The 72,089-nt window shown below is 37.2% G+C and overlaps 1 protein-coding gene across 3 annotated transcripts; it reads right to left on the minus strand.

Annotated features, from left to right (window-relative positions):
- Positions 1-502: 502 nt before the first annotated feature.
- On the minus strand, positions 503-38,469 carry Il13ra2 (interleukin 13 receptor subunit alpha 2). 3 transcript variants are annotated; one of them, XM_038317181.1, is made up of 13 exons: positions 38,370-38,469; positions 26,018-26,096; positions 24,311-24,424; positions 18,516-18,626; positions 15,372-15,486; positions 13,364-13,515; positions 12,237-12,390; positions 11,399-11,519; positions 7,959-8,143; positions 6,890-7,035; positions 5,465-5,609; positions 1,759-1,874; positions 503-622 (listed from the first exon to the last, which is right to left on the minus strand). In XM_038317181.1, exons 5-13 carry the CDS (start codon positions 15,451-15,453, stop codon positions 566-568), a joined length of 1,158 nt encoding a protein of 385 aa, XP_038173109.1. In that variant the 5' UTR covers positions 15,454-15,486; positions 18,516-18,626; positions 24,311-24,424; positions 26,018-26,096; positions 38,370-38,469; the 3' UTR covers positions 503-565. The 3 variants fall into 3 exon arrangements, with proteins under 3 accessions (XP_038173109.1, XP_038173111.1, XP_038173110.1); XM_038317183.1 differs by lacking the exon at positions 18,516-18,626; XM_038317182.1 differs by lacking the exon at positions 26,018-26,096 and having other exon boundaries at positions 38,370-38,460.
- Between the last annotated feature and the right edge of the window lie 33,620 nt (positions 38,470-72,089).

Genomic DNA, 72,089 nt, shown 5'->3' on the forward strand with positions numbered 1-72,089 from the left:
TTTCTTTTGTGAAATGGGATACTCAAAGAACTGGGAATGTGTTCAAAGCTTCCTTCATTCTTATTTGTGATGAATATATTTATCCAGAATTCAGTTTAAAACCAGAATCCACATAACAATTAAATCTCATTTCCCAAGATTTGGCAGTACCTCCATAGGTCAGTTCAACTTACAAGATCATATAATCAATGCAACATTGAATAAAATTTGATACACCTCTTGTTTTTTTCTACATATAAAACTCTTACCATATATTTATGTGAAAACAAATGATTACTAGAACGTAGTAAGTCTACTATCAGCTAAGGATTTGCGCACCATAAAATGTACCTAAATTCAATGATGAAGGTGAGCACGGTGTCACATATGTGCAATGCCAGTACTTGAAATGTTGAGTCAGTACTATCACACGCTAAGGCAACTTGACATACATAACTACTCCTTGACTCAAAACCCGACAGTATCAGGACAAACACTGTTTTGCAATAAGATGTATTTGAAATTTGAGGAGAAAATGAGTTTAATATTCCTCATGCTGAGTGGCTATAAGCCTAAAAAGGGTAGCTTAACAGGGGGTCTCATCATTAGAATAAACTTCCTTGTTCAGGTCCGTATGGAAGCTCTGAAATACAAAAGGAGCTCTGTTATTAACAAATTGTTAATACAATTTTACTAAAAATTAACAATTCAGAATATAACAAGCAGAGAAGTGAAACATTTCCTGCATATCCCCTATTCTATCTTTACAAATCACAGTACTAAGGTCTTTTTCTCACACATGGACTCTAGACTGACAGCTGTGGAACCTTCATGGGACCGAAGTAGGCCCTCCATATGTGGGAGACAGTGCTGAAGCTTGAACTATCTGTGAGGCCCCTGGCAGTAGGACTAAGATCTATCTTTGGTGCAGGAGTTAGTTTATAGGAGCTTATTCCCCATGGTGGGATGCTATACTCAGCCTTAATGCTGGGTGGCGGGGGGAGCTTGCACCTGCCCTAACTTAATGTGCCAGGCTTTATTGACTCCCCATCAGAGACCTTAGTCACTGGGAGGAGTGGATAGGGAGTTGTCTGAGGGAGAGGTGGGAAGTGGGAGGAGGTGTGGGGGAGAACAATGATTGGAATGTAAAATGAAATAAAAATAAATAAATTTTAAAAAGATATTTTTCTCTAAGCACAGTTTTTCCTTAACGTCTACATCATAGATAGTTTTAAGTGTCAACGTGACACAATTTCAAATCATCTAGAAAGGGGATCTCAGTGAGAGGTTTTTTTCAGGTCAGGTTGACCTGTGGTCACCTTAATTCCATTAACTGACATGGGAAGGTGCATCCCACTGTGAGTAGCACAGTTACTTTGGCTTGTGTCCCAAACTGTGTAAGAATGGAGAAGGTAAGCTGAATGCTAAGCAAGCAAGCATTCATTTCTCTCTCGTTTTCAATCTAAATATATGTGACCAGCTGTTTCAGATTTCTGTCACCCAGGTCACCTTTCCCCCGCTCAATCCAGTTCTTCTGGAGTTCAGGCACTATACTCTTTTCTAACCTAAAGATCTGTAATTTTTTCATGTTCTTTTGACAAATTTAACCACCACTCTCCAAAATCAATTTTGAATTTTCTGATATCTTCATAATGTATATCGTATTAACTGTAACTCATAGTGAGCAAGCAAAAGTATAAAATGCAGGTCTATGAATTCTGAATGCATTGCTCTTGTGTGTCTACTCTTTAAGACATGATATAACATTAAACAACTTACCATTGTTGGTTCAGGTTCTTCCTTATCCACAATCAAGCAGAGAAGTAATAAAAGAAATACAAAGAAAAGACAAATTGGCACTAAGAAAACAATCTTTGAGTCTGGTCCCATGTAGCCTAGGATTTAAAAAAAAAAACACAATAAAAGGAGAAATACTAAAGGTTTATAAAGACCTTTGAAATGGAATTATTTCACAAATATCCTGTCAGTGTTGCAGAAATGTGGTTAAGGGGGCACAGTTGCCAATGCACAAATACCACAGCAGGGTCTGAGTTTAGCATTCCTCTTGTGGGCAAACATTTCATCCAGAACTACTTTGCTCAGCTGTGACATCTATCCCATTTCAATTCCAAAGCACATGTGATTTTGCTTGTAATTTGATGTTGTGACATTGTTCATTAAAAACACATAATACAAGAGTCAAGAGCTTAAACAAATAAGTCCTATGTGTCTCCTTACTCTGAGGAACAAGATCTGGGCTTCAATAAACAGGCATATGAGGGGAATGACACTAACATTACAAGGTCACATTTTAAAATTTGTCTCACACTTTAGAGGCTGAACTGAAGAACAAGAGATGACTTTGCTGTTTGGCATTTAGATGTGACATTTTCTCTTCTCTTTCTCTCTTTGGTAGTTTTTCTTTTGTTTTAGTTGATCGAACCACAGGCCTTGAGCATGCTAGGCAAGCATTCAAGCACTAGGAGATCACCAGGCCCAGAAGTGGAGTGTTAATGTTGCTTCTGCATAGTGGAACTGTCTGTGGTGATACTTAGATTCTAAACAAATGTGTCCTTCCAAGTCTAGTATCTCTGACTTGTTTGGGAATAACATACAGCATGTCAACTTTTAGCTCCAGATCTATAAATCTACCCCCATCTCAATTTGTCTTTGTCTTATTCCCTTGAGGTCTTAGTTGCCTCTAGAAAATTTTGAGCCAAATTCTAATGCTTAGTATCATAAAGATTTACAGGGGTAATTTCCAGAGAAGTGACCAAAGGGACAATTCTCCTGACATGGAAAGTTAACAAGGGCAGGGCAGACAGTTCCTTTCGTAAGGTTCTGTTTGTGTTCTCTCGTCAAGACAATTCCTAAGAAGTTATTTTATTGCCAAAATATTATTGTACTACTTCCCCCCCTCCATCAAGTCCAGCGTATGTTGCCCAACAGCTGGTGGGAATGGGACATGACCAGAAGTGTGGTCAAAGGCTTGGGGGTCATGTTAATAAAGAAAGTTGACTCTCCCTCTCCCAGGAGGAATAAAATGACAAACTCAAAGTTTGGAGGGTAGAAAGGTAAGGGCAGATAGGAGGGGAGGAGTTGGCAATTTTAATATGATCAAAATTTAACACATAAAATTCTCAAAAAAACAACAAAAGTAGTATTAAAATTTTAATTGTCCTTAAAAGAGACCCTTTTGGGGGCCTGCCTGTGTGTAGTCTGTGGCCTGAGCTCACATTTTCACTCTCCAAAATTGTAGGAGATAAATATATGCTTTTAAACTAAATATGTATAAATATTTATAATATATACAAATATATGCATACCTCTAGTTTTCCTATTTTTCTATAACTTGAAGTACCCAATAAGAAATGTATCCTAAAAAACTAAAACTACAAGCAACTCCAAAAATAATTTGTTCCTAACTTGTAAGTCTAAATTTAGACTCTACCAAGAGATACCTGTCAGGACGAAATAAATATCAGTCATCAAAATTCTTGATGAGATTATATGTAATGCAAATGATATATATTTTGATAATGTAATAAAGAAAAATCTCCAAATCCACAACAAATTTATGGTCTAATGACAAAATATAACTCAGTACAACACACACACACACACACACACACACACACACACAGAGAGAGAGAGAGAGAGAGAGATACATACATACATTTTCCAGATTTCTGATTTTCTGACAGTGGAAACAAAAATGAAAACTGTAGAGGCAGTAACAGTATTCTCTCTGATTGCATACACATACTCTTCTTGTTGAACTCCTCCTTACCCTGACTATTTTCCTCCAGAACCCCTAGTTGTTGTATAACATATTTTACTTGGCTATTATTTATTTTTTACCAACATGGGAATAACATAGTTACGACAAGAATAATAATTACTGCTGGATATCCTATCCCTAGAACCTGATTCTCAGTAGGTTCTCAAAAAATATTTGATAAACAAAATTGAACAATGATTCTGTTGTTTTTGTAGGGAGGAAGAATCAAAAAATCCAGTCTAGTCGAATCATGTGAAAGAGTAACAACAAATAAAATATTATTGTCTAATTTGTACATTTATTACAGTTGCATCCATGTATGAATATCTAAATAAGCTATGCTAAAGTGATTTTGTTCAATTTTGAATAATTACAAGCAATTTGGAGTTTTTTTGTTTATTTGGTAGGTTGGCTGGTTAGGGTTTTTTGTTGTATTGTTTTGATTTTTGAGACAGGGTTTCTCTGTGTAACAGCTCTGGTTGTCCTGGAATTTACTCTGTAGACCAGGTTGGCCTCGAACTCACAGAGTTCTGCCTGCTTCTGCATCCTGAGCACTGGGATTAAAGGTGTGTCCCACCAATACCTGGACTTAGTAATTTGTAATAATGTTAATATATTCTGAAACAAACTGTCTAGGCTTTTAAGTTTATATTACTATGAAATTTGAGTATGTTTTTAGCATAAATCACTTTCCATTAGCATGGGAACTGATTGTTTATCCCAATTATAGCATCTGTGATGGTACGTTGTAATTGTCAGCTTTCTGCTCTGTACAATCGTCTGGGAAGACAGTCTCATTGAGAAGTTGTTTGGAGCAGGTTGGCCTATGGGTATACCTGTGAGGCATTTTCTCATTTGAGTTAACTGAGGTGGGAATATCCACCCTGGATACGGCAGCATCATTTCATGGGCTAGGTCCTGGATTGAATGAAAAGGAGAGCTGCCTGAGCAGTGGTTAGATGCATGCAGTCATTGCTTTCTTCTCTTTACTGCTGGGGTGAGGAGCTGTTTTAAATATCTTCCCACTAGACTTCCCAGCTGCGATGGACTGTAATCAGGAATCCTGATCTAAGTAAGTCCTTTCTTCCCCAAGTTGCTTTTGGGCAGGATATTTTAATCACAACAACAGACATGAAGCCAGAACAACATCTCAGTTAGAAAAATTACCAGTAGTTAGTATTAGATACTTGGAGTCAGTTACAGCCCTTGCTTTTAAAGTTCTGTTCTTATGAAAATTGAAAGCTCAAAAATATTGATTGAAATGGACTCTGAACCTTCCCCCAAGAAAAACTGTGAAATTTTCATAGCAGTCAAACAAAACTGTTAAATATTAAATTAATTAAAGACAAATAAATACAAATATAAGAAATACTATAATACATAAATCATATAATGTAATTTGTTATATTCATATATAAATTAATAAAATATTAACATATAAATTATAATAACATGTAAAATAACTATAATTAAATATGAGTATTGACTTAAATATTATCATATTAAAGCAGAACACGACTTCTACTTCCAAATGAGTGCTAGATTTTCAGTAAGCATATCATTTATTGAGGTACTTGCTTCCCCCCCATTTATAGATGATGCTCAAGACACTTTGATCTTCCATTACAAGCACACAAAGAGAAAATAAATTTGCTAACTAACAGCCCAGAGTTATTTAGTGCCTCTCCTTTTCTTAGTGCATACCTTCCCAACATTCCTCTTCACTCCATTCACTCCAAATTCCGTCATCTGCACAGTATATATTGACCTTACTTCTTACAAAAAAGCACAGCTCTTCACTATCATTTGTTCTCTTTTTCAACTTCATGTCATTTTTATCTGTGGCAGACTGAAAGCCAAGAAAAAAAATATGGTGTGTTTATTTGACCTAAGTGCAACTGCTGTGATTTCCTTTCTCAGCTTCAAAGTGTTTGTGGACATGAAACACCTGCATTGGGATACTATCAGTGGTCATTCACTATACACTTCCACTTTGTAGCTGTATTTTAGTTTACCTTTTGTCCTATCACAGTAATTGGTTACTTGTAATAAGGAATAGCATGTGTGATATGCCACAACTCTATGTAATTTGATGTCCATAATGTCCAGATTAGTCTCTGATATTCCAGGTTGCATAAGGGGGAACAGAAAGACTACATAAGAAGAGTTTACTGAAAGAAAAAAAGTATCATGTGAATGCAAATTTTCTGGACACTGGAATGTTCATATTTAAAATATATCCCCTACTCTTTTTGCTCCGATTAACTTTTGAAGACCCATATTGTAATCCTCAGTGATTGGCACAAAACTACCACTTCAGATATGAGACTACCACAAAATATGCGAATACTCTTCACAAGAATCACGGGGGAAACAAAAACTAAAGAAATTACTTCAGATTTCCACTTCAAAGTGCTAAAGAGTTCTTCACATATGCTATGATTGCTTTTCATTTATTTAACTTAGCTTCAGAGCCTAGAAAATATGTAGTGTAGACTTAAGTGGACTAGGACTCAAGTTTTGAGTATACTTCTATTTGTCTATGAAGTCAATACACATTCCTGGAACAAGGATACTAACTCAATTACCACTTTTCTATTCTGTGAATTGAATCATTGAGAAACAGTAGTTCACATTTTTGTCTTTACCAATATCTAAATTGGAAACAAGCAAGTCAAAGCAATGTATAGCAAAGTGGGGTTAAAAAAATCACCAAATCCTTGATGTTTTGAAGTAATTAGTTTCACAAGCATCACTGCTTTTAAAAGTCCCTCTTCTCTAGGAAATCTCTTATATCCCTGAGGACTCTTAATTTTGACCTCATGGTTGGATTTCAGAAAGTGATTTCTCTTTGTGTGTGAGAGAGAGATTTGTGATTTAATTTATTAAGACAAAATTGGAAATAAGTAACTACATTGTCTCCAGGGTCTTTTGCAACATGAAAATTGGCATGATTTGGTTATACTTTTTTTTATATTTTCATTGTCCACTGGAATTGGCTTTCTGAAAGGAAACAGAAATATTTGTTATGGTCCATCCTTATTTTGAACAACAACAGATTTTGATTCTCCAGTATCCTATTATATTTAAATGTTACATTTATGATTTCAGCAAATAAGTACAGCATACCTCCCAGGAAATATCGTCTTCTCGGACCAAAACCTCGTAGGTGTAACACCTTGGTGGAATGGGGCCTTCAGGTGTGCTCCATTTCATTCTAATCTCAACAGAATCCTCCATGCCAATGTGAAGGAATTCTGGTGGCAATGGTTTAACTAAAAAGCAGAAGGAAACAGTTTCAACATGAAAGTTGCTAAGTTAGCAACTTTCAAAGCTGGGGACACGCTGTAACAGAAACTTTCAGGGACAAACTAAGTGGCTCAAGATTATTCTCCTGATGTGACTGAAAACCAAAGTTGCTTGCCAATCAAGATGAACTTCTTGAGAAATTTGATTATTTGGGAAACTCATTTTTGTTCATTTGGTTTTGATAAATTCCACAGTAATAAATATTGGAAGGCAAGAGGAAAAATAAGAAGCCCCAAATTATTGCAATGATTTCCCCATTTTGCAACTTTAGAAACTACAACCAAACTACCATTACTACAATTGTGAATACTTTCTAACTAATCTATATGCTCTGGCTACCATTCCCCTGACATTGCGCCAGTGTTGCATGGTCTTCCACTGTCTTTGCTTACATGATAAAGAAATTTAAACAGAGACCTTAAGCCAACCACCCAAACTCATACAATTCATAAATGGTAAACCCCCAGATGTGGGGATGCCTTTAAACCCAGTACTAGGGAGGCAGAGACAGGCAAATTTCTGAGTTCAAGTTCTTGGAATAAAGAATATAATTCAGAAGACATAAAATGTTTTGGTTTTCAATAGTTTGTCATTTGAAGCCAAGGTTAATAGATTCTATAATTAGTAATTCGAAAAACTAAACAAAAGTTCTAAATAGCAGAGAGTCAAGCTGGAAAATGAATTGTAATCTCTAAAAACAGTGCTGTTTTATATTTCTCTCAATATCTTCTCTACTTCCTCATATACTCGGCTTCCTTTGTGTTTCTGCCTTTGCACTTCCACAGCTTTTATAAATATCACTCTCTCCTTTTGCCTCTCCTGCTCCCTTAGGAATGGCCAGAACTAGAATGAATGGTTTTGAAGTTGACATTATTTGTTCACATTTCACCTATATTTTGAAGTTGAAAAACGGTATAGCTGGATCTGATAGGTTCTGTGTTTGAGGATCCATTAACACAGATAAAGAAGTCTTTATAGTCTGATGACTCCAAGTTGGAAAGCTTGCATCCAACGTTTTTATCATTATCTCGAAGGTAATTGGTACACTGCAAGGCTTGATCCAAACCCTCGTACCTATAGCAAAAGGAATATTTCAGGAATTGTTTAGCAGCATCTTTTTTTTTTTATTCCAGTGATCAGTTTTGAGTTATCTAGTGATATTACATGAAATATACATATGAGCACAGTATATTGATTCAGTAGATTATATATATATACATATATATATTTGTATATAGCAACATAAACACAAATACATATGTAACAATAGTAATTTTTTTTAAATTTCATGTCGTTGAGAGGTCACTACAGCAGTTAGAGAGAGGTAAGGGAGAGATAGAAAAAATGTAAATATGGTACATATGTGTGACATTCTCAAAAATGTTGTTATAAAAAGGCTACAATATGAAGAAATAAATCATTTAGTACCTGATGGTTGCTACATGTGATATATTCACCAGCAAGAAAATCAACCTAGTTAATTTTATGGAGCTTCGGTCCAATATGAATCTTTACAAAGAAACTCCAGTATTATTATTCATAGATTTTTGTTGACTCACCAAAGTTGGTGAATCAAAGATTTGGATTATTAAGATAGCCTTAATAACATTTGACTGAGAAAATTATTTGAAGAGAAAGCATACTTAAAAGCAGATATAAAATATTCCTAAGTTTAATAAAACAAAAAAAAAATCTTCTGATGTTATAACGTACTGTGATATAAGTCTGAGAAAAACCAACTAGAGCAGGGAGTAAAAGGAGCAAGACAAAGTAGTTTGTCAAGTGCAGTGTAATTTTCCCTTTGTCTTAAGCAAGAAATTTCGTCACATCATTTAAAGTTGACTTTGTTTCAGCAATACAGCTGATGGAAATGAAAGAGATCTTGGGTTGTTAGCAAGTGATTTATAAAGCAATGATTGCTGATATATTTTTCTAAAGACTAGCTTGCAATTGAGAGTATGACTTTGGCTTTGAAAAGAGCCAAAACTCCCTTATGAAATGAAACCAGCATAGTAGCTGATAAGAAGCTACTGAAAATATCTAGACTCTAGTAAATGAACTTTTTACGTCATGCCCAACTTTAGGGATGTGTTTTTAAGTTGTAGTCTCTTGGTTAATTGTCTGCTTACAGCCTGGGAGCCTTCATAGCTATGATTTTGTTTATTTATTATGCTCTGACACAGGAATTCACTATCCGCTGTCTTAGAGCTTAATATGTAGCCGAGGGACTTAGTGTCAAACTCATGATTGTTACATGTTACCTTCCCAAATTCTGGGATGACATGTATACATAACTATGTCCAACCGATGTTGGAGTTTGCAAAGACTGACTGTGTGGCTTTCAGTGAAAATACTGATTCACAATCTCTAAAACATTAATATTTGTTCATACACATTCCACTTAGTAAGGATAAAGTTATGTTAAGCATGAATGAGCAAAACGTGTCTTCCCCTTTTGTTTGTTGTATCTTTGTAATCAATAGCAGTTTCTTTTATTTAATAAATGTTTAATATTTATTGATTTAATGACCAAAAATTAGAAATTTATCAATCCAATTCAAGGTATTGAAAGTTAAACATTCTCCCTAGATGAATTGTCTGCCAAAATCTACCCAGAATCATGTTGCCAGAGCAGAGTTTAAAGCACAATTCTCAAAAACACTAATCCTTTACACCCAATTATTTATACATCATATTTTTCCTTAAAAAGATGCAATCACAGTTGAAGTTGAAAGATCACAAATACTACAAGTTTGTCTTTTCTTGATTTGTTTTTCTTTAGTATGCATAATTTCTGATGTTTTTCATTTATCGATGTTATCACCATTGTTTTCATTCTTTTAGTAGTAATCTGTTGTGAGTGTGGCCTTCTGCAGACAGGTAAGAGAAATGTAAGAATTGGGCCACATCCACTAATTTTAAAAGAACTTGAGAAGACAAACTATACACATGAGATACTTTTGAATACCCTCTGAACAACAAAAGAAGTTGTAAGAAGCAGTAGTTAAACAGCAAAGTCAGTGAATTAGCAACCACTTAGGCCTGTAAGGCTAAAAAAGAATTGATAAAAGGGTGATTCAGAGGCCATTCCAGATCACAGGATGCGCATGATGTGGAGAAAGAAAAGAATGTAGAGATGGATAAACACAGAATAGGAAATTCCAGAGCAGATTACAGTTTGGGAAAGATAGTGATGCAGTGAGACAAAACCTTGAAAGGCAGCCTAGATTTGATGCTGGGCATATGTGTAGCCACTGGGGACATACTGTCTACAGACTGGTGTGTGTATAAGCATTACAAGGAAGAAAAAGGTTCCTACAGTGTGCAGAATGAGCAGGAGGGGGGGGGTAAATGCTGCATCCACAGCAACCACCATTTGGGAGGTCATGGCAGTCATCCAGCTGAGGAATGAGAAGGGTCTAAATGAAGGTTTTTACAGTAGATATGGGAAATGAAAAACAGATGACCAAATTAGCAAAAAAAATGTCAGAGTGTAGTGATTTTTCTTACAGCAAAGCAATTAAGGAAGTGGCTACTGGTGGGACAGTATTTTCCCTGATCTGTCACCCATGCTCCAAACGTATGCCCACACAGGTGGCCCTAGTTAAACTCAGAGGACCACAACATAAGAATTAAAATAAAACAGAGGGGATGATAGTAGGAGGGGGTTTGTTGAGAGGGATGGAAGGAAATAAAGGACGGGAGGGGTGACTGTGACCAGAGCATATTAAATATGCATAGGAAATAAAAGCTTTTTAAATTTTTTTGAGGATCAAGAATACTTTAATAGTATCAGACATAAAATAACTGAACATTCAACAGAGTTGCCAGCTTGCCCTCCTTTTCTTCACCAGGAAGGGCATCACATAGGTAACATACAGGTTTGTCCCAGAGGCATTGTCTAAGAGCAAGAAGAGTATTAGCCTCAAGTTCATGTCATCAACAGAGACCCTCTTGATTCTCCAGGAGATAAAATTTAAAAGACTATATGTTTAACAGCTTCAGGAGTGGTTAAGAGAGAAACAGTGAGAAGATCCAGTTTAACAGAGAGCTGCTCTTAAAAAACTAAGTGAACAAAATGTACAAAAACTTTTCAAACTATAAACCCAGATATCTATAGGATATAATATTCCCTCATGTGTAGAAAGTCACTTGACACCTTACAGTATGTTCAGCCTGAAATTCTCACATAATTATGATTAATTATTATCATAAATATAACTGGTGAAGATAGTGGTTGTAATTCAGTTGAAATATAGTTGTTTTTACTATGTGCTAATCTTGAAATATGTTTGCCCAATGTGGGATACTAAGTATAAAAATACTTACCAGAAAAACATAGTATAGTTGGCATCAGAATGTGCTACCTTTCCAGGCTTCCAAGAGCAAACCAAATACTGCCAGTTATAATATATACACTTCATATCTTGAATTTTAGTTTCCAGGCTTCCTAAGAAATGAATGAACTATGAATACTTGGAAGACATAGTGACAAATTTTCTATGTAATCACAATGCAATTTTACTTCCTTTGGCCTTTCTATTTTATTTAGCAATCAGCATAATAAGAAACTCTGCAAAAGGAAGCTATCAGAAATCACTTCACTGTTAAAGAGGATATTGCAAACCTGAAAACATGTGAGGGCTTATTTTCTGACACTAGTTTATGTCAAAGTACTGAATTAATTATTCTAAGATGCTCTCAGAAATGGAGCAAATTACCCATTCATGTTTACTAATATGGCTCCATGTTGAGGACTCTACTAACAAGATGTAGATTTATTAAAAAATGTTTGGGTGCTGGAGTGATGGCTCAGTGGTTAAGAGCACTCACTGGCTGTTCTTCCAGAGGACATGTGTTCAATTTCCAGCAACCGCATGGTGGCTCACCACCACCTGTAATGAGATCTCGTGTCCTCTTCAGGCCCGCAGGCATACATGCAGACAGAACACTATACATAATAAAGTGTGCGCCACATGTTTTTTTAATGCTTGCTGGTTTAACACGCTCAGAAAGCCACGGCACTAACAATAAAACAGATTCGATTTTGTGCCTAATTGTCACATGTTTTACTGTGTATATAATCACCTATATAAGGGTTAAGGAATTTATTCTCTACATTTTTTTTCTGATAGAATCAAATGTGTAAAAGAAACTTTGTTTTGACCTGCATCTGATGCCCAATAAGAAGCTTCCATCCATGAACTTTGAACTTCTGATCCATTTGTACACTGTCCTGGTAAATGTGTACGTATCTTTCCTTCGATGCCTTTGTTAAGATCAAACCCATCCTTGTAAATTAGATTCCTAGTAATGATGGTCTATTTGATAAAAAGATGAAATACTTCCATTTTAAAAATACATTGAACAGTGATACATATTAGTAAGACTAAACAATCAATAAAATCTAATATAATTATTCACTATAGTGCCCCAGTTACATTTCTAGCAGATATCACCTCTGTAGATAATATTATTTGATAAGGTCATTCAAAAAAAACAGAAAACATTTAGTAAGGGGAAAGGCTCTGTGATGGGAAATTAAGATTTTTACAACTTGGAGTTAAATAGATAACTTTCAACAATATGAGTATTGCATGGTCAATGATTTATCACTTTCAGATATAATCTGAAACTTTAAGAAATCCCATAGAATAAAATAAAAAAGAGCCTCAGAAGTACCCGATGAAAACTGGACAATTTGTAAGCTTTCAAAGGATGAAATCATATATAATACAGTCTTATGTTTCTGGAATGCAGTCAAGCATTTTGCCTAAAACATTGTTCAATAAATAACTTGAATTACTCATTGAAATTACCTAGCTGAATTATAGCGCTGATGGGACACCTTCAACAACAGAGCTTTGAATGAACACAATTGTTATTGTATAGAAAATCAATAAGCATCCATTGAAACCTTGGCGTACATGGAATGGACAATGTCGTGTTTTGTGATGTGTATGCAAAGATTTAACACAACATCAGGTATTTTGTCAGAATTGTTGAAAGTGAATTGATAAAACAATAAATTGTAAAAGTACAGCAAAATGCATAAGTATTCTTGAAGTTTACATTCTAGGAGACCTGGTTTCCTTTGTTGTCCTTTCAAAAGTAGTCTTAATACTGGGCAAAAGAAAAATATGTTCCTGAAGATGCACAGAAGCTCCCATGAGAGCTTTTCATGTACCGATTAGAACAGTTAAGGCACACAAAGTGGTGGATACTAGAGTCAGTAATACAAAAAAACCTCTAATGAACAGCTCACTCTGCTGTTACAAGCCTTGTTTTACTTACCTTCCATTTATCACTATCACCATTTCTGTATTTTAACTCATATTCTAATGTGCATTCCTTAAAGTTTTCTGCAACCACGGGAGGTTTCCATTGCAAATAGAGATAACCTAGTAATCCGGGATCCATTATTTTAAAATCCTGAGGAGGATTAACTGAAATGCAATTAATAAAATATTTATATTTGTCCTGTATTTTATGACTAATGTTCTTGAATGTGAATAATTCTCAAATGTCTGTTACCTGATTAGTTAATAAAATTCTAGCATTCCTATAAGCTATAACATAACTAGAAAAAGGAATAAAGCATCGATAAAAGACTGTAACTGAAAATGATTTTTTTCTAGCTCCAGACACAGAAAGACAATTATCACATGTACTCACTCATAAGTGGTTATTAAACATAATGCAAAGAAAACCAACCTACAAACCACAATCCCAGAGAATTTAGACAACAATGAGGATACTAGAGAGACTTGCATAGATCTAATCTACATGGGAAGTAGAAAAATACAAGATCTCCTGAGTAAATTGGGAGCATGGGGACCTTGGGGGTAGAGTCGAAGGGGAGGGGAGAGGCAGGGAGGGAAGCAAAAAATGTAGAGCTCAATAAAAATCAATAAAAAAAACATAAAAAGACTGCATCTGGAAAAGGCTTGAATTAGGTTAAGTGAAGGGAACCCATCTCGTAAAACTACATATCCGGTGATTTGGCCGGGCAGTGGTGGCACAGGTTTTAATCCCAGCACTCGGGAAGCAGAGGCAGGTGGATCGCTGTGAGTTTGAGGCCAGCCTGGTCTCCAAGAGCTAATTCCAGGACAGGCCCCAAAGCTGCAGAGAAACCTTATCTTGAAAAACAAAACAAAACAAAAACCAAACAAACAAAAAACAGTGATTTCATTTACACAAAATACCCTATGTGAAGACAGTAGTAGATTAGTGATCACCAGAGGCACAGGGTTTCTCCGGAAGAGAATGAAGGAATTTGTTGGCAGTAGCAGCTTCATAACTTTGTGGCTATACTGAAATAATCTCCAAACGCTACATTAGAAAAGTTATATAAAAATAAATCTGTTGAAGTCCATATTTTTTCTCTGTAGCTGTCCATTTTAAAGAAACCACATGAGCAAAATGTAATTATTGCCTCTCTAGGAACGATGGCTGCACAGAAATACACTCGCTATGGAATCTTCTTAGAGGACATATATACACCAGGATTTGTATAATATTATATAAATGGTAGTTATATAAATATTTCTAGTAGCGAAAACCAATCAATACTAATTCAGTATCTTGTTACGGTCAGTATAAAACATTGTGATAGATGCAAGAAAAACATCTTCCCAATACCTGAGCAGCTTAAGAATTTGGAGAATAGGCATGTTTTGTGAGTAGTTCATGGGGTTAATTGAATACATAGCTCCTCGCAGTTCAGAATTATCCGGAATTTGGCAAAGCAAGACTTTCCTACAAACTTTCTCTGTAAAAAGTTGATTAGCACTACAGTACTGCCCTCATGTTAGTGTTTGGCTAATTCTCTCTGCTGAATGTTGTTCTGTTTAACGTCAACTTGACTAGGGATTCCTCTCAGGATTTCCTTTGAGAATGAATCTGTCAAATTTAATGTCCATTAGACACCGAAAACTCAGATTTTTCATATACTTTAGTTTAAACTTCCATTTTGTGCTTTATCCAGTTGTCATAGGACTCATGTTTTGCTAGAAGAATATAATTTTCAAATGCAAGAATGTACTTTTCAAGTGCTTAAGTTATTTCCTCAAAAAATCCTATAAAAGAGGTCTGAAAATTGTTGTATGATTTGGCATTTTACCTAAGAAAATGTGATCATTAGTTTATCTTCTACTTGTTCATAAACAAGAATGTATTTTATATCACAAAAATATTACTAATAATGTTATCTACTAGTTTTATATTTTCATGATAAAGAGGGAAATACTATTCATATCCTTTAAGATGACTCAATTAAAAGAAATTGAATTTGTTCATTTACCTTTTATTTCCAAAGAAGGTCCAATTATTGCACAAAGAAGTAACAGAGCCAGGCATCTGGTATCCACACCCATAAAAGCCATTTCTCCAGGACTTAGTATGCTGAAGTCTCCACTCTAAGAAGGAGAAGATGACAGTGGGACTTTATCATACTCAAATAATCATGTGGGTAAATGTAGCTAATGATATTTCTGCAAGTTCTCTGTGTACTTTCTACAGGAAACTGTGATCCTTGAACCATGGAAATAGAAATCAACCTTGGAGTAAATGCAAGAGCAACAAAAGGATTCTGGTCCTCAAAGAATCAAAACCAACCCAAATAAAAATAATGGTAAAAGCTCAACCATACAGACTTATTGAGACTCTAATTAAGATATAGTGACTTCCAGAAGCCTTCTTTCTGAAATCAAACCAGCAAAATATCCCTACTAGTACTTAGGATAAACTTAGATGCTCCACCCTGTATTCCTAGTAACCATTTCTTCTAGATGCCAACAAAACATGCTGAGGTATGCTACTTTCTAAGGAAAAAAAAATATTTAAAATTATTCTACTCTTAAACTAATTCAAAAAGCCAATGAACACCTCAGAAAACTAAGAAATTTGTTCTAGTTCTTCATAACTATTAAATCATCACTGTCTACTCTCAACTATCCCAGATTTGCCCATTTTTTCCTCTCAGTAAATATCATAGTATTTAAGCCTTCCTTACCTCTTCCCTCTTCCATCTACTCTTCATTACAACTCTTAACTCTAATTGATCTTGTCATCAAGGCTCTTATCCAGCCATTCCTACCTCCAGCAAATTGTCCACACAACTCACAAGAGGAGTGATACATCTAAAGAGAAAATCAGGGCTTCTTTCTCTTCAAAGCTGTAACAGCATTTCATTGTCACAAGACACAGGTGAGCTTTTTTAGACTTCAAGAACACTGTTTCTATGATCAAAATTTCAAGGATTAACACCTACAAATATCTACATCTTTTTAAAAAATAATTTTTTATTTTTAAATTGAGAGATTTAAACATGCATATGATGAATTTTTGTCATTTTGCACACCTATTTCCCTTTCCTAACCTCCATCCCTCCTGCTCAAACACTCAACAATTCTTCCTTCTACATTCGTATCTTCTTTCTGCTTATGACAAACTCAGTTTAGTTCATGCAATATACATGAGCTCAGATGGGAGATTATTTACTGGAGCAGGGGTTACATATGAGCAGCTACATTACCAAAGAAAATTGTAAAATCTTTCCCAACCACCATTAACTGTTGTGGGTTGTTCAAGAAGAGCCCATTTCCCCATCTTTGCAGGTCTTATTCAAATAGCCACTTCTCTAGTGAATCCAATGTCTATGCCATATCCAGAAGACATTTTACTGTGTCTTGCCATATTCATGCTCCTACATCCCTTCCACTCTGTTTTCTGAGCTTTGAAAAGAGCTATACAGATATGCATGCAACAACAACTAATGAAAAAAAATATGAACTGAAGAAGAAGCAGGTGAGGTGGAAATTTTGTATGCAAGAAAGTAAAGTGGAAAGAGGACATCGTAATTTCTAAAATAGAAGAAGAAAATGAATTATACTTTAAGGAAATTTACCATGCTTAAGTTTGCACATTCTTTTTAAAATCTTGTGGCACAATCACTGACTCTTAGTCAAAAGTTTTCAAGTCTTCTGTCCCATTTCTACCTATAGGCTACTAAAATTGGAGTTCAGCTATTAAACACCTTTTACTTGATCAGTCCAAAACACTTAATCATAGAAAATAGGATAGATAGCACTTGGGGCCATTTTCAAGTAAGTTCCCAACATAAATTTCTGACTTACACCTTGAAGCCAACCCAGACCTTCGCAAAGGAATACAAAGACAGTTCTGTCATTGGCTTCCTGCATGCAGGACTGTCACTAAAGCACTGAGACTGGCATAAGTGCACTGGTTCCAGGAATGTTTCCCAAGGTGTATTTGAAGACAAAAGGAAGGGGAAGTAATGAATGTACACATATACAATCTTAAATGTCCATGACATACTGGAAATGTATCAAACAACTCATCTTGACAGAAATCCAATTTTTTAAATGAAGAACTAACGCCAAAGAGGAAGACTAGTTGTCCAAGTTCAAACAACTTACCACTGGCAGAGGTAGGATTGAAAACCAGGTCTTTTTGACATCCTTTCCATAACTAGACACTTTATTTTCTTGTCTTAAGAAGTCGGGCTACACCTATTGTATCAAAAACCTCCTCACACCCAACTTTCCACAACCTACTGTACCTACCCAGGCCAACTACCATACCATTTACTTTTCAACCACATTTCTCACAGAGAAAAACTCTCTCTCTCTCTCTCTCTCTCTCTCTCTCTATATATATATATATATATATATATATATATATATATATATATTATGCATTGAATTGAGTATAGGGACTTTGTATTTTTTACCTGGTAATAGCCAAATAAATTGTTTATTTTGCATAAGAATCAAATAACAAGTCACAATATCTGTAATGAGAATAATATCTCCTACAACTAACCCTGAGCATTGTTCATTTTCCAGGTATTATTTCACACAATTCTTAAAGTCAAGCTTGAACATTTATACTGTATTCATGACATCTTAGAAACCAGAGGCTAAGAAACTCAGAAGTTAAACAACATGCCTCAGGTCACACATGCTGTAAATGCTGAAGCAGGGATTTAAATATAAATAATGTAGAACCAGAGCCATGGATAGCAATTACTGCTAGGTATTTTCCATGCCTAAGAGCAATAAGAAAGGCAACTTCCTGTTTCTACCCATTTGGTTTTATGTAACACTGTTGCTGACACAGTTTCCCCTTGACAGTCTCCTTTGGAATGGCAAATCTACAGTGATTTCCTCTTTTCAGCCTTCCTTCCGCACTTCTTTACAATAATACAACAAAATCCCTTTGCTATAAGGTTTGGCTGCAGCTAAGGGTGAAGACTGAACTCAGTGATAGAATGTCTCCCTAGCTTGAGCAAGGCTGTGTGTTCCAACACCAGCAACTACACACACGCACATACGCAGAGAGAGTCACTCATGCATTCACAAGCACACACAAAAAGAATTGGCTGGATTATCCTTGCATTACTGGAAAAGCTCCAGGTACTTACCAATAATATGGTTTCTCAAGAAATGGTATTATCACAGGCAGTTATCACAAACCCTCTTTGTCCTCTCCTCTCCACATTAGACACTAAATTGAATCTCTACTGTTTTTCTTCCTGCCAGATAAGAAAGAACACTGAAAAACTTAAGATAGGTGTTCCTGAAATAGCCAGAGGGCCAGGACAATGATTCCACAAATCACAAGCAAGAAAAGCTTATGGGTGGTGCTAAATGCCATCTAAGGCAAATTTTTAATTATGACAAAGTATTTTAAAGGCTGACAATTATTATTTGGGGAAAGTATTAAGTTTATAGCCTAGAAATTTATTAGTATAAATAACCACCTGTGTTTTATTGGTGCTTAAACTACTGGGCAAATTAGAAGCAAATTATATCTTCCACCTATAAAATAAAAATAATAATACAAGCTTGGCTGGAGTTTCTTGATGTTCAAATCAGATCACATATATGCAAGTACTTTGAAAATAATAAATTGCGCTATAAACATGAAAGAGGGTTGCTTACAAGGATCTTGCCACTAGTCAAAACTTGAACATAACTTGCTTCTATCTATTATCCCCTCTCCCCGTTTTTGATGTTTTATATCTCAATGTTGAAAACTAGGCACTTAAAATTAATCTTCGGTTTCAAGTACTCTTGATGATCCACTATTCTGTCTTTATTGACATTTAATGACAATAATTCCTTTTATTTGTTGAGGTTACAGTAGTGTATAAACAGTTTAATGAATTAGTTTAGCTGGTAGGTTTGGAGAACCATTGCTGCAAACAATAAGAGAGAGGTGATGTGACTGTTACAAGGCCACACGTTTGAGAAAAGCCATAGAAAAGGAAGGCAAGTGGGAGAAGGAAGAGACAGAAAATATTCTAAAGCGGTGGTTCTCAACCTTCCTAATTCTGCAACCTCTTATTTCTCATGTTGTGGGGACCCCCCAATCATAAATTATTTTCATTTTTACTTCACAAATATAATCCTGCTACTGTTATGAATTGTAGTGTAAGTATCTGTGTTTTCCAATGGTCTTAGGCGACCCCTGTGAAAAGGTCATGATCCACAAATTGAAAACAGTTGTTCCAGGCCAATAATAAATTGTTGTTTTTCTATATTGGCGAAAATAAATAACTTTTTCTAAACTATCTAAAATCACCATAGCTTTTTTCATTGAAGTTTTTTTAAAAGAAGAGATTAATTTGCAAAGACAAATAATTATTTATTATAGGCAAACTAAATAGAATTAGTGTTAAAAAATTAGATATTTTCTATTCACATTTCAAGGTATCTAAAGATATAAGCCAAGGAATTTATAACAGAACTTGGGAAGAAAGAAAATATTAGTTAATATAAGAAAGGAGAGAGAGAGAGGAGAGAGGAAGAGAGAGAGAGAGAGAGAGAGAGAGAGAGAGAGAGAGAGAGAGAGAGAGAGAGAAAGAGAGAGAGAGAGAGAGCAATGATCCCTTGATTACTTGAGCTGCAGACGAAATGAGAAAACAATTTGAGGCTCTAATGCCAACTTTGCCATATGACCTTAGAAAACAATCCTAGGATCTGTAGTTTATTTAGCCCTTACCATGGATCAATCTCTACCAGGAACTCCATGCAGATTTCCACAGTTAAATTTCTCAAATGTTGATAGCTAATTTTATTACCTCAATATTGCAAAAGAGGCATTTGAAGCTTAGAGAAAGTACACTTCTGAAGGTCATAAAAACTAAACAAGCAAAGATATTTATCATGTTCTAAAGCTCATGCACCTTTAAACAGAGAACACAGTCTTCCAACCAGTCTTAGCTATGGTCCATTATCTTTCCCTAGGATATTGTTCTCAATTGCATCAGTCAGTCTGCAGTGCTTTTAGTGCTTCTTGTCATGGTTTTAGGATGTGACTCAAGAGTACTGCATTACTGGATAACTAATCTTCTTTCAAGGACACCATCCAACAAGTGTAAACTATTCATAGCTTCTGAATACGGCCATGACTCAGCATCAGAATCAGAATGTCTAGAAGTTGCCAGGTTTTTGAGACCTAATAGCGTGCTGAGATTGATTCATGCCTCACAAACACAGCAATCAGCCTATGAACTATTGGTGAGTCAAATGTAATTTTGATATAACATATCTCACAGTAGATAAGCAAGTAAGGAATTCTGAATATGGTTTCACATACATTAAAACAGTAACTTTGAGCCACACAAATTTATCATGACGGCCACCAATCAAATTGTGCAAATAATTTAGTATAAAAATAAGACATAAGCAATATTGGTACATGCTGAATGATTAAGGTAATTATATCTAAATTAATTACAGGTAGGATCTTTATTATAATATATCATTTAAGCACTCAGTTAGCTACAGCATTATTATATTTACATCCCTGCTAAGATTGAGTGCTGATATAAATGCTCCCTAATATTTACAGAATACGTTCAACAAATCTTATCAAAGCATAAGGAGTCATCCTATTCTTTATTCTCCCTTTAGGTAGATTCCCATATGGTATCCTGAGTTCATCTGGCAAGCAAGTTTCCTAAAGTGCTAGCCAAGCTAAAGAATTTGCCTTTGAGCTTCCATAGTTTTATCTAGGTTCAAAGCATATATTCAAAAATCATCTCACACATTTCAGCATCTGTGCACGATTTACATAATTCAAAATCTGTCTCTAATTTGAGCAGATCAGAACTTTGTTATTTTATAATCCCACCCAAGAAAGCAACAAAACACTTTTCGTAATAACCCACTAAAGATCGTGGCTATACGCTTTTTATGTAGGGCATCAATTAGAAAAAAATTCTTAAGATCAGTAAAGTATTAATTTAAAAATACCTTTTAGCTGAAGAGAAAAGTACTGTCTTGACAGAGATCACTGTTCAGGATATAACAAGCAATCTTTCTCTCCCCCCTCCCTTTTTCTATCTTTATCTCCTCCTCTCCTTCTTCTCCTCCACACTCCTCTGATGCTTTCAAAGACTGGTTTGTAAATAGTGTGTCCTGTACCCAAAACATTCACATCATGCAACTACTTCAGAGGCAAGGAATAGGCTGTCATCCAGCGCCTCAGTAGTCAATACAAGAACAATGCAAAATGTGCAAAAGTAGGTTTTAGAATCCTTACTTATTATTTTGCCAGTCTGTTCTTTCATGTCTACAAGATACAGGCTGAAAGAACATGGAGCTGGTATTTACTAGATCATAATATAATGCATCATATTATGTCTTCAGTTAGAGAAACAAATGTTTGCAAATACAATTAAGTATTTATATCATATATCTGTTATACAAAAATTAATTTTAGGAGCCTATTATCTGCCACATACTGTTATAAGTACTGGAGATACAGCATTGAACAACAAAAAATAGTATTTACCTTCATTTCTGGTGTTGGAGGCAGATGGTGAAGTCATCAAATCTTTATAAATTGTGCAAAAGCATGATATCAAGAATGGCAATGATGGTGGTTCATTTTTGATAGGATGATGAAGGAATGCCTCTCAGAGAAAGTGACATTCAGATTCTCAGGGAGTGAATTAGCCAGAGTAAGATACACGGAAAGAATTTTCCAAGGAGAAGAAATTGCACAATCTAAAGCCCTATAGCAGTAATAAGCTTAGGCTTATTAGTTCCAGGAATAGCAAGACCAGCAAGACAGAGAATAGGAAAGACTGATTTGGTATTGTGGTTTGGTATGAGGTGTGTGTGTGTGTGTGTGTGTGTGTGTGTGTGTGTGTGTGTGTGTGTTTAATGCTGCTTTGCTTTTAGAAATAAGGTTTCATGTAGCTAGAACTGTTCTTAAACTTGCTATATAGTGGAAGCTAGCCTTAAACTCCTTATACTCTTGTTTCCACCTACCAAGTGCTGGACTTAGAGGAGTTTGCCATCATACCAGCCTTGAGAATAGAAAAGGTTGGAAGATAATTCCATCTTCTTAGACATGGCAGAGGGTGTCACAGTAGTAAATATTTTATTTACTTGTAGTGAAACTTGATGCAGCTGGACAGCTATGAGCATATTGATATGACATAAATTTTATTTTGCTTTAATTACGTATGTGTTAATATATGCATGCATATGTACATGGTATACATGTATGTGCGTACACATATGTGTGGAGGCCAGAGAGTGACATCAGTTATCTTCCTAAGTCACTCTCCTTTGTACTTTTTGAGACAGAGTCTCCCACTGGATCTGGATCTCACCAATTTGTCTAGTCAGGTTGGCCAGGAAAGCCGAGGAACCCTCCTCTATCTGCTTTCCCAACACTGGTATTATGGACCCATCCTCATATGTCAAACATGTCACATAGCTGCTGGGGTATGAACATAGGTCTGCATGATTGTACAGCAAACATTTCAATGATGTCACCTCCTCCCCAGCCTCATAAATTATATTTTAAAAGACTATCATATAAAAAGATATTGTAGAAGCAGTGACTCATGGTAAAGCACGTAGTGAATTGGAACAGGCTGGCAGCAATGGTGAAACAGGAATAATTTAATAGTGTATTGGGTGTAGACTATCAAAGGAAAATGCCTCTATTTTGGCATAAGCAACTGATGATTACTTCTGGGGCCTGAGGGTGAGAATTAAGAGTTCAGTTTGCAACAGTTACATTTAATCTACCAGAATAATAATGGTAGAAGTAGGTGAATAGTTGACTTTGCAGAGTTAGGGAAGACCATTGCTGTAAGTACAAATTTGAGAGACATGGAAGCACTGAAAGTACTTTGGCACAATGGAAGTTACTTATAAGATACTGTAGATGAAGTGGTGTTGACATGTATGGTAGAGGAGGATCATGGACTAGAACCTTCAAATATAGAAAAGGTCAGTGTATAAAGAGGAAGGTACAAAGGACATGAAGCAGAGGCTAAAATGTCAGAGTTGGTGGTGTTCCACTTTCTTTAAAGTAGAGAAACTGTTTCCAGGACCAACACAATGACAGGCAGTGTCAAAAGGTCCTGCTAGATGAAGTAAGATATGACTTGGTTATAGTCTATTAAATTTAACAAAAAGAAGCTGAAAGGTGCTCTCTATAAATGAACTCATGAAATAGAATGGCTGAATCACAACAAATTTAAGAGAGTTCAAAATAGAATGGTGAGGCAAAATTTGAAGACAATAAGTACACTTAACTCTTACGAATAGAAAAGAAGGGACAGGGCTATAAGTGGGATCAGGATGCATGATAGGAAATCCACAAGAAATCAATAAAAGTCAAGAAAAAAGAATGGGAAAGACAAAGGATTTTCCCTATTTTTCATACAATTAGAACCATACAAATGATTTCATCTCTGGCCATCCAAATCTGTAAGCATTTCTCTCTACCAGTAACCAACTAGTCACCTAACAGACAGCATCAGGATGCCCTCTGATTGGTTTCAAAAAGCATGGCAAGTTGAGGGCTGATACAGCTTACCTACAAATCAGGGCTCTGATAACCGCCTTCTCGAGTTACATTCATTTTATATCATAGCTCACAAAACCCAACTAACATCGCTTAAATGTTTTGTTCACTACAGATAATATTACAGAATATGCAGACGAATAATTCGGTAATTGGAATGGCATGTGAGACAGAACACAGAGCTCCCCTGCCTTCTCCAGGACCCACCACATATTCAGCTACCCAGAAGCACCCTGAACCCAAATCTTTCAGCTTTGTGAAGGCTTTAGTGCAGGGGCATGATTGATTCTTAGCCATTGATGACCAATTTAACTTTTAAATTCATCTTTTTCCCTGCACATAAGACAATAGCATCTGTGTGGGGTAGATGAGTCTTACCTCTTGGGAGAGAACAGCAGTTGTCTTCCAGGAAGCTAAGTCTTGAAACAAAGAACCTTTACATCAAAATGAGCATATATGTCATAAAGGCACACATTCTTTCATGTGTGGAATCTAGAACAGAAAAAAAAAAAAGACGTGAAAGAGGAATGGTGACTATTATGTAAGGATAAGGAGATAAGAGTGAGAGGAAGGGGGACAAAAGAGGGTAAATGTGGTGTAAGTATGATGAAAGTTTGTTATATGTATGTATGAAAACAGAACAATGAAATCCACAATTACATACAATTGCTACACACTAATATAAATTTGAAAAAAAATCATACTATGAGAGTCCCATTCAGTCACTAGTAATGAGGTCAATCCTTCTTCATATCATAATCAAAGGTCATGGCAAGGACACTTGAAATTTTCAGATTTTCAAAACACACAATATCCTCTTTGATAAGTTTTCTATGCATTGCAGGATTTACATTTGTGATGAGATCTCTCATTATTTATGTCTTTAAAATATTGACAGTGACCATCTCATGTAAAGGCTTGCTCCTATCCTATACTTCCTTAGATTGTTCAAACACACACACACACACACACACACACACACACGCACACACACACACACACACACACACACACACACATTTAGTAACAGGATAATGCTATTTGAGAAGACTCATGTCACGGTAATTTAGAATTATTTATCAGAAGGTATCCTGAGAAGTATGAGCATTTGTGTGAGGAAATTAGAATCTTCAAAAGTTTGAGTTGGCTGGCTGGCTCAGTGTGTAAGTGCTTTGCATACAAGTGTGAGGATCTGAACTCAAATCCCCAGAACCCATGTCAAAAAGTTGGTTTTGCAGCTTTCTAATCCCAGTGCTATTACACAGAGATAAGCAATGGAGACAGGGGAATTCTTGGGTATTCCTGGCCTTGTTCCCTTGGTGTCTGCAGTGGCAAATGACAAAAGAGAGACCCTGATCTCAAACAAGGTAAAAGGCAAAGGATGAAACTCAAAATGTCCTCTGACTCCACATGGGTACCATGACAAACATGCATCCACACTCACAAATATGAATGCACACATATATCATACATATTCATATATCATGTACACTTGTGTACATACATGTATGAATATGTGTAGACATGCATTAATGCATGCACACACACACACACACACACACACACACACACACACACACAGAGAAACTACCAAAGTTTATTTCACCAATGATTACCAACTATTTCCCATTTGTTCAAATTACTTTGTTAAGCTCTATTACAACTTATTGTATTTTTAATAAAAAGTGTTGTTTTTATAAATTTGGGGCCAACATGATAGCTCAATGAATAAACATGCTCACTGCCAAACCTGATGACACTATAGGAGTGTAGTGATATAGCCACACCTATACACACACAAAATACAGATAGATAGATAGATAGATAGATAGATAGATAGATAGATAGATAGATAGACAGATGGACAACAAGAAAAGATAAGAAAAGTTAAGATATGATAAGATAGAAGGGTTGGCTTGGCACTTAAAAGTCCTTACTGTGTAGTCCTAATGACTAGAGTTTGGCTCTTAAGCACCCTTGTTACAAGCTAAGCATCCTTCAAAAGACTTAACACTAACTGGGATTCAAAAAGGCATATACATATACAGAAAGACAAATAACAAAGGAATAATTAAATAAACCTACCATTTTCCTACAATATTGAACATCTCTATTTTCTGAATGTAGTCCGAAATTTCATTTGCTTTTTTCTATGTATATTTTTCTGTAGAAAACCATGAAAAACAATTTTAACTACAGTTTTTACATAAATGCTTTAAAAACGTTTGCTGACTGAAATACAATAGAATGGCTGAGCCAATGGAGCACCAGAAATAAATTCTAAATTATAAACAAGAACAAAATCAAGTAGTACCTGTGTCCTACTAGACTTTGCCCCCCCCCCCCTTTTTCTTTTCTTTTTGGTGTCTTGAAAACACTCAGGGATAAAAGAATGTAGCAGAACACAGTCCCAAGGAGTTCTAGTAAGTGCGTTCCTCTAGGCAGGATTGGGTCTGTTCTGCTTAAGCCTGGAATGCAAAATTTGGAGAGTCACACCACTTCAGCTCCTTGCGGTTGGCTTCTTCCGCCTTCCTCCTGCATTGTGATTCTCAAGCTGACTTCTCTTGCTTTCTCCTTTCTGACTTTCTTTTCTTCTTTTCTCCCTCTTTACCTTGTTTTTTTACTGAGTGTATAAAGCAGATACTTAGCCGGGCAGTTGTGGCGCATGCCTTTAATCCCAACACTCAGAGGCAGAGGCAGGTGGATCTCTGTGAATTTGAAGCCATCCTGGTCTACAAGTCTGTTCCAGGACAGACTCCGAAGTTACAGAGAAACCCTGTCTCGAAAAAACCAAAAGCAAACAAACAAACAAAAAGGACTTTGTACTGTTGGATGCTATGGATGACCAGTCCCACCTTCACTTAGAAGATTTATCAAGACACATAACAGGATAAGATACAATAGGAAAATAACCCCAGATGTTGAACAACCCAGTATATGGAATATCAAGTGTGGTCAAAAGACACACAGGCCCAGTTACTGGGACTGAAAAAGCATGGGATCAAACCGAACTCTCTGAACGTGGCGGACAACGAGGGCTGACTGAGAAGCCGAGGACAATGGCACTAGGTTTTGATCCTACTGCATGTACTGGCTTTAGGGGAGCCTAGTCTGTTTAGATGCGCATCTTCTTGGACCTGGATGGAGCGGGGAGGACCTTGGACTTCCCTCAGGGCAGAGAACCCTGACTGCTCCTTGGACTGGAGGGGGAGGGAAATGGGAGGTGGGGAGGAGGCGGAAATTTTTAATAATAATAATAATAATTAATAATAATAATAAATAAAAAAGAAAAGAAAAGGCACTGTAGACAGAAACTTAGCATACCAACCCATCTCTTTGCTGTGGGTCACTCAAGGTTATTGGGATATCCTCTGGCTTAGAGATTGCCAAGAGACAAATTTTCAACGATCCTCCAGTTCAGCTCAACACATTCCTGCCTGGCATCATTGCTGCCCATTTCCACACCGTTGGGCCCTCATCATTAACCTCTATGATCTGTTCATTAACTCAATACCTGGGTACCTGTCCTGACTCTTCACAATGATACTCTAATTTGCTTTTTAACTCCTATTGTCTCTTTAAACCTTTTAAAGGTTTCGATAATTTGTAGATATGTGATTTGAATGTTATGAACACTAACAGTCAATTTGAAATGTAATGAAAATTTGCAAATTCTCTTGTCATGAACCCAAGTGAAACTGAGAGTATTCAGATAAGTAAAAGTGGTGTAGTCAATGTAGCTTGTGAATCTACTGGTATTCAATAAATCTAACATCATGGAAAAACACTGACCTGCATTAGTGGTACAATTTACTGACACATCTCATAGTTCTCTTTTCTACCAGTGGACGCTGATATATGTTTGGATAAGTTGTTATTCTTATTTTTTCCAAAACTACGGATGCTTTTCTTTTATTTTTCAGATTTTGCTCTGACAAGTTTTTACTTTTAAAGCCAGGCATTAAGTCCCCAAAATTGCTATAAAGCCTCTAATTTGCTACATACTCCAGCCTAGCTTCAGACTCATGATCCTTCTGCTTATGATGGCTGAGATTACAGAAATAGATCTCCATGCCTTACAATGTTTCTTTTTGATACAATTTTTATTAGTACTTTGTCTTCAGAAGAATCATTTCCATATTCATGTTGCAGATTAAAGTCATATTCAACCCTAAATTTTCTCTTTTAAAGTTATTTTTATTCATTTTTAGTCAGAGCTTTCTTATTTCTGGGCAGACTGAAAACCTTTATTGCAACGAATTCCCTAATTTAAAAGTACCAGTGCTTTGCATCCCTCCTCCCCAAACTTAAGAGCTACAAATGCACATCTTAATCCTAAACAATAGGTCTACTTGTATGTATTGTTCTGTTTGAAAGCTGTGTTAAACCTAAGCCTGACTCTTCCCTAAGTGACATTAGAGTTTTCTCAACAAAATAAACCCCATAGTTTCTGTTTGTATAATATTTGCCTAAATCCAACTTTGCTTACGGTACTAGTGCTTACATGGTCATGGGCATCTATCCAAATCATAATTTTAGGTATTTCCTGAGCTTCCATCTTGCACCCAAGATGACTTATCTTTGGAGGTGATGTGGCTGAGATTACAAGCCATCAGCTTCAGGCATTGTGGAAATCAAGCGTACATAGCTGGGTACATAGCCATGTAAAATGAAGACCCATATTTGAAGATGGTGTTTCAGACTGTCCTTTCAGCTCCATGAAGCATGTTATTAAAGTTCTTGACTAGGAGATGCAAATGGCAGCATTACCTCTTATCTTTGAAACCAGCCTTTAAAGAGAATAGGCCTTTCTTGCCCTTCTCATCTTTTTTTCATCATACATAGTAGAGTATGGTCTTGGTACAGAGCTTCTTTTGATCAAGCAGATGAGTAGAACACCTCAAGCATGATAGAACAACCAGTTCACTGAGGCCCAGGGCCACTGTTGGCCTATGGCAATGAGGCTGTGAATGCTTCATGCAGCTCTGGCCTCACTAGCCCCAGGTAGCCACATGAAATCAAAGCAAGCTTTCTTATTTTAGCAGAACCTGTAACTTAAAATTCAGATTGGAGGGCAACTTGGCAATGTGTATAAAGATGGTTTGAAGTTTATATCAATTTATTCTAAGATATCCAAGAAACCACATATACAGTGCCACCATTTGTGTTTTATATAACCTTAGTGTCTGAACCTTGCATAGCATTCTTTGGAAGAACCTCATCTAATTAACCTTGGTTGAAGGTCTCATGCATACTCATTCCATAGAGAAAACATATAGAACCATCAACCTACTTTCAATCATTGCAGCTACAGCATTTAGAAGTGATAAAATAAATTGTGACAACATTCCAATGCTTCAGTGTTCCTCTTCGAGGCTTTCAAAATCCTTGAGGTAGTTAAACAAGAGGAAATATCTACTGAAGGAGCTTCTGAGGCTTGTTGGCAGTGCTACTTTTATGATGACACTCACACAGCTTTACCCTGTGTGACATCTTTTGCATATTACCACAATGTCAAGTTCCTCTTGGTGAAACACTGTTCCTTCTCTCAACAGTATGCACGATTCTTCCTGCAAAACTGCTAGATGAAGAAAGGTAGCTTGTTCCATAACTAGTTTAATCACTGTTGGGTAACTAAAGCCATGCTGACCTCAGAGGATAAAATTACTTGTTGTAAGGCCACTCATAATCTGTAAGCAAGCATGATAAACTCACTGGTTCCCCAGAACAAACTTTGGTGAACTCATACATTGGTTTGTTATTGGAACTTTAGAAGGAGAAGGTAGACCTTGTTCACAACACTTGTAGTTGAATGACACCCCCAGAGTGTGTGGCCATGAGGGTATTCAATAAGTTGTTTAGAATGGTTGGTACCTCCTATCCCCACCCCCGCAAACCACTTCACACCTTGAAAGAGAGACACTCATTCTTCAAGATCTCTTTAGCCCTCATTTGCTTGAAATTTACTATATGAAGACAGTGAGGCAAATATACAAAATTACAAATGCATACTTGACCTCTACCAATCTACTTTGCTCCCAGCTTATGATTTTAAGTATTGCAAGTGATTATTTTTCAGCTTGGAAAAACTTTTAGTTCACAGACCTATTTTTCTCTTCTTAGTACATGGTTCAGATTTTCCCTTACTTCTATCTTTATTCCATCCAGACCATTTTACATTCCCTCACAAACTCAGGTGCCCACTGTCTGTTTGATCATAACTTTTCAAAATATAGAGGTCTCTTCTTTTGTATAGAAAAAACAGAGGGGGAGTGAAACTGGGGAAGAGGGGAGTTTGGGGGAAGCAGGGAGGAGTGGAGGGAGGGGAAATTAAGAGGAGAATCTATTTTCAATAAAATAAAATTTACCACATTCCTATGTAAATGTAACTCATATTTTCTCTGTGCCTGTACCTTTTTTTGATGAAAGGAGTCTCACTATAGATGAGTTCCATGGTAAACGTATAACATGCAAGGTTAAATTAGCCCACTCAAAAGCCTTACTACATGTTCCTGTCCATTTTGCTTCATTTTTGTAAGTACAATGCTCTCCTACTCTCTTCAGTCCTCTTATTCCCCTTCATCCCCCATATGCTGAGCACATGCCGATGATTTTGCATTAAAAGCTTGACTCAGTGATGCCAAGCAATGACTCAAGTCAGTAAAGTGCCTGCTGTGAACACTTGTGGATCTGAGATTGAATCTCCAGCACCCATGAATAAGCTGGGCATGGCCATGCATGCTTATCACTTTAGTGCATAAGATGGGGAGCAGAGGCAGGCAGATCTTTGAAGCTCATTGTATAGCCATTCTTAACAAACTAGTGAGCTCTGAGTTCAGTGAAAGAGCGTGTCTCCAACTATAAGGGGAAAGCAATGGTTGAAGTCACTTGCTGTCAAGCTCTGGCCAACACATACATATGCACAGCACACATGCCCATATATTTGTATGAACATACACACTACACATACCAAAAAACCTGAAATTATCAAGATAGATAATTCCTGCATCATTCCAATTTGTAAGAACCTTTCTTTAGAGCCAGGTGGTGGTGGTACACACCTTTAATCCCAGCACTCAGGAGGCAGAGACATGCAGATCAAGAACCCTTCTTTAGTGTTTTCCAAGTCTCTCCTGTTATTATAAAGGAGATAAATTTCCACCAAGTAATGTAAAAAATCCTCATATATGCTCACATTTGTTGATGTTGCCTGAAACACCACAATAGTTTCTTTCATTTTTTTCTGGGTGATATTGGAGGTGGAAGCTTAATAGCCTTTTAATGTCTTTTTGAATTTGCTCTGTGCATCATGTCAACTCTTTCCACAGTGTAAGCAAACTGTATATAGTTGGTTTGAAAATGTGAATCTAGTTATGTAACTTCTGAGCTGAGAATTACCATTGTTCCCTTCTTACTTTAGAATTCATGAGTAAGGATCAGAATCCTTGGTTTTGTATTCATGGCTCTAAATATTATAACATATGGTTATCTTTTCAGCTACTTTTTAGGAACTGGTGTACTTGTGTTATACCCTCAGACTAGAAGGGCTATATATGGTTTTTATCCCCCAAAGATTTTTGAACAAGTCTTCAGACTTCCAGCGCAAGACAAAGTTGCCAATGAACTATTCTAATATCTTTGTACTTGCACAATGTCACTAAAGGATTTATCTCAGTAAGACTCTTTAAGTTGTATAAATACTAAACTTATCAAAGAAAGAGAGAGAGAGAGATAGTGAAAAGGATGTATTTCCTGTGAAAAAATACACACATCACCAATGCTTTTTAAATAAATACGGATGAGGTCATTCAATTTTCTGTGCTTCAAAGAACATGAGCCACCTGAAGATATTAATACTCAAAACATCTTCATGTCTCCTGCTTAATCTGTGATACTTTAATTTCCCAAGCCACAATTCTATACCATTCTACATTCCTTCCACTTACTTATCCCCACCACAGTTTTATCAGCATGTGTCATATACTAAAGATTCTCTTTTTAACTACTTTTGTGTTTCATCTGTATTACCACATACTTCCCTGAAATGCCTCTTTTGCCAAGCCTTCAGAGTCTCTTGACTGATCAACTACTATAACTGATGAATACACTTTCCAAGTTACAATATATTAAGTTCAGACCATTCTCCCTACTGTAGTTGCTGCAAACTATGAAAATCTCAGATATGTACAAACTCTCCCAAAGACTTCCCATTGTTTTATTGAATGGTTTATAATGATAACTCCCCCTTGGATACATAAGCTTCTCTAAGCATATTACTTCCACAACTTTCTTACTCTTAATACAGCACAGCATTGTGGGATAGATACATACTGATGTAATCACACTTGACTAATAAAGTAACTGGAGGCACAAACATGCTACGTGAGTATCTTGGAGTCTTATTAGTTAGAAAGTGATGAAGCTGAGATAGAAAGTCAGCTGGTTCCTTAGGACTTTGCCTTTAAGCTCTATGCTGCTACTGTCTCTCAGAAAATAATATACAATGTACATGTATATGTACATAACATTAATGGTTAAGGGAGAAAAGGCTTTGAATCTGAGAGAAAATGATTGGGGCATGTGGTGAATTTGAGGGGGAGGAAGAGAGGTGTCAATAATATAAATTCAGTACCTGTATATGCAATTCTAAATAAAAAAAATCACCCACAATTTTAAGAACATAAATATAGGAACACAATTTTTAAAACCTTCAGCATGGCAATCAAGACGTTCCACTTTCTGGATCCTACTAGCGAGTTCTGTCTCATATCCTATACTGTCTTGCTTTGTCCCTAAGCCTTTGTCCAAGCAGCATCCTTAAAATCAATTATGGTTTACCAAACTTCATCAGCAGATTACTAATGAAGTTTAGCAGAGCTAGTAAATAGAGACTTCTGTATGATTTTATGCTTGTGTAAAAAATTCAGTAGTAAGAATGATATTCTAAACAGACCCTAGTCCCCTTCCTTTTGGGTATCAGATTATTGAAACAATAATCTTCATGGGACTGGAATTTCCCCTTAAATCTCATGTTGGGAAAAGGAAAAGGCTGAAGCATAGTGCCAGTCAGATGAGGAACTCTTCTCCCAGAAAGACGTTTTACATACATCCGATGACCTGACTGATTATCCTGCAGGAGACAGTGGATCCCAGATAAGGATGGGTCCATAACTGGTAAAACCACAGCTTATCCAGAATTGCTGAGTTATGCATACCCTTTGCTTTCTGTTTAAAACTAAGTCTCCTGCCAGGATCCTAAAGATAGTCTTGAAGGAGGGAAAGGGACCCAAAATTTTTGTACCTCTTGCAAATATAGTCACCATTAAAGATATGTTTTTCTGTCCTTCATTATTACTTGTCTCTTTAATTGACCTATGGAGGACAAGTTGCCAAGAATAGCTTGTGGTGCTGTCAGGAACCAGGCTCTCTGATCCTAACACTGGTAAGACTTGCTCTTCCAAACGAAAGTATGTACATATCTTCTGTATTCTGGACCAAACCAAAGAGAAATAAAATTCTACCATATTTTTAAAGCACTTTTCATTTAGTAAAGTAAACAACCTTCTCAAACACTGTGTATGTGGACTTAGAGTGGTGGCTCAGCAGTTAAGAGTACTAACTGCTCTTACAGAGGACACAGATTTGATTCCCAGCACCTAAAGAGTGGCTAGTTATCTGTAAGTCCAGTCCTGTGAGATTCAACTCCCTCTTCTGACCTCCCATGAGCAAGGCATGCAGGCAAAATATGCATACACATAAAAAATACAGCTATGTATGTGGACAAAGATAAGAGTTCTTTCTGTTTGTCATTCTCCCCTATTTCAAGAAGATAACTGGGGCCATAGTTCCTTACCTGACAGGATACCACTCCCCCCCACCGTGATTGCCAGAACCCATATTAACAATGTGAGAACCCAAGGTGACAAGAAAAATAGGATGCTTGACAAAGTCAGTAAGGGTCTTAAGGGAACAGGTGAAATTCTTTTTAGAATACTAAGAGGAAAGAAAGTGGCATATTTCTTTTATTGATTTTTATTGAGCCCTACATTTTTCTCTGCTCCCCTCCCTACCTTTACCCTCCCCCACCAACCCTCCCCCAAGGTCTCCATACTCCCAATTTACTCAGGAAATCTTGTCTTTCTCTACTTACCATGTAAATTAGATTTATGTTAAGTCTCAGTGTCCTCATTTTTGTCTAAATTCTCTGGGATTGTAATTTGTAGGCTGGTTTTCTTTGCTTTAAATACAAAGCAAAGGAAAGTGGCCTATTCTTAATTAAAAAACAATTCAGAAGTCTGATACGAGTAAAAGGTGAGAGGAAAAATAAGGAACCACTCAGTAGTAGATGGCAGCAGGCAAGTCAAAGATGTAAAATCAGATGCATTTGCTTAAGTGTACTTGATAATAGACACAAGGGGCACGATCTCAGTAATGATCCAACCTCTTAAGCATAAAATATAATTGGCAGCAGAAAATATAAAGCAGACAATTCCAGCATTAGACAAAATGGTAGTTTAGAGAGTATATCAAGAAAATAATGGAACTTTAATGCTCAGTAATCAAAAGGGAATACCAGAACTTGAGGGCTATCTAAGGCTTCAAATATTTGCATAACCCAGCAGTCAGTCCAACAACTAACTAAAATTATACATTTTACTTTCCTGGGAGACTGCTAAATATAAGATGTCTTGATAAATATTTTAAAGTGGAAGTTTCTTACATACCCACATATTTTCTGTGCCCTGGATTCACACAATGACTAGTTATCAAATGATACGACAAGTTTCAGGAAAGAAGTAAGCATTTAGAAGTCCAGAGGACAGGTAGGTACTCAGTCTGATCTTGGGGATGGTCATCCAGTGACAGTCATTTAAGAAACTGAGATGCAAGATGTCCCACAGATGAGAAGTATTTGCCAAAGGGATGTTGACAAATTAGGGGGAATCGTGTGTCCTCAACGTGGACCAATTATGCTAATGTAAAGAATAGATAAATCTTAACACATTCGGGGAGCTGCAGATGATTTATTTTGGTTGTGATATAAGATAAGTTTAAGTAGACATACCTTACGGATAATGTTCTAAGATTTGGTTTTAATCCTGAGAGTTATAAGTAAGAACTGAAGGATAAAAGGTTGTGTTTTCCTTTCAAGACTGGACAACAAGTACAAGTGAAGATGAAAATGAATGACTCTATAAAACAAAAATAGATGAGTGGATTAAAAATGCAGCTGCACCTGAAAACTTCGAGTTTATAAGTGTATAGGTGGCAAGATCACCTTATAAAATAATGGGTACCAGCTGAAAATGGAATAGAAGAAGAGAGATGAGCTGGGAATGTGGCTCAGTGAGTGGTATAGCACTTGTTTAAAATGAGGCATGAAGACAAAGGGAAAAGGAGAGTAGGAGGAAAAGAGAGGATGAATGGAAACGGGGGAGGAGGATAGAGAAGAGGGAGGGATGAAGGGAGGAAGGGAAGGAGGGAGGCAGTTTGTCAGCTGCAAAAGAGGATGCAAAGGATCTGAAAAAATCCAGATGGCTCATAGATGGATATGTCCTGGTTAGTACCAAGTCATTCTTCAGATTCCAACTTAGGTATCACCTACAGAAGCTACAGTGAGGCCCCTCTATTTCCTGCTTTTGAATTACAGACTATCTTTCCTGTAGTTTATCATAATGTTAATTTTATATTAATTTGTGAGGATATAAGATTAGGATCCACTCCCTACCTGTTCATTCACCACTATATAGATTAACTTTTAGTTTCCCATCTCTAAAATATGAAGAACAATAATCTCTACCTCTGTTGGCGCTTGCTAAGTGACTGTGCCATATGTTTTGTACTCAAGACAAAAGGGAAGAAGCTCTGAGGTGTAAACTATCACGTACAAGTTCAGGAGCTGGTACAAGCAGAATTCAATCCAGGCCTGCATCAATCCTCTTCTTGTGTGCACTGCTTGCTTAGGTACTAGACAACTAAAGAGTTAATACATGAACCCTTCTGGGGTTACATATTTTTTTAAGTTCCTGTCTTAATATCCCTGCTTATAAGGAAACCAAAATGAACAAATGTCTTATATCCAAATGAATTAAATAAATTAGATATAATGAATTAAATAAATAAATTAAATAAATTAGAAATAAATTCTCAGGAGATCTTGTCTATTTCCCCTTCCCAGGTGAATCAACGTATGTTTCTGTTAGGGTTCTCCTTGTTACCTAGCTTCTCTGGGGTAGTTTACTATAGGCTGGTTATCCTTTGCTTTATGTATAATATCCACTTATGAGTGAGGAGATGCCATGTTCATCTTTCTGGGTCTGGGTTACCTCATTCAGGATGTTTTTTTTTCCATCCATTTGCATGCAAATTTCAAGATATCATTGTTTTTAAACACTGAATAACACTCCATTGTGTACCACATTCTCTTTATCCACTCTTCAGTTATGGGGCGTGGGGCTTGGAGGAGAAAGGAAGGTGAAAGGGGAGGAGAAGAGAAGGGGAGGGAGAGGAAAATATGAGGGAATGGGATGGTTGAGATGGGGGAAGGATAGAAAGGGAGAGCAAGGAGATATTTTTATTAAGGGAGCCATTATGGGGATAGCAAGAAACCTGGAACTAGGGAAATTACCAAGAATTCATAAAGATGAACCCAGCTGAGACCCTAAGCAATAGTAGAGAAGGTGCCTGAACTGGCCTTCCCCTTCAATCACCTTTATTGTCATCATAGAACCTTCATCCAGCTACTGATGGAAGCAAATGCAGAGATCCACAGTGAAGCACTTGACTATGCTCCCAAAGTCCATTGAAAGAGAGGGAGAAGCGATAATATGAGCAAAGGGAAAATAATACCTTTGATCATGATGGGGATACCCACTGAAACAGCTTACCTGAGCTAATGGGAGCTCACTGATTATGAACTGACAGCAGGAAACCAGCATAGGACCAAACTAGCCCCTCTGAATGTGGGTGACAGTTGTGTGGCAGGGACAGTCTGTAGAGTTATTCGAAGTGTGACCAGGATTTATCTCTACTGCTTGACTTGTCTTTTTGGAGCCCATTATCTTTGGAGGGATGCCTTGCTTAGCCTAGATATATTGAGGGAGGGGTGGTCTTGGACTTGCCTCAAAACTATATGCCAGACTTTGTTAACTCCCCATTGGAAGTCTTACCCTCTCTGAGGAGTGAATGGGGGATGGGGAGGAAGTGCAGGAAGTGGGAGAAGGGGAGGGGGTGAGAACTGGGATTGGTATGTAAAATTTCAATCAAATACAAAAAAGAAATAAATTCTTTTAAAAAGTTGTATATACAATCCAAGGCAGCATTTTTCATTTACTGGTAGAGTATTGACATTACAAGAATTTCTGTCTCTTCTTTGATTTCTCTAAGTGATTAAGCAATCAAATGTAACCATTACATCACCAGGCAGAGTTGGGTTGGATAGCTGGTTTACTTTACAGATGAAGAAATTAAGATAAGGAAAGCTAGGTAACAGGCATACACAGGGAAAATCTAAACAAAGCCCTGCATTGTTGCTTATTAGTTTAGTGCTATCCACAATAAAAAAATCAGCAATACCAGTACTAATACATTAATATGATTCTTGAGTCTGAAATACACTGCAGTATTCTATGATCACAGTATATGATATACCTGTATAAAGTAGCATAACAAAGTCCATTGTTATGTACAATTAAAAGATGCTAATAAAATAGGGACAAAATAGCAGTTAAGCTCTTGGTGTTGATGGACTGGTTTATGTGCTCTCTTTTATAAAATAAAATTAACCTAGAAAAGAAATGTAATTGAAAGCACTTGTAGTGTATACAGTGACTGGCATATTTCAGTGTTGACTACTGATATTTTTTCTTGCAGGGGAAAATAATAATTGCTAGTATATTTTTAGAGTCAAGGCAGTGAAACTGGAACTTTCCTTTCTATAACAATTCACACACATAATCAAAATACATGAGTAAATGAAATGAAGCCACACACAGAGAGAATATGCATGTTCTCCAAAATAAATCAAAGCATCAAAATAAATTAAATCATTTTTCTTAGAGTTCCTATAGTTGTCTCCAGGCTTAAGAGACTTTTCTACTTTGTGGAAACTTCTCCTTTATAACAATAATCACATAGAAAATTATCTCAGAGAACTCTAAAAAGATCACTGTTGCTTAAAAGAGATAAGATTTTTATAGCATTACAGGTTGATAAAATTAAGCAATAATATTATTCATGTCATTGTACAGCATATACTAATTAGCTTCATTGAAAACATGTAGTATTCCCCCATTTCCACTTAAATAGACTTTAGCCACACACACAAATAATTCATGTGCTCTTTAAGCAAAGATGATAAAAGCAAAATAAGCAATTATTCAAAACAAGTTACTTCTCATTACCAAATTTCATACCCAAATGAAACTTCAAGACTTACTCTAAGTGAATAATGTGCCCAGTTGTAATCAAATTCTTCTGAAATACCACTGAAATCTGCCTCAAGGAACAGCTTCGAAGCTTAAAGGGTTTTAAATGACCTTACAACTAAAGCTTCTATTTAAGTAGGAGGAGCTCCAGCTTTAGCTGCAAAAAGTACCAACTATCATGAAAAAATTTGCATTGAAAGCAAATCAGCACTCGCAGTTATATTTGCTTAAATTTTTCAGAGGAAATTATATCCTGAGTGACTTTCCCTTTTAATTATTTCCTGATATAGCCTCTTAGTATTGCCAGTGTTAATCTGCTACGTGACTCACCACGTTATAAACAAAATGATAATCTAAAGGCAAGTATATGATTAATAGGTTTCTGTTTTATCAGCATATGCTATGCAAAGGCATCATGGTTTTGAGTGTTAAATACCTTTAAGTAGTAAAAGAGGAAACCCTAAATCTAGATTCTATTCTAAAAGCTGGTTTTATAATCAGCTCTGGAATCTTGTGTGATTTCCTTAGCTCTCTTAGCACTATTTGGAAAAAAAAATTATTTCAGGAGATGACGATGTAGCTCAGTGGTTAGTTCAGTGGTCGAATGTAAGCTCACCATGTGCAAGGTAATGGGTTCATTTCCAAACACTATGAAAAAGAATGAAAAATATTGCTGAATGAGACCGCAGGTGCCATTCATTTTATGGCTGCCTGGGACAGATAGAGATATTTTCTTTCACTACCAAGGAGGCAATACAATACTCCAGTAAATAATCATATGGGAGTCCTGTAAAAACCATAACTAAATTCATTAGGGTTAGAGAAAGGGGGGATAGAGAGTCAGGGAGGAAGAATGAAAGGAGGTAGAAACAGAAGGAAGGAAGTGAAGGAAGGAGAAGGAGGAAAGGAGAAACGGGAAAAGAGGAAGGAAGAGAGGAAGGGAAAAAGAGAGGATGGAAGGAAGAAAGGGAAAGGAGAAGAAAGGATGGAGAGAGGAATGGAAGGGAGAAACAAGGGAGGGAAGGGAGGAGAAGGTGGGAAGGACAAAGGGAGGGAGGGAAGAAAGAATGAAGAGATGAAGCAAGAGAAAGGAAGGAGAAGGAGGAAAGGAGAGTGGGAAGGATGAAGGGATGGAGGGAGGAAAGAAAGAAGGAAGGAAGAGGAAGGAAGAGGAGGGAAGGAAGGAGAAAAGAAAAGAGGAAGGGAGGGAAGAAAAAAGGGAGGAAGGAAGTGAAGGAAAAAGAAAGAGGGGGATAGGGAGGGAGGAAGAGAGAGAATCAAAAGAAAAAGAAAGGAAGAAAAAGACAAGATATGATAAGAGAATGGGGGATTGCATAGGAGGAAGAAACCAGTGGGGGATGGAAAGTGGAAAGACAAGAAAGGGCCATGGGAGTACGTAATGCTCAAAATGCATACATGTATGAAAATGTCCTAATGAAATACATTATTGTGTATAACTAGTATACAACAACACATATACTTTAGTGTTAAGTCATTTTAACCTTCTATTTACACAAAATTGCCTCTTCACTTTGCCTACGAAGTGGGCCTTCATGAGCTGAGGGTGAAGCTCTCATATATGTGTATGCAAGAACGTGGATTTGAAATCCAACATCACAGAACAAACAAAGAAAGAAGACTCTGTGTCTTATATACTTTAAAATGGCGGACAAAAAATAGACGATATCTAAAATTCCTCTGGTTTCTAAAAGCCTTGATATAATCCTTGGTACTGTAGTTAAAATCCATTAAGTGTCATGCATTTTTTATTTTTTTCACTGAAAATATCAAATCTTTCTTCACACAATGAAATGAGATTTTATTTCAGTCTAGATAAAATTAAGAGTCCTGAGCTAACAATCAACTCTTCTTCACCTTATGAGTCTTGATGGAGACTTTCTCTGGCCCTGATTTGATCTCCATGTTCATACAAAGAAACACTTGAATCATACAAAAGCTAAGAAACCAGAATACTTTTAAGATTTTCCTAAGTAGAAGAGGTGACCTCAATGGTATATTCTCAATAAGAACTAACTGAATTTGAGCTGTGTCTCCAGACCACTAACACTTCAATAGATGAAAATCACCCTCTTTAAGTTGGAATGAGAGGAATGTATTTAAAGATAAGCTACACTTTCTATTAAAGAGGTAATTAAACGAAGGTAAGGCATCTAACCAGAGGGCTGAGTATAGTCTTCTCTCCATTACAAAGTTCTCGTTTTATCCAAAGATGGCTTTCTTCCCCCAAATGTTTTTTTGTAATGAAATGTAATGAATTTGTATTCATTTTTATAGTTGATGTTTCTCGGTAATTTTTTTATGAGACAGGGTCTCAGCCTGTAGCCCCAGGTGGCCCCAAACACGCAAGCCCCAGTCGTGTCTTACACTCCAATGTGCTGAGATTAGAAGCATGTGCCACCACATTCTAGTCTAATGTTTCTCCAACTTTAATGGTTGGAAGGCAGAAAGAAACTCCAATTTAGGTAGAGAATACGACATTTACTTGCCAGACATTGGCTGATTCGGCTGTTTTTCAATCATTTTGGTGTGAAATTTCTTATCAGACCTCTGTGTGAGAATTTAGTGTCCGAATTTGCTGACATGAAAAAAAATTGAAGGAAACCTAGATTCAAACTTTCCTTTCTTTTTCCTGAGATTGCAATTTCAATTAGCTCCAGGAAGTTTTTCTCAAGTTTCCTGCTTCCTGTAAATATTTCGGCAGCTGCAGACACACCAAAGCACTATAACTCATGTTCAACACAATAGACACAGCTTTGTGTTGTTCAATATCTTGCAATAAATAATATAAATAATATGGTACCTATAGTGACAGCTATGTAAAGATAAGTTAGATTTGGTTAATGGAGCTGCTGTTGTAAATAATGATACTTATGTGTCTGTTGTTGAAATCTTACTAGATTGTCCCTTCTATCCTAATTAGACAACTCAATTGGCAATAGCATAGACTAAGCTTTGATGCTTCAAGGGAGGAGAACTTCACCCCAAAAACAATTCATTTAATTTTCCTAAAAGTTCTATTTCAACCTTTTCCAGTGACAGAGATGCATATATAAATCAACCATAGCTTATGACTCCGCTTCAGATAAAAAAAATACATTGCAACTTCTGAGAAATAGAAGACCGAGGAGTATTGAGTGAGAGATCCTGTTTTTTCTTTTGTGTGTGTGTGTGTGTTTTAAGGCGGAAAGATACACATCAATCTCTGGCCTCCACACATGCATGTATAGCACATGCTGCTGCCTAAACATATGCCTTATACATGTGCATGCACACACAGAGAAAAACTTTAAAATATCACGCTAAGTAAAATCCAAGTTTCTTATAATTTACACCTATGTTTATGTTTTTTCTATGCTTACTGAAGTGCTGCAGTATTTATATGAAAATGGTTGCCTGACAGGAATCAAAATATCACTTTCTAGGTATGATGTTCCATTTGTCCAACTACTGTGTTGACCACCAAAACAGGAAATGGGTAGTTTTAAACTGCTCTTCAAATTTGACTGGGAGGAAAGGCTGCACAGTTGTTATGTTCTGTCCATTGGCAGTTGGTTCTAGGCTCTTTGAGGATATCAAAGTCCACAGATGCACTCATTCTTACATAACATGAATTGTCTGAGTAGACTCTACATGATCCAAAAATTCCTCTAGGCATTTTTAGACTAGCTCTATTATATGATATAAAATAAATGCTATGTACATGACTGGTATATTGTACTATTTAATGCTTAATCACAAGAAAAATGCTTCTATATATGTTTAGTATGGATTCATTTTCTGTGTTTACTTAAACCCAAAGATATGAAGTCTCCAGAAAACAAGGCTTCACTGCATCTAATGCTTCCAAATGTTATTTTGATTTAAAGGTTAAGAGGTATTAAATAGAAAAGGAGAGAGAGGGAAAAAAGAAGGAAATATGATTACATGAACGCACAAGATTTATAACAAAATTCTAAATTTAATAACAATGTCTAAACATTCACATAAGCATACTCTGTGAGACAGAGAGTGTCAAGGATGCTTACCTTTCCCACACATCTAATTTTATTTTGCTGTAATAAATCTGTGACTTATGCTACCAAGACTCAATAGCAGGAATCCAGAGCTGAGATTACTGGGAAACTCACTTGAACCAGAAAATACAGTTGGCAACAAGAGGAGCCTTCCCCAAAGTGGTTTTCAGAAACAGGAATTAGCACGAACCAGGTGTGAACACAGGCAACATGAGAAGATAATAAGAAGGTGAACTCCCAAAAGAAGATATAGTAATCCTCCTGGATATTGGAAGTAGACACGATCGCCAGGCAAAAATTGGGAACTTGAGGGTTGGGCCAGACGCGGCCAAGGGAAGATGGGGAGAGAAAAGCGTGAAGGGGAGAATGGGGGGAGCTCGGAGGAATGGGATGCTTGGGATACAGGAAGGGTGGATATGGGAGCAGGGAAGCATATATCTTAATTTAGGGAGCCACCTGAGGGTTGTCAAGAGACTTGACCCTAGAGGGGTTCCCAGGTTTCCAGGGAGATGCCCCCAGGTAGTTCCTTGGGCAGCTGAGGAGAGGGAGCCTGAAAAGGCCAGTTCCTATAGCCATACTGATGAATTTCTTGCATATCACCATAGAACCTCCACCTGGCGATAGATGAAGAAAATGACAGAGCCCCACATTGGAGCACCGGACTGAGCTCCCAAGGTCCTGATGAGGAGCAGAAGGAGAGAGAACATGAGAAAGAAAGTCAGGACCGTGAGGGAACCTCCACCTGGCGATAGATGAAGAAAATGACTGAGCCCCACATTGGAGCACCGGACTGAGCTCCCAAGGTCCTGATGAGGAGCAGAAGGAGAGAGAACATGAGAAAGAAAGTCAGGAACGTGAGGGGTGCGTTCACTCATGGAGACGGTGGGACAGAACTAATGGGAGATCACCAACTCCAGTTGGAATGGGACCGATGGATCATGCGACCAAACCCGTCTCTTGGAATGTGGCCAAAAGTGGGGGCCTGACTGAGAAGCAAAGGACAATGGCGCTGGGCTCTGACTCTTCTGCATGGACGGGCTCTGTGGGAGCCTTCTCAGCTTGGTCGATCACCTTCCTGGACCTGGGGGGAGTTGGGAGGACCTTGGACTTAGCATAGAGTAGGGAACCCTGATGTCTCCTTGGCCTTGAGAGGGAGGGAGGGGAGGTATGGGTGGAGGGGAGGGGAGGGAAGGGGAAGAAAGACGGGAGGGAAGGGGGAGGAGGAGGGGAGGGAAGGGGGAGCATGAGGGGAGGAGATGGAAATTTTTAAATATAAAAAAATAAACCATGAAAAAAAAAAGTCAGCAAGGTCAGCAATGCCAGCTTGCTTCTCTTCTCTCGTTCCTGACTTTCTCCCTCATGTTCTCGCTCCTTCTGCTCCTCAAAACCATACAGGGATGTGTTCAATGCTACAGCATGATGTTTGAAGTCTAGTTGGAGGAATGGAAACTAGAAACTATTGAATGTTTACTCCACGGCATGAGAATGTTACCAGACCTAAAAGAACCTGGGGCTGTACTCCAGTTAGAACCAACAGCCTGTAAAACCAAGAACTGGTACTGCAGGACTCTCATCACAGACTGACCCTGAGTGAAGATGTGACATCCTAAACTGCCCTGAAGGTCATTAATAGATTGCTATCCAAACCTGATTTCAGGAACCCCAAATCTTATAAGATTGCTGTCTAGCAGGAGGCTTTCTGAGAAAGAACAAAGACACACCATCAGCCCCTCCTCCTGTAACAGTTGATGCAAATGTAACTGTCAGTCATCCAGAGGAGAAAATGTCCCTCAGAAGGAGTTTCTTGTTCTAGAGGCTTTAGAATTATTAAAAAAAAAAAAATCTTCCTACGCGGCTAAAATAAACTCTTTCTTTCCCCCCCAAAAAAATCTTCCTAAATGGGATTAGAGAGAAGGCTCAGATGGGACCCAGATTTGATTGCCAGCACCCACATGGCATCAATCAACTCTCTGCAACTCCAGTCCCATGGGATCTGATGCCCTTTCCTGCTCACCTCAAACATTACTCATGTACATAGTATGTAGACATAAAAATGTACATGCACACATAATGTCTATGCACATAAAAATAAAAAATGGGTTTTCTAAAGTCTTCCTAAAGTGTGGAGCCAGAGAATAGTCTCATTAACCATTGTCCACTTCCTCCCCTTCCGAGTGTGTTTTCCTCGACTCTACCTGTCTTTGACACTATGCTATGGGTGTCTCTTATTTATTATTATTTTTGGAGACCATAAAGATCAGGAAACCTATGTGAGATCCTGCTGACAAGATCAAAAACCTCTAACAGAGAAGACCATTGGCATCTAAAAGAATTTTCTACCTGTGTCATGAAGATGAGCATCTTCAGGCAAAGAAGGTTTGGAGGATGATCCTGGTTTTGTTAATATCAAGTTGCTAAATACATTGAAAGTTTTAGCATTGTTCTCTTCCAAATTCCCTTGGAATTCCATGAGAGATAGAAATGAGTTTCGTTACCTTTTGGCAATGTTCTGAGTCTTTTAGGAAGCTACTGTATCTAAAGCTATCTTTAAAACTGTGGCAAAACACAAGTGTGGGTGGTCCAAGCTTTTAATTCCAGCACTTGGAAGGATGGTAGATCACTGTGAGTTCAAGGCATGCCTTGTTTACCTGAAAAATATGAAGCAAAACAAAACACCTATGGCAGAGACTAATTTTTCCCATGTTCCATATCTCCTTTAAGCCATATATACTGTGTTAGAATTACATATACAGCATGCCAACTGAAGCCTGCATTGTCTAACTCCTTCACATCTTGGCATAAATATATGGTGGTAAATTAGATATTAATATACAAAAAAGAAGCGTGTAATTTTTGGACCAGGTATTAACAAGAAAATCACATGTTCTTGTCCCCCTTTTCACCTAATCAACAAGCTTTGGCCTGGATGTAATGGTGGAAGCCATACTTGACCGTATAAACAATGTCAATATAGAACAATTGCAAAGTGATAATATAAAATTATCCTTGGCATTTGAAGTCATGAAGTAGTGTTATCTATCCATATTTTAGTCTTATTTTAATTTTTCTGGGTTATACATTTTTACTGTCCCTTAACTAATATTGCAATAAGTCCGTGTTAAAAGCAGATATTACCATTAAAACATTGCTCTATAACAAGTATATCTGCACATAAAATCCAGAAATGAAAGACTGCACAAAATGTAAAAGAAGAATATGGGAACGATGTTTTAAATCTACTAAGTATAAAGGCTTTTTTGGTTTTGCTTCTTGTCTTGACATCCCATTAAATCCTAGTAGAACAGCGTTTTCCCACTGTGTTATTTCTTTAGAATAGACCCTGGCAGAACTTCCACATGGCCCTTACTTTAGTATGTAATTTCCTTATAGGCAAAAATAGTGTGTCTCTTGCTTCTATAAATCAAATTCCTAGACTAGAGCAGATATTCAGTACATGTTTAATGAATTCACCTATGTTTCCACCTTCATTTTTTAAATTATTGGACACATAACATTTATTCTGATGGTACCAATAATCAAAGTTCTTGCATAGAAAATGGAATTCAAATTTAATGATAAGAAATTATCTTTGCTCCATACAACTAACTCTTGGTACAAATACTACTACACTAGACCCCTTTTATCTGTAGAGGGGTACCTAATGTGAGTTCTAGTGGATAACTGAATCCATGGATAGTATCATCACCCTATGGAAACTAGGGTTTTTTCTCTATACATACAGAGCCACAATAAATTTAATTTATAAATTAGGTACAGTGAGAGAATAATAACACTAATTTTAAATAGAATTATTTAAGAATATATATAACAAATTTATATAATGTGATCTTTCCCTCTAAAAAAGTTGTATTAAATTTAATGACTTTTCTTATCAGTCGCTAATGATAGTTTAGAGAATTTATGGGAAGTCATATCTCTGATAAGAGAAAGAGACATTCCCACTGTACAAAAGAGAAATTTAGGCCAGCAAAAGTTCAACATTTAGCAAACGGAACTCAAAATTGTTTATCATCAAAAGGTACTTTCCTCGCTCCATAGTCAGCCACACTATGTTCCAGAAAGCCTGGCAAAAAAATGGATGGCAGTGAAAAGCAATAACATCTGTGTCTTTAAAACAAATTAATTAGTTACAAATAATCAAGCCAACCTAAATTGTATGCTCAGAGTTGCAAAGTAAACACAGTGTATATCTTGTTTACAAATACTTTTCCTGCTTTTTTGTGGGGCTTCTTCTGTAGCATAAGATGACTTGAACTCAGTGTGTTTCTGATGATGACCTTGAAATTCTTATCCTCCTGTATCCACATTTTAACTGCTAGAAGTATAGGCATGCACCACCAAACTCAGTTTATGCAGTTCTGGGAGTTGAACCCAGGACTTTGTGCATGCTAGGCAACAATCTACAAGCTAAGCTACACCCCCATCACTTTATGCTGTTTGTTTGATCAGTGAACACTTTCACTTTTAAAATACTAGCGCAGGGACATTTTAAAATCTGGTCTATGCTTAACACAGCTTGCTGAAAAGTGCCCTGGGATGAACAGGCAAAGCTGCTAAGGAATACAAATATTTCACAGCACAACATAAAAATATTATAACAATGAAATAGGTTTCATGAGATCAATTACCATCTAGAAAATTATCTGTAAAGCAATTTATTGGTTTTATTTTAAATTTCTTGTTACAATAATATCCAAACAAATAGAAATGTAAATTTCAAAAATGACATTGCACAGGTCTTGGGACATATAGAGCTCAATAGAGTCCTGGGTTCTGTTCTGTACATCAAAAACAGCAAAATAACCAACCCCATATCTTCACTATAAGATGAAATCCTAAATGTTTACTAACTAGATTGAAAAATTATGAGATAACAAAATATTAATTAATATGGCATAATGTGATATTTGACCCACGTCATCTCAAAAATCAAGAAGGAGCCATTCATAAAATAAAATCTTAAATGGACAAGACTGAACTAAATCTAAGACTTAGTCTAGCTAATTTTTTAACAAGGAAATCACTGTTCAGAAAGGAAAAACTGAGTGGAGTTAGAGATAAAGTTTTATATAGAGAGGAATTCATTATTCATTTGTGCCATATCGATGCCTCCTAGCATTAAATACTCTTTAGTTTAGTTGACTTCCCTGAAAATTATGGAATATGTTACACCATTCACTCTATAAATTCACTGAACCTATCTGGGCTATTTTAGGCATTGCCAGATAAAATTTTTTCTACATGAAAATGTTCAAATAGTAAACATTGCAAAGTAACTCATTTCCATTTATCTCTTTCAAATGTCTAAATTCTACTATACAATAAAGTTTATTAATCAAAAAACCTTAGAGAAATAACACATACAACTTTACCATAACATCGTGGTCATTCCTGGTTTCCAATTGATAATGTAGAGTCAGAAACAAGTGCATAATCAAATTTTTAATGAGCGATTATCAGGAAACACAAGTGTACACATGAGTGTTCTTGGATTGAACCTTAATAAAAATAGGAAGTGAAGTCCCAGATGGACACTGAACAATGAACAGAAAATTCCAAACAGCCAGGGTAACCATCATTTCAAAGAAAAATAAAGATCAAAACTGAGCATTAATCTCAAATTATCATTTCACTAGTGACATGTAGACTTTAAAGATATTTTAATGAATTACTAAATAGGATTTTGAAAGAAATTAATTTGTGAATTGTTTCATTTAATTTGAAGAGAATCACAGATTTTTAAGTCATATTCACCAAGTATAAAACTGACTTAGAAGGGGTGAGATGGCCAGAAAATGCAACATCCGGATTATTTGATCATTTACAGTAACATTCGGATGATCGTGTGAACAATTTTCGATTGGCTATTTATCTCTCTTTCTTTCTCTCTGAGTGCCTTGCCTGATTTCTATTTTTTTCTCTTTTTTAAGACAAAGTTTGATCTGTAGCTTTGGAGTTTTCAGTCCTCTTGCCCGCCCCTCCCAAGTGGCTGAGACTACAAGCATGCCTCACCACACCCAGCCATATTTTGGCAGGGTGTGTTTTAAAACATGTTTAGTACTTTATTCAGACTAAGAGTGTCTCCATCTGCTAATGCTAATTAGCTGTTCATTCATTCTGCAAGTTATTTATTCAATAAATAGTAAATGCTGTGCTAGACAACTGGGACCCAGTGATGGATAATTCCTGCACTCATTGTACTTACATACCCCTGAAAAGGATAGAGCGTAAGTAAATAAACAAGCAACGATATAAACTGCAATGATAATCTCATTTGTTCAAAGTTCAGGTAAAGTCTAGATAGTGACAAGATGCCTGATTAATGTACTCAGATCGCTGGGTTCCATTCCCAGCAGGGAGGTATAGAGGAAGAGATACAGAAGTGCGGGGGATTCTTGACCAGCTTTTGCTCTTATATGAAGAAACTGTCTCAAGAAAAAGTACAACAAAATAAAATTTTAAAGGGGGAGTAATTGGGATTACTACAAGGATTTAGTAGGAAATACATAAATTTGTTTTCACAATCTATCATGCTCCTGGACTATAAAAGGCCAAGATATGAATTATTTGGTGGAAAGGTTTTATTAGAAGTTGGATAGTCTGATGCATGAAAGAAAGTTTACCTGTCAGGTTGTCAGTACTTAGTCCTTGCTGTCTCCTCAAGCTATACTTCCCAATATTCACATACCTGGTTTTCAAACAGGAATTATTTGTTCTAATAAATCCCAATGGACAAGGTTGGAGGTGGAGCAGAGTTCCAAGAGTGCTTGCCTAGTATGTATGAAGCCCTGGGTTCAATTCCAACCACCACTATACTTAGCATGATGATATACACCTGTAATCCCAGCACTAGAGAGGACCAAGAGGGAGATCAAAAGTTCACATGAAGAACTCAGGAAGAAGTACTACATAAAGAAGGAGCAATTATATTTTAGTGTTTCAATTTTGATGTTTGTATAGTGTGCCTGATCTTTTTCTTGATGTTTAAGGAGCAGTGTCTGAATACATGGATACATTCAACAGTGAAGGAAAATTCTCAGAAGAGGGAATACAGGAATAATTAAATATCAAACAAGAATGAATTACGAGTAAGAATTGTTAAATGACCAAAGACCTTATTGTCACAATTTACCATGCTGAAGCCTCCTCGACTGTTTTCAAAAATAAAGAAACTAATTTCTGTAAATAGATACCAGAAAGTCTTCCAGTTTCACTGCTGAAACATGAGGTTCCTCTTCTGGATAAAATAAATCAGAAAGTATCGCAGGATAGATATCCACAGATCATTCAAACTCCTAAAATATCATATAATAAATAATAAACAATCTCTTGTCTGAGATATGAGGACTATACACAAGAATGGATTGCATAACCACATACATATTTTCATAAAACAGAATGAGGAAGAAGCAATCATCATTTTCACTTATTTTTAAAAAATTTAATAAGATAAACTAAGACAACAGTCAATAGAGAAAAACCTACCAATTTTTAATACATTAGTTTTATTTATGCTGTGTGTTGAAATATTTCTAAAGACTTCATTATCCCTCCCACATATTAATAAATATTAAATTGTCTTTTCTTGTGACTGATTACTTTGAACTAAACTTTTCATAAAAGTGCAGGAAAACAAGCAAGCTTAAAATAAGCACAGTTAGGTAATATTTAAAACATCCAAGGCAAGAGCTATAACAGGATCTTCTTATTTAGCACAGAGAAGTCATTCCCGTTACAAGGCCTATAGCTGAGATATCCACAGATCCATTTTTAAAAAAATGTTGTCCTCTATCCAATAGATTGCATCATAATGTCGATTTACTCTTCTACCTCCTGAACTGGGGTGCAAGACTTCCATTTTAATTTATCTTTGTGCTCTTGCAGTGCATGTCTGCTGAAGATACAAAGGATTTGCCAGAGGAAGGAAAACTTACTGTTTTGACTTACTAGCTTTGCTCACATTTAGCTATCAGTGAGTGATGTTAACCTTTTACATTATCATGGGTCTTTCAGACTGCCACACTGCCTGACAATTCTCATTAGCTATGTTGTTCAGATACCTAATGACAAAGAGAGGGCATCAATTTCAAGTGGCATAGATATTGCTTATTATACTCATTTTAAAGAACTCAATAGTGATAAACACTATATTTAGGAAGATTTAATGGGATTTTCTTACAACCAATAATTACCTTACTTAATTTCTTAACTACTGTCTATGACATTTGAGGAAATTTCCCCCTACAGCAACTAATTGTTTATATTCTCATGCATGGTAAATAAACACCCACCCCCATCCTATAATTTCAGGAGGGAAAGGCTGTGTTTAAAGCAATAAAAAATATTATGATACTTTATCTCACGGTGTCTTTCCTGCACCTTTCATTTTTTAAAAAATCCTTCTTAATTATGTCTCTTTTATTCATGGCTGCTGCAAATTAATACACGATAAATTTTTAGGTTTAACAGATATACACAAAACAGAGCAAGACACATTGGTGTATGCTGTGAGTTATGGGACCTGAGTTTTGACCCCAGTCCTTCCACCACTGTACGTATGAACACATCTTTCTTTTTCTCAACACATCATTGGTCTGAGTCCTGAAGGAGCAATGCTGAACATCAGAGTCAATGCCACGTACTCACAGAAAAGCCCTTTAAATAGTCTTCGCCTTTGTTAAAAGGGCAGCTATCTTACACATTCTTTTTTACAATTTTAATAAAATGTAAACCTACCTTTTGAAATGTGCATGGGATCCAGAAACTTCTTGTGAAATGTCTCTAGAAGGCCTATGTAAAGCTATTGCTATTAATAAAACTAACAAGAACAAAAATTTTAATCTGTTACCATTCTGATATCTGTAAAAGGGTAATTACACAAATAAATGTTGTTTTCTTTTACAAAAAGGCTTAAGATAACAGAATTTGTGTGAATAATATAGCTCATATTGTATTATTTTCTTCCAAAACAGAATGGATTATACTAATACTACTATTCATTACTGATGAGACAGTAATTAAAGAAACACATGAAGCATATTAGTACTGGCTGTGATATTTTTACAGAAAATACATTTAAAAAAATATATACATTATACAACCAGCCAATGAAATAGAAATCATGCTAATGCAATGCAGCCTTATATGAAGACAGCATGATTCCCAAAGAGCTAGTGCACAAAACCCAGTCCTGCAAAAGAAACCTTAGGGTCACTAGGTCTTGCTGCTATTCTCGTCCCATCAGCAGATAAGACTCTCTTATTTATAATCCCGTCTAGTGAAAAGATTCCGCAACTTTCTTCAGGAGCCATTTCCAGTGTTTCACAATAAAGATTCCTGCTTAAGTCTGCCCCAAATCTCTCATGGCTCTTCCTGTGTCCATTGCATCACCCAAAAGTAAAGAGAGGACTGTCTGACTGTCTCCTGCATCTGAGTCATCAGCACATTTTAAGGCAAACGTTAAATTGGCCACCAGGCATCTCTTTTCCTGTATCAATGAATACAATTCTTCAACAATCCTCTTTGAAAATGCATGCTGTATTCCGTAACGAACCTATGTGTGTATAGCTATGCCCTTCAAGGATTCTCGTAAGATCTGCCCAGATTTGATTTAAGCATCTGGAGAAACGTTGATTGCCTTAAACTCAGCATTTAGAACTTTGATGTAATCTACAGAAATGCTCTTTCCCTAGGATGTTTCTTTTTCAGGATAATATTAGGCACTGTTACTGAGATGATCTGAAATGTAATTGCATTACCAGAGTGTAAGAAATACCCATTAAAATATTAAAAATTCCTGGCTCTAACTAACAAACAAAAACAAGAGCATTGCGATTTTAGCCTTGTGGTATCCTGTCCAGAGGCCAAGAAATTATTCAAGTGGTATTTCTCAGGAAACAAATGTTTAGACTCCTGGGAAGAAGCCAGAAAGCTGGAGTGGTGATGTGGTTCTTGGCTCCCCAATTATTATGTCACCAGAAAAATATTTTGGCTGGGTATTAGATCCTCGTCCTCATTTCCAGTCCACTGCAACTTGTAAAGTTATATTCTTTGGAGAATTTCATAGTGCACTCTAAGGTGCATTTTCATGGTTAGCTTGATATGTGTTATACATTGGAAATTTGACCTTTTGGAATTTGTGAAGGTATTGCCAACATAAAAGCTATCTTCTTACATATTACTCAATAAAAGAGAATGAATGTCTCTCTAAGGCTTCTGTCCTCCATTGCTGAATCAGATTCAAGAAGAGAGGGGAATGGTGTTTGCTGTATTTAACTGTGACATGGCTTAAAATTGAAAGAAAAACCCTAAATACAAGCTGACTACCAGCCCCATGATCCCCCAGTACACCATTAATTTCTCCTTATTATACTTAATTTTAAAAATTGTGTTACATATCCTATTTTTATATGTGCATGGATGCATAAAGTCAGATGACAACTTGTGGACGATGATTTTTTTCTTCTAGAGATCTGGGGATGAAATTCATCCTCAGGATTAGTTGTTGCAAATGCCTTTATCCACTGAGCCATCCTGACAGATCAGATTTAATTTTTAATTGACAAATCAAAACTGCCCTTATTGACTTACACATTAGGTTCTTTTCAAATACTATACATTACTATATAATGGTTAAATAAAGTCAGGTAACATAATGCATTGCCTCACGTACTTACAATTTTGTGTTGAGAAAGCAAAAAATGTATTTTTTGAAATTTTTCAAGAACATACCATTAACTATATTCATCATGTTACATTATAGATCTTGTAAGCTTATTGGGACTAGTAACTTAACTTTTGGATCCTTTGACCGGCATCTCTATTTCTGGAAACCACTATTCTACTTTCTGTTTTTAAACCATTTTAGATTCCAAATATAAGTGAGCACATGAAGCATTTAATCTTTTTATGTCTGGCTTATTTCATTTAACACAATATTCTTTAGAACCACCCATGTTATCATAAATGACATGAATTATTTCTTCATTTGGGGCTGAATAGTATTCCATAGTTAATATATGCCACATTTTCATTATATATTCATTGGTGGACACATAAATTATTTACATTTCTTGGCAATTATGAATAGTGTCATCATACATATGGGTATGTACTGCCTCCTTGGGAGTTTATTTGAAAAAAATCTAGTCAGGATGTTGCTATATTCCATGGTAGTCCTATCTGCAAATTTTGAGACATCTCCACACTGCTTTCTACAGTGGCTGTACTAGTTTACATTCTCAACAAGAGAGTTAAGAGTTCCATTTCCTCCAACAACTACACAGCAGTCATTATCTTTTCTACTTCTGTTAACAGCTGTTCTAACATATTCCTTCTACTTACACATTTTTAGAAAAAAATAGTTTTTTTTAGTATCTGATATTTAGATACTTATAATTTATTTCCTATCTCACTCTTCAAAATTCCCATCTCTATGAAACAGATAATTGAACTCTCTAATTAAATATCAAATGCCTAAAATAGATCAACTGCTTCTTAAATATGTTCTAATTGAGTTAATGAATCAAAAAAATCACCATGGGAGATACCAAGAATATTTGGTTGATACTGTAATGTATTTCATTACTCTAAGTTACCCTAAGCTTATAATGCTTTTACAATTCATTCGGTCACATGTTACTACTGGGTATCATTTTTATTTATGTATTCATTTAAAAATAGTAATTCACTGCTTCCAAGCTATATAGTACATCATGGATATAGATATGACTATGTGTACATGACCACACAAGCATTATTTCTAAGCAGGACATACATACAAGAAGCAAAGATATAGAAGGAAAATAAGAATGAAATGAAAGAAGTCTGAGCTGTCTCATGGAGTGTTAGAGTGGCTGATGGAGCACTGATGAGAGCATAAAGCAATCCCAGAAAAGAAATTAAAGTTGACATAAAAGGCTATGGGGGAAGATCTCACCTGGATCTCTCTATTGTGCCTTAACTTTGATCTGGTACAGAAGAAGGTCGCCCTCACTTAAGTCACTCCTCATTCCCTGGATTCCTGTTCCCCATCCACTAAAACTGACATATCTTCCAAAGTTCCACATGCCCTGGGCTTTATAGGACTGCTAGCATGCATTTCCTAAAACTAAAAGGGTGTGGGGGAAAGGTGTTCAGTTACTTTCCTGAAAATAGAACTGAAGCAGGAGAATCAAGCTTTCCTGGGTATCAGTTTTGACTTCTTGGGAAATGAGCCACACAGAGACAAGGGAGCTGCCCCACTGCATTCCCTGCAAATGTTTTCCTCGATCATTTCTTATCAATGAGTGAGTTCCTTTTAAGTATAATTGGCTGAAACAAGAACAAAGAGAATGCTGCCACTTGAACTTTAAAGAACCATTTAGAAATTTCTCTCTCTCCCTTTCAAAAAACATGTAACACAGCACATTCATGGAAATCATTAATGTTTTTTGAACAATTGGAGGAAAGTGTCAGCAATGTACGGGCCAAACTTGCCAAAAGTTACTTATCTTAATATTCAGGACATGCCTACCACTTTCTCCCTTGTAATTTTCTTTCCTTGTTTGTTTTTATATTATGATACCATACTTTCAAAATAAATAATATAGGGAAAATATTAAAGAGTATTAATATTAAAGAGTATTAATGTGTTATAAATATTCATGTCACAAAGACAAATTTTTAATTTTGTATTTATATTTGTATTAATGAGTTTCAAATAAATCATTGGATTAGCTCAAACTGCCCCAGCACAAAAAAGAAAATAAAGTGCATCTTTCTAAAGCACATAACCAAGTTGGAGATGGTGGAATGAAACATTCTTCTAAATTGCTCATTGTCTAAAATAATTCTGGATATCCAACTCCTTAGTATGTTTTATATTGCTTATGAATTCATTATATCGCTTATGCATTCATTTAGTATATACAATAGGAGCAATTACTGCTCCTCCCAATGAGTTACATTATCTAGGAACAAAGGTAAGACAATTTCTCTCACGTGTGTGTGTGTGTGTGTGTGTGTGTGTGTGCGCGTGCGCATGGGTGTGTGTGTGTGTGTGAAGAACAGAGAAGAGAAATGTAAATATACATTACATCACTACAAAGGTCTTAGTATCAAAAGTTTTTCAATAATATATCATGCCATGTTTGTTATTTTAAACAAATTCTTGCAGGATATCCATGTTAGTTTATTAATTACATACGTGAACTTTCTTTGTAATGAAAGAAAATATCTTTACCCATAAAAACTTACACTAAAGATACAATTATTATACAGAATGTGATGCACAAATTTATGTCAAATTTACACAAGATACAGTGATCTAAGAGATGGTAATCTCAATTAAGAAAATATCTCCATATGATCAGGTTGTATGTAGACCTGTAAGGTATTTTCTTAATTACTGATTAGTGAGAGAGGTCCCAGTCTATTGTGTGTGGTGCCATCCTTGGTCTGGTGTTTCTGAATGCTAAAAACAAGCAGTCTGTGAAATTCATGAGAATCAAAGCCAGTAAACAACACCCCTGCATGGCCTCTGAATCAGCTTCTTCCTCCAGGATCCTTCCGTTTGAGTTCCTGTCCTGGCTTCCTTAATGATGAACAGCTATAAGAAGTGTAAGCTAAATAAACCCTTAACTCCCTCAGTTGCTTTTCCTCATGGTGTTTCAACACAGCAATAGAAAGAAGACACAGATCATAATCATTAAACAATTCTTGGAAACATTTTAATTTGTAGGAAATTTTACCAGAAATCATTGTGGTTTGGGGTTATGGTTTGTATTTACCCTAGTAATGTAGCTGACCAAGGATGCTGTCAATTGACTCTCCAATTGTGCTTATATTATTGATAACACTGTCAATATTCTTTGTGAGTACTTCTTTTTTTTTTTTTTTTGGTTTTTCGAGACAGGGTTTCTCTGCAGCTTTTTCAGAGCCTGTCCTGGAACTAGCTCTTGTAGACCAGGCTGGCCTCGAACTCACAGAGATCCGCCTGCCTCTGCCTCCCGAGTGCTGGGATTAAAGGCGTGCGCCACCACCGCCCGGCTTGTGAGTACTTCTTGAGGCAATGGTCTATGTGTTTATTTCAAACTAAATAATGATACTGAGAAATCTAATCAGGAATATATACATGACAAGACACTTTAAGATGTTGAAACCGAATTAATAAGTGTTTGTGTCCACACAGCCATACATTTGTATCAAGATATGACTTTATCCATGTTGAATGATATCCCATCTGATTTTCTGACATCTTAGAGAGCAAATGCTGGTAACCTTGTATTTAGATATGTATATGTATACAGTTATTATGCATATTTAATTATATGCATAAACCCTGAATTCATTATTTTCATAAAAACAATACAAGCAGAAATTCTCTATTTACAATGTCTTTGTCCATCTACGAAAAACACTTTAGACCACAGATGTCTAAGTTTGGACATCATTGCTTCAGTGGTCAGAATATAATTTTAAGAATTTTAAAGATTTTTTTCCAAAAGTAATAACTGAGTTAGGACCAGAGTACAGTTATTAAATTCATTGCTTATCATATGTAAATAACCTGGCACCACAACCACCACCATAACATGAGGTCATAAGTTGAGAATCACAGCACCCATGTAAGAGACAGGGTGAGGGCATGTAATTGTAACCTGAGCACTAGAGAGTGAGACTGAGGAAGATTCCTAGGGATGAATAGCCAGAGAGTTTAATCAAATCAATATGATCAAAAGTCACCGACAGATCTCATTTCAGAAAATAAGGCAGAGAATAGTAGGAGACTTTTAATACTGTCCTGTCCTCTTATACATTCTCTCTCTCTCTCTCTCTCTCTCTCTCTCTCTCTCTCTGTCTCTCTGTCTCTCTCTCTGTCTCTCTCTGTCTCTCTCTCAATCTCTCTCAATCTCTCTCTCTCACACACAATAATTGAATGAAGGAATAAATAAACAAACAAATAAATAATATAACAACATTTGTTTCTATTACTTTCTGGCTCCTAATCAAAAACTCAGGTAGCCGTGGCATCCCAAATTCAATCACAAAGCTGTCTAGTGGAGCTTTATTGTGTTTTCTATATATAATTTTAAAAATATCAGTGAAAAAATATAAGGGGAGTTCATTAGTTCATGAGTTGAGGTGAGTTGGTTCCAAGTTGACTAAGATTACATAGCTCCTGTGTAACTTTATTGAGAGATTTACTCAGTTTCAAATGGCCACACTTTGCTCTGATTCATAACCTCAAGCTTACCAAACATGACATATTAACGGAAACAGTTTAATTTAATTTTTGTGAAAATATCATACATGAGTAATTTATTTACATAAGTCCACCCGTCTCTTATTTAATTCCTCCCTTGTCTCCCTATGCCCTGTAAAATTCACTACCTCTTCTTTAAACACACACACACACACACACACACACACACACACATACACGCGAGGGTGCTATACATAAATACATGCCTTTAAGTATATTAGTGTTGTTTGTATGTGCATATGATTAGGCTGACCACTTGATACTGGATGATCTATCATCCTCCTTAGACTCCTCAGAGAATAATATGTATCACCCTCTCAGCAGTCACTAATTGCCTATAGCTCTTCATGGTTGTGATCTGTGAGATTCCCCCATCAATGATGTTATGTTAGTTGTTATTGTCATATTCATATCACTGAGATGTCATGGGTGGAGTTCCCTGTCATACATAGGATAAACGGTCTCACAGTAGATCACCTGGTCTTCTTGCTGTTAAAATCTTTCTACTGCAAGAGCTTTAGGTATAGGGGTTTTGATGTAAATGTATCAGTTGCGGATGGGCACACCATGGCTAGTTCTCTGCATTTTGATCAGTTGTGTCTCTCTGATGAACTCTAAATGGTGCAAAAAGATGCTTCTTTGGTGAGGAGTGAGAACTACACTGATCTATGGGTAGAAGACAAGTATTTAGAATAGTTTGTAGTCATACTGATTTATTAAAGTGGCAGTAGTACATTCTCTTCAAGAATCCAGGGCCTCAGTAGGCACAAGGAGTTGGCTGGGTTTACACTACCAGAAATGAATTCTCTCCTACTGAATGAGCCCTAAGTCCAATTAAGGGACTGGTGGTTTATCTCTAATATCTAAGTGCCTCTGTTGTACCCTTGGGAACACCCTGCCAAGGTGGTCACTGCTGTAGTTCTTAGGCTTTATGGACGGGACAAACTGTTGATTGTTTTTCTCCCTTGGCGGCTTGCATAACACTGTGTGACCCAATCTTTTGAATAGTTTTCAGATCAGTGGGAAGAATTTTCCAGATCAATGCCAACTTGTTTCTATGACGTCCTGTGCCCAAAGTGTGCAGTGGCTTCAGTAATAGAGTATTATCTTAATGTTCTAGTATGGCAACAGCAATAGCCTATATTATTTTTGGAGCCTTTTGTATTTCTCTAACCAGCAACCAAAATGGAGGTTAGTTATGTATAACATTGGGAATTTTACCAGCAGCACCACTGCAAATGTATAACACACACATATATATATATATATATATATATATATATATATATAATATTTCTATATATAATATTTTAAGAAAATATAATATGATTGCTTCTCTAAGGATTTTGTAAATATCCTTAATCTTATTTACCTCTCCTCTATCCCACTCCTTCCATATTGGTCTTTCTCTTTCCCAGTTAAATAAACACATCCAGTTTTTCTTATTTCCCCACAGAAATCATCAAAGTAAAAAAAAATGGTGATGGTGAGAAAAGAAGCTTTAGTAGTAAGGTGGCTGGTAGAACACAGGTTAGAGATGAACAAAATGTTGCTTTAAGGCAGCACATTGTATTAGAAAGTTTTAATGTCAGACAGGCTTCTCTCCCTCTCCCTCCCTATCCCCTTTTCTCTCTTCATTTCTCCTCCTCTCCCCATAGGCTGGCTCTCTTCCAGATTAGGGTAGTGATGCTAAAAGTCCTTCCCAGAAAGAAATTTAAGTAACACCCACCCCTTCTAAGGTCACAACAACAAAGAGAGGCACAATTCCCACCAAAGTTCTCTCTGGAGAACCAAGGAGTTAATTGGGTTCTTTTACAGGGCTGAGGGGTTACTTATGGTTGTGGACACTCTTTCCCTAACAGGATACAGTAAAAAGCCTTATCCAGCATGGATGAAGACATGCCTGTAGCAGGATAGATGGAGAATGCCCTGCCTTTATATATGCTCTAGTTCCTAGCTCAAGTCACCTGAAGAATTGCCAGTTGGTAGCAAGAAGTTGTATATTGGGAGAGCACAGGGACAGAGACATGAATCTCAAACAATCCCAGCTGACATGAACTTTTGCAAAGTGAGACTAGCCAACTGTTCCAAGATGATAGTGGTTTGACTCAGGGGACAGTCACTCACAAGATCACAGATGGAAAGATTTTAATTAGCAGGGGTTAGGGCTTTGGCTTTGTTAGAGCTGCAAAATGGGGCTCCTAGCCCCTAGTATTTCTAGGTTCTAGATCAGCAGTTCTCAACCTGCGGCTTGTGACCCTTTGGGGTTCAAAAAAGTCTTTAACAGGGATTGCCTAAGACTGTCTGCAATCAGATATTTACATCATGCTTCATAACAGTAACAAAATTACAATTATGAAGTATAAATGAAAATAAATTCATTGTTGGGGATCACCACAACATGAGGAACTGTATTAAAGGGTCATAACATTAGGAAGGTGGAGAACCACTGATCTACACCCTCCAATAAGACCATGAAAATCTAAGGCAGGGTTGCACAAAACTGATGGTAGGGAGCCACTGGTAGCTCAGGCATGGGGCTCATGATCCTGCCATGCCATCGTCCAGGGGTGTCAACAGTCAACAATCCCTGCCAGGATAACCCTTTTGCAAGATAGTGTTTGCTTGACTTGGAGGGAAGTCACATACACCAGATGACCTTAAAAAATAAAGTCTCTATGTTCTCACTTTGCTCTAATATTTTCCAGAGTTATCCTGGTGCTGCCGGTAGTCTATATAACAACAGAACATAGGTGTTTGCATGGCAAATACATATTCTCTCCTTGAAAAGTGGAGAGTAGCTTGTTCTTAAAGAAAACACACACATGCACACTCGAGTGTGCACGCACACACACACACACACACACAAGGTTGGGGGACTGATTTGCTGAATATTTGGTAGAACTCTTTTTTGGAAAATAAAAGCCTTTTCAAGTTTGCTTCCTAGATATGATTATAATATTTCTCTGAAAAAAAATTTGAAGGTATGCTACCAATCAGGTATGGGAAGAATTTTCTCAAACAGAAACAAAAATAATCTTTGCCTAAAAGCAGAGTTCCCCTGTGAGAGGGGACTTTTGCTGTTTGTATCAATTAGAAGAGTCTCTATTCCTTATCATTGGAGTCGGACACTCAAGGCTCTATATACTCTTATGAAGGCATGGATGCATATGTATGTTTGGACATTCCCCTTAACATATATATGCACCATCCTTTACTTGGCTGCCCTGATGAAAGCACTGACATCTTCTACAAAGGCACTAACTACCACAAACAAGGGCTGATGATCATGGGGATGCTGGCAGAACAACATTTGAGAAGGCAGCAGATATGAAAGTGAGGAGTATGGAAGTAGGCACCAAGATCACCCTTCTGAACTTGGAAAAGCACATTCCATTCAGCCATTAGTAATTTGTTTTTCAGGCCTAAACAGCATTCCAGTTTCTGGCAGACTTTCAGAAAGCTTCAAGTGCCCTTTCTGGGAGAGGACAGAAACTTTTAGGTAAGCCTTCTATTTAGTCTGCTAGAGAAAATAGTTAAGAAAGAAAAGATTGCTTAAGGGGGGAAAAAGCTCAGTCTGAACCAATAAAATGGAGAAATGAGCTTCAGTGGGATGGTTCAGGTAGGAAGAGGTTGAAGAACAAAAGGTGAAAGGGCAAGCTCTTAAGTAGGATGTGATAGTGTGTGTCTGTCTTCCCAGCTCACAGAAAACTGGTCAGCAGGATTGCAAGTTAAAGAGAAGCCTGAATAATTCAGCAAGACTGGATTATTTTTGTTTGTTTTGTTTGTGTGTGTGTGTGTGTGTGTGTGTGTGTGTGCTTTAAAGAGGTTATGATAGCATTTCTAACTTTTTATTATTCTTTTTATTTCCTTCTTCCTTCCTTTCTCTTTCATTCATTCATTCTTTGTTTGTTTGTTTGTTTGTTCCTTCCTTCCTTCTTTTTTTCTTTCTTTTTATGCAGCTTCCTCATGTTATGCTTGCTATGCATGTTATATAGTCCTTGACTCCTGATCCAGATTCAAGGATAATCCTGTGGATTAAAAAAAACATAGCTAGGCCTAAGGTAGTGAATCACCATGACATAGCTGGAAATTAATAGAAGAGGTATACTAATGTGGAAAGGCAAATTGTAAGGAAAGAAAATACAAATAAAGAGATGCTGTGTCTCTTCCTGTTTGCACAATTGCTTTATAACTAAAATAAGTATCAAAATCAACATTACACTAGAGATTCTATAGAACGGGGGAAACAAGGAGGTGGTTTATGGGAGAACACAACAGTGATAGCATCTAGGGCATTTGTTCTACTAACCCTGGCTATTTTACAATCTAAACACTAGAACTAGACAGTGCAATTTCTAAAAGAAGGAACTTGCTTTAAACTCCAAAATATCCTAAGACTCTGGAAGTTTTAAAGTTTCATGACCTTATTATCATCTGTAAAAATAAAAAAAAAAGAAGTTAAAAATGATCAACACTCTGTAGCTTAAAATTTTCCCCACTTTCCTAGGAATATGTAAGATAGACAGCTGTATTTATGGACGGTGACTTGAAGAACCCTAATGAAAATATAGAACTTGTTACTGATGTCTTCTCTAGCCTTGGTAAAATGCTGCACATATTATATTATTCATGGAAGGCCCAGATTGTGACAATAATTGAGGAAGTCTTCCCCAGAAGCCAGTTTCCTTGGGTGTTGTTTATTAGTATGTAGTCAGTCATACATGCGGCTCCTTGTCATATGCTGGCTATTTTCTTTGTTCCTTTTTATGTTTTTCTCTGCCAGAGGACTTATTTTTAGAATCTATTGAAATTAGAGAGTTCAGTGGAAGTAGATATAATAAATAAAAACAGCTTTGACATGGAAACAAAGAAATTTGAGGGAAAAAAGAAAATCCTTTATTTATTGTTATTGGAACTGCTTTAAGAAAGTGTTGGTTTCTACAGAAAGACAAACATCATACCTAACTAGCCCTTGCAAATCCTTACAATTTTGGAGGTAATTAGTGGGGAGACTACATTTATGTGATTGAGAAACTAAGTAGGCCAAGTCATCTCACAACATATGTAAAAGAATAGAGATACAAATTGAACTGGAACAGATATTCCTTTGAATTTTAACACAATGTTGTTCAGATACTTTAAGGACAGACTGTCAAATGTAGCCCAGGAAGTTACTGGTTACTGGTCATTGTTAGGTTGGTTATATTTTTCTCTCACCCTTGGCCTGCAACTTGTTTGTTGCTCATTTCATACTAATAACTTTGACCCAAGTACACAAGAAAATGGTACATGGGGTGTTTCCTTAGGTTACTAAATGTCATCACTATTAATGCAGTGATATAAAAACACAGAATATTCTCTTTTCCCTTTTATTGAAATAGATTTTTTTCTCATATAATATATTCTGTTTATGGTTTCTCCTCCCTTTATTCCTTTCAGTTCCTCTTCACCTCCCCTCTCACTCGGATCCATTTACCCCTTTTCAAAAAACAAATGGTATCCTACCATAGGAAATGTACTCCAAAAAAATACAGTTCATAAAGCCAGGATAAGTCCTGGTCCTACTGCCAGTATCCCTCAACAGATCAAACCACATAACTGTTACCCACATTCAGAAAGCTTAGCTTGGTCCCTTGCAGGATCTCCAGCTGTCAATCCAGTGTCCTTAAGCTCCCACTAGCTCAGGTCAATTGTCTCTGTGGTTTTCCAAATCATGATCTTGACCTCCCTCCTCCCTCTCTTCAGCTAAGCTCCAGGAGCTAGGTCCAGGGCTTGGCTGTGAATCACTGCATCTGCTTCCATCAATTACTGGGTGTAGGTTCTACAATGACAGTTAGGGTAGTCACCAATCTGATTACAGGGAAGACCAGTTCAGGCATCCTCTCCACTATTGCTAGGAGTCTTACCTGGGGTCATCTTTGTGAATTACTGGGAATTTCCCTAGCACCTGGTTTCTTCCCAAGCCCATAATGGCTCCCTCTATCAAGTGTAGTGACAAGGCGAGCAGGCCTGCTTTGAATCCTGCCCGGCTCCCGGCCGCCTGGCTAGTTTATGCCCCGAAATAACAACACACAAATTGTATTCTTTTAAACACTGCCTGGCCCATTAGCTCTAGCCTCTTACTGGCTAACTCTCTCTTGCTTTAACCCATATTTAGTAATCTGTGTAGCACCACGAGGGGTAGCTTACCAGGAAAAATCTTAACCTGTGTCCGTCTCGGAGAGGAGAGGCATGACGACTATCTGAGCCATCTGCCTCACTTCCTTCTTCCCAGCATTCTGTTCTGTCTACTCCACCTATCGAAATCCTGCCCTACCAAAAAGCCAACGTAGTTTCTTTATTAACCAATGAGAGTCCTCCATCAATCAAGATATCTCTTTCATTGCTGCCCATCTCTGTTTCTTCTCCCACTTCTGCCATCTTGAACCCTCATGTTCCCATCTCCTACTCCATTCCTTCAATTCTCCTTCCCAGTTTGCTGAGCCTTGATACAGGGAGGAAGGTCTTGATTCTGCCTCAACTTGTTATACCAGACATTGTTGACATCCCAAGGGAGGCCTTGCTTTTTCTGAGGAGTGAGTGGGGGCAGAATGGGGAGGTTTGGGTAAAGAGAAGGGGACAGAGGAGAAATTGGGGCTAGCATGTAAAACTTAAAATATTTAAATATAAAAGAAGAAGAAAAAGAAAACAAATTGTATTTTAAGGGATAACGACAAAATGCAATAAAATACAATAATGTACAACAAGAACCAGCATAGCAGAGTAAGAAAATACAAACATACAGAAGGAGAAAAAGGTACAAGAAATAAATAAAGATGTGGAGACACACTCATTCATAAAAACGATACACACAATTGAAACCCAAAAATATATGTACAAAGGGTTTGTATGGTAAAAGAAAGGAGAATATATATTAATACATATTTTATAATTAATATATAATAAAATTATACAATAAAAGAACCCAAAACCCTGACATGACCTTATAAGAAAAGAAACAAGCAAGTTGAGTTTATTTTCTATTCGACATCTATTGCTGGGCATGTTGCAAACCCTTAAAAGTAGTTTGTTTCCCCAGTGAGACTCCTTTTGAGATAACTTCTGGGTTAGGGATGGGGGCAATAGCCTGGGTTGTTTAGGGAGTCCCATGAGATCTCTTTGGCCAACAACTCAATTAAATATAAGCCAATTCCAGTACTGGGAGATTCATTTGTTGACAAGAGATGGCCAGTTGGGACTGTCTCCCTCATTATTTGGCAGTTTCATTTAGATCTCCTTCACACACATACACATACACACACACACACACACACACACACACACACACACATTAGGAAACTATGTGTGGACTAATGTCTGGGTCTTTGATTTGATTCCATTGATCCATTGATCAACATGTCTGGTTTTTGTGCCAATACCATGTTCTTCTTATGAATCTAGCTTGATGTAGGTGTGTCTTCTGTCTATCTGATGAATTCATTGGTTAATTAATAAAGAAACTGCTTGGCCTAATAGGTTAGAACATAGGTGACTAGAGTAGACAGAACAGGATGGAGGGAGTGAGGCAGATGCCTCGGGCAGATGCCATGATTCTCCTCTCTGAGCCAGATGCAATGAAGCTCCGACCCAAGATGGACGTAGGCTAGAATCTTCCCGGTAAGCCACCTCTCGTGGTGCTACACACATTACTAAATATGGGTTAATCAAAATGTGAGAGTTAGCCAGTAAGAGGCTGAAACTAATGGGCCAGGCAGTGTTTAAATGAATACAATTTGTGTGTTGTTATTTTGGGGCATAAGCAAGCAGAGCTGGGTGCAGGGCAGGATGAAAAGCAGGCCTGTCCGCAGCTTAGCACTACAGAATGGCGCCCAACGTGGATAACTGAATCCACAGAAAGTCTGAGAAAACTTGGGAAAGAATAGAGTAAAGCATGATTTCTTGGTAGCAGCAATTTCTCAGGTCTGTTCTGCTTGCTAGAGGCAAGAAAGCACTCTCAACTAAGAAAGGCTTCCTGCAGCTCTTTTAAGAGGTCCTGCCACAAAACACTTAAATGGTCTTGATGAAAAGCTGGATGCAGCTTTTCGGTTTTCAGCTGTAGCAGGAAAAAAGCTGTGCCATTTTAAAATGCTGGCTTTCTGGGCTGTCCTGCCAGGGCAAACTCTGACTCTTTCAGGCAGGCAGACCGAATGAGTGTGGTCTGTAAGCAGAATGCTGCAGCTTGCTTGCTGGCAGGGACCTTGAAACATTGTACAGTTGTGGCAATGAACATGGCTCTTGCCAGTATCTCAGCCACAAGGCTGGAATCGCAGAAAGCTAAGGAATGGGCTGGATATAGCTGTCAAAGCCACGGCTTTAGTCCTACCGATATTGCTTGGTAAATTAAAGACTCATGTGGTCAGAAAAAGAGATAAAGTAAAGATAGATTCAAAAACAAAGAAAAGCTCTAAACAATTTACGATGTGTTAAAAATATATGCAAGCTAAAGGTTAAAGTTCTTAAAAGTAAAAAAGAAAAAAAGGAAGTAGTTGGGTATGGTAGTACACACCTTTAATCCCAACACATGGGAGGTAGAGGTAGATTGACCTCTGTGACTTGAAGGTGTGGTAGCACACACCTTCAATCCCAATGCCTGGGAGGCAGAGACAAGAGGATCTCTGAGTTCAAGGACAGCCTGGTCTACAGAGTTATTCCAGGAGAAAGATATACAGAGAACCTGTCTCAAAAAGTAAAAGTAAAAATAAAAGAAATAGAGGTTAAAACAAAGCCACACAAAGATGGAAAGTACAGAGAGAATCTTGATAGTGTATGCTATTATGCTCTCTTTGAATTGTTTGAATGCTGAGGAAGGAACAACAGATGCTAAAAGATATTTGTTTATAAATGCTGCTGAAATAATCCAACATAGATATTTTGAAAATACCTTGACTTCAGAATTTGGATCTAAGGATATGATAATTTGGAAAAGAGATTCTTCTTTTGCTTTTACAGAAAATGAGACCCTATGGATTGCTTCTATCCCAATATGATATGATAGACCACGCTCTCCTGAAACGTTGCTATGAATACTCTCAAAAAATTGCTTCGCTCAGCTGATGACTGAGATGACCCTGGCACACAGGTTATACCATGAAAGATCTAAATAACAGCGCTCCCATTCACCAGGAAGCAGTTTGGAGAGAAATAACTGTGCCCATGTTCCCAAATATTGTTTATAAATGTTCTTTTACATTTAAAGGGGGATATGATATAGATATGAATAATTTGCATTGATATGGATTTTGCTTTAGTGATTTAAATTTAAGGTCAATTTTATTATATGTATATGTGTATTTCTGATACTGATTAAGGTATTGTGATTCTGTAGTTCATTTAAAAATGTAATGAGCCGGGCGGTGGTGGCTCACGCCTTTAATCCCAGCACTCGGGAGGCAGAGGCAGGCGGATCTCTGTGAGTTCGAGACCAGCCTGGTCTACAAGAGCTAGGTCCAGGACAGGCTCTAGAAACTACAGGGAAACCCTGTCTCGAAAAATCAAAAAAAAAAAAAATGTAATGTATATAGGTTGTTAATGGATAGTCATCAATAATAGTCAAGCTTGTAGACATGTTAGTTAGATTTTCTAGATATGTAGAGATATGTTTCAGTTAAATAGGCATTCTTCATATCTTTAAAGACTACAGAATATGGCATTTTAAATGTTTTAATAACTTAGGGCTTTTCAGGACAACGAGACATGTCTGTTCCTGGCAGCACCAATCTACTTCAAGAGGAAGATGGGCATTGAAGAGGCTCCTTATGGAGTTTGATAGCCATTTGGGCAAGAAACTGCTCTTGCCTGGACTATTGTATAAACTGGACACAGAGAACCCTCAGATAGAGGACTGCCGAACTTGCCTAAAGGTGAGATGGTCTTTTGGGGTTCCTGATTTATGAAAGAGTCTACGAGACATTCTGAAGGACACAGCAGAAAATGACTGAACTGTCTTTGAAATTTCCTGCTTCATGGAAATGTCTGCTGGAAACTATGGGCCTGTAGGCCAAAGATGGATGCCCCAACGATACAGAGAAACTTTGGGTGACTGTCCAGGCAGCAAGTTGTCTCTGTCATTTCTAGAGTTTTGGAAGTTGCTTACTTCCTGTTTATTAGGTAATATTATATCCTTCTGGACTCTTTGATGGAGTTGAAGAATAGATAGATAGTTATGGTTTTCCTTAGATATGAAAAAAGATAAAATAGATATAAATATTTTAACTGTAACTCTTGTTTGATAACTGTTTTGTTATATGTAATTTTACTATGTTAAAGTGAAAGTCTTTCTTTTTTGTTTAAACAGAAAAAGGGGAAATTATGTAGGTGTGTCTTCTATCTATCTGATGATTTCATTGGTTAATTAATAAAGAAACTGCTTGGCCTGATAGGTTAGAACATAGGTGGGTAGAGTAGACAGAACAGAATGCTGGAAAGAAGGGAAGTGAGTCAGATGCAATAAAGCTCTGACCCAAGATGGAAATAGGCTAGAATCTTCCCGGTAAGCCACCTTTCGTGCTGCTACACACATTACTAAATATGGGTTAATCAAAATGTTAGAGTTAGCCAGTAAGAGGCTGAAACTAATGGGCCAGGCAGTGTTTAAATGAATACAGTTTGTGTGTTGTTATTTTGGGGCATAAGCTAGCAGGGCTGGGAGCCGGGCAGGATGAAAAGCAGGCCTGTCTGCAGCTCAGCACTACACTAGCTCTATAGTAAAATTTGAGGTCAGAGATGGTAATACCTCTGGCAGTCCTTTTGATATTCAAGATTCTTTTAGCTCTCCTCTTTTTCTCTGCACCCTCTCTTAGCTTGTGTATTTCCACATGAAGTTAAAAGTTATTCAAGATCTGTGAAGAATTGTGTTGGAATTTTGATGAGGGCTGCTTTGAATCTGTAGATTGCTTTTGGTAGAATGGCCATTTTTACTGTATTAATCAGTGGTAGGCTTTCTCAGACCAACAGCCCCTGAACATTAACTTATTGTTATGATTTATGGAAGCATGGGTGACCCTGACAGGTCCCACTGCAGGTGGCAGAGACTGCAGTGGGTAGGAGGCAGATAGATGCAAAGATAGCTTGAGTATAGAGTTTATTTAGTGGGTATTGAGAGGATATAATGGTAAAGGAGTTATGAAAAGGAGAGAACGAGATGGGGACAGAGAAAGAGAACAAGGAGAAAAGGGGTAGGAAGGGAAGGCAGAGGCTGCCTCTTCAGTAGAAGAACAGACAGAAAGAGGATGAGAGGAGTCACGAGATCAGCTTGCCTCAGTGGGAAGGGGGAGATTGGGAGTTAACAGAACTTTTCTCTTAAAGGGACAGAGTACCCAGGTGACAGAGCAGGGCCACATAATTACAATTATAACATTCCTGTCTTTTCTTAAAAAGGTAAGGAGTTAGGCATCACAGTTTAAGGGGACGAAGGCATCAAGTTCTCAAGACTGCTTCTGGCTGATTTGTGGGCAGAGTTTTGGGGGACCTGAGAAAACTGGGATATGAGTCATGGGGTAGATGGTTGCTTAACTCCTGTCCAAGATTTGTGGTGTGGAACTGCCTGGTGTCTCTTGGACCTGGTGAGCTGTTGGCAGAGCAGAGGACTAGATTATGTTTAGGTAGAAAAAATTTCTTTAGGTCCTGGTAATTGAGGAGGATGGTGTCAGGGCCAGGGAATTGATAGAGGGGTGTATCTGACATGCTTAAGGTAAATCCTTTAATTCAGATCCCTGAAACTTAGAAGAATTCTTTGAGTTTGTGAAAATATAAGTTTTAGACACATACATTGTGTAAACAGCAGCATATTTATGCCAGAATGACTCTGACAGATGTTCTTGCACATGAAAAGCATATTTAGAAAGTGACCGAGGAGAACTTAAAATCTTGATCATGAAGTATAATAGTAGTAGTACTCTGCCAGAGTTATATTAATAGTTTATCAGCATTTTATTGATAATATTAAGACTATGAACGACAGCACAATGAGAGAGATTTGATAACTTGTATTTGTCATTAGACCTTTATAACTTAGATGTTACATTGAAATCTGCTTTGTGTGTTTATCCTTTTTAAACTGGGAAAACCTCTCAGCTGTCAAACTGCATCAGAGATCTTTGAGAAGGATAACATTTTACTTGAGTTATTGATTTGAAAAAATGACAGAGAACTCACTCGATTGGCCACCTAGAGTCACTGCTCAGGGTCCTCTGTTTTTGTTGAGGATATGGCTTTCAGGACTGTATTTGCCTACAGGGCTTGCCAGGCTTCAGATCATGTGGCTTAGGAATCTGTAGGAAGACAAGCCTACCTTGCCCTGAGCAGCTAGCCTGTCCATTCCAGTCGATTCCATCCACTGTCTGGAAATCTTTAAGAGTTTAGATGAAAGGCAGTTTTTCCCGGTGGTTAGCAGTTTCACTTGATGAAGCAAACTGCAGGTGGACATTGTTCTCTGCCCATCTGTCGTCTGTTTTCTTTGGAAGAAATGGGGTGGGATTGCTAGAAGCCAACCTGCATCTCTGTTACAAAAAGTCTCTTAATAATTAAACATTTAAAAAGTCATATTCCCCAGATCTCTGAGCAGTTGAGGGCTATTTATTGGGTATAGATAAGTTATGACTACAGAATAGGATCTGCCTGGAGATCCTAGCTTGATTGTGCTGGTTTTTAGCTTAACAGGTGAGATTTATACTTGTGAAAGATAAAGAAGAAAAAAACTGTTTGCACTAGAAGCTTAACAGTAAAACTGACAATAGGGAAGAACAGCTTACAGGAAAGGCTGTTGGTTAGCTTTCGTTAATCTGAAATAGATCTTTATAATCTTACATTTTTATCGTTATATAGAATATATTTTAAAGCAGAGTTGATGTGAGTGAAGTGGAACTGCAGAGGTCACCTGCCAAGCTGGACCATCATGCAAATCCACCATACGTAACAGCATAAAAGTAATTTTTAAAAGCATAGCTAATGGCTTAAGGGCAGCTAGCGGGCGCCAAGCCACTACCAGAGTGTGGTCGCTTGTTAGCATGGAAGCCAGCTGCTGGCACCATTTGGCTATGCGCAGAACTTCAGGAGTCTGTGGCTCCTCCCTATCTTAAGCACAAACAAAATGGTGGCAGTTGCCCTAAGAAAGATGGTGCCAAGGTCACGTGGTGCAAAGCACAGAGAAGCTGTTGGAATTTTAAACAGATAGAAATAACAAGAGAGACAGATAGGATGCATGGAACACACATTTAAAACAGAATCACACATTCTTCTATACGTGAAATAGACAGAAAATTCCTTTGCTGCGGGTGCAGACAGCGAAGGCTGGGACTAGAATAGTCGCCTCCTGGACCTGACCAGTTTTGCTGGCTCCTGCAGGACCTTCAGGAGTAGCAGGGGCACAGACAGCATGGGAGAGAGAGAGAGAGTGAGGGGGGGAGGGAGGGAGGGAGGGGGGAGGAAGGGAGGGAGGGGGGAGGAGGAGGCGAGAGGGGGGAGGGATCTTTATTCTTTCTCTTTCCTCTTTTTTCTTTTCTCTTCTCTCTCTCTCTCCTCTATCTCTCTCTCTCTCTCTCTCTCTCTCGCTCTTTCTCTCCCTCTCCTCCTCTTTTGAATAGTCAAGAAAAGGGGCATTTACAGTGGTTGGGAACATACTGCTCAAGACAGACTTAACTGCTGTAGGAGGCCCATTGGAGGGAAAAGCAGATGGGCATGATATGTTGGCTGGACAGAGTTTAGCATGGCTGGGTAGAAACTTCTCCATCTGCCTGTTCACTGTTAGAAATTAAAAAGCTCCCATTTTGGGGTCTGCCATTAGGTGACCATTTTAGATTGTTATTTAAGGGGTATGCAGGTCATTGCCCAGAGTTGAGGAAGGGATGAGAGACGAGATTCAATAGAAAATTTATTTTAGGCATTCATAAAACAATGTGAAGATCAAGCAGATTGGTTCAAACCAGTACAAGGCCCGTTGGCACAGGGATTGGGGACTAGGGTCACTCTGAGTGGCCTGAAGGACAGCAGTCTGAGATAAGAAATGAGATCCCAGTCCTCAGCCATGGGGAATTACCAGAGATGAATATCAGTGAAAACTGACTTGGAGAAGGAGACCTTACCATTTAGTCTACTTTGTGCACTCAGTGAACAGGAAGTTGGGAAATGTTCCAGGTCATCCCTGAGTGCCTCAGCCTGTCCACCTGTTGGTGGGAGTGAACACTGAGAGAGCCTGGCCAAGACACATAACAATGCTATAAATTATAGCTGCACAGGTGACCCTGGCAGGTCCCACTCTAGGTGGGAGAGGCCATGGTATGTGGGAGACAGACAGATACGCCATGCAGATAGAGCTTGGGTATAGAGCTTATTTAGTGGGTATCGAGAAGGTATAAAGGTAAGGGAGTTATGGAGAGGAGAGAGAAAGAGGGAGA

The sequence above is a fragment of the Arvicola amphibius genome, chromosome X (genome assembly GCF_903992535.2).
Source record: "Arvicola amphibius chromosome X, mArvAmp1.2, whole genome shotgun sequence".
Classification (NCBI taxonomy): domain Eukaryota; kingdom Metazoa; phylum Chordata; class Mammalia; order Rodentia; family Cricetidae; genus Arvicola; species Arvicola amphibius.

Excerpts from the sequence above, each read along its gene's own strand:
- Il13ra2 (XM_038317183.1), bottom strand. The coding sequence starts at position 15,453 with ATGGCTTTTATGGGTGTGGATACCAGATGCCTGGCTCTGTTACTTCTT. Across the intron at positions 11,520-12,236 it reads TTATTGGGCATCAGATGCAG|GAAGCCTGGAAACTAAAATT; the intron begins GTCAAAACAAAG and ends TTCATTTCTTAG. Across the intron at positions 623-1,758 it reads AAGAACCTGAACCAACAATG|AGCTTCCATACGGACCTGAA; the intron begins GTAAGTTGTTTA and ends TTTGTATTTCAG.